The sequence below is a fragment of the Lathyrus oleraceus genome, chromosome 7 (assembly GCF_024323335.1).
Source record: "Lathyrus oleraceus cultivar Zhongwan6 chromosome 7, CAAS_Psat_ZW6_1.0, whole genome shotgun sequence".
In the NCBI taxonomy this organism is placed as follows: domain Eukaryota; kingdom Viridiplantae; phylum Streptophyta; class Magnoliopsida; order Fabales; family Fabaceae; genus Lathyrus; species Lathyrus oleraceus.
In genome coordinates, this window is record NC_066585.1 from 476087695 (window position 1) to 476159783 (window position 72089).

At 38.6% G+C, this 72089-nt stretch overlaps 3 protein-coding genes across 5 annotated transcripts; all 3 read left to right on the forward strand.

Annotated features, from left to right (window-relative positions):
* Window positions 1–11698: 11698 nt before the first annotated feature.
* On the forward strand, window positions 11699–15390 carry LOC127100910 (cyanogenic beta-glucosidase). The gene is made up of 13 exons (XM_051038222.1): window positions 11699–11896; window positions 11980–12049; window positions 12246–12319; window positions 12384–12459; window positions 12541–12618; window positions 12727–12814; window positions 12922–13177; window positions 13404–13519; window positions 13975–14192; window positions 14320–14351; window positions 14463–14565; window positions 14688–14796; window positions 15099–15390. Exons 1-13 carry the CDS (start codon window positions 11729–11731, stop codon window positions 15268–15270), a joined length of 1560 nt encoding a protein of 519 aa, XP_050894179.1. The 5' UTR covers window positions 11699–11728; the 3' UTR covers window positions 15271–15390.
* A 316-nt stretch (window positions 15391–15706) lies between these two features.
* LOC127100908 (beta-glucosidase 12) lies at window positions 15707–40013 on the forward strand. Of its 3 annotated transcripts, XM_051038220.1 has the most exons (13): window positions 15707–15863; window positions 16207–16394; window positions 16486–16555; window positions 17699–17757; window positions 18038–18113; window positions 18206–18283; window positions 18368–18455; window positions 18555–18732; window positions 18804–18919; window positions 19054–19277; window positions 19404–19435; window positions 19623–19834; window positions 19919–20330. In XM_051038220.1, exons 2-13 carry the CDS (start codon window positions 16227–16229, stop codon window positions 20088–20090), a joined length of 1473 nt encoding a protein of 490 aa, XP_050894177.1. In that variant the 5' UTR covers window positions 15707–15863; window positions 16207–16226; the 3' UTR covers window positions 20091–20330. The 3 variants fall into 3 exon arrangements, with proteins under 3 accessions (XP_050894177.1, XP_050894176.1, XP_050894178.1); XM_051038219.1 differs by lacking the exon at window positions 15707–15863 and having other exon boundaries at window positions 15948–16394; XM_051038221.1 differs by lacking the exons at window positions 15707–15863; window positions 19623–19834; window positions 19919–20330 and adding an exon at window positions 39910–40013 and having other exon boundaries at window positions 15969–16394.
* A 2647-nt stretch (window positions 40014–42660) lies between these two features.
* Window positions 42661–43308, forward strand: LOC127104429 (uncharacterized). The gene is made up of 2 exons (XM_051041612.1): window positions 42661–42809; window positions 42897–43308. Exons 1-2 carry the CDS (start codon window positions 42661–42663, stop codon window positions 43306–43308), a joined length of 561 nt encoding a protein of 186 aa, XP_050897569.1.
* The last annotated feature ends 28781 nt before the right edge of the window (window positions 43309–72089 follow it).

Below are 72089 nucleotides of genomic sequence, written 5' to 3' on the forward strand. Positions count from 1 at the left end.
TTGACTTCTGAGACCTACCATATCTTTTCTTGGCTTCTGCCCAAGACTGCTTATGGTCTTTCTTGACAAAAGAAGCTTTTAGAACTTGTTCTACCTCTTTCTCAGAGGTTCATTCAGTTAGACGCAACTCTTGCGCCTCTAGATTGCTTTACAACTCTTATATTCTCACGATGCACAATTTAGAATGTTCAATTGCTACAACGATATAATCAAGTTGAGGAGTAAGAGATCTAAGTACCTTCTCAATGATACTTTCTTCAGAGAGAGTTTCTCCACACGATCTCATCTCATTTGTGATCAGAATCACTCTAGATATGTAGTCAGGTACCTTCTCATTGTTCTTCATGCTGATATTCTCATACTACTTACGTAGAGACTGAAGCTTCACCTTCTTCACTGATGCATCATTGCCGTTGCACCGTACCAGTGTGCCCCACGTACACATCCACACACTGATGGATGTAGAACAACGCCTTCAGATCCTTCTTCCTCAGATCACACTGAGCATTTCTCTACACATCCGTTGTATTTTCTTGAAGTGCAACGTAACTGTCGTTGACGAAATCAAGAACATCTTGAGCTCCAAACAACACACGCATCTGAATCATCCAACGATTCCAGTTCTTGCCATCGAACACTGAAAGCTTGGTACTCAGATTACCGTTTTCATTCATCTTCAACCTTATGCAATACACTCAAGTCTTACCTAAACGCGATGTTTTTCAATCCCACAGAATCAAGATATGTGATTCTATTACGATTCTAATCAGAAATTCAACACGAATTCTCAAAACAGAAATCAATCACAGAACGCCTCACTGTTTCACTCGTCTTTCCCGTGGTGTTTCCCTGTGGATATGAACCGGATCTCTATATACCAATTGTTGGTGCACAAAGTGATAAAGATTAACAATAAAAATAAGAGAGAGAATAGAGAATAATAACAAATTTCCACTACTATAAACTGGTTACAAATGGTTGCACACATACTGCTACGTAGACTGAAAAAGGATGATACTATTTGTTCACACCACTCGTTTGCTTAAATACTGTAAGACCCTAATTTTGACCCTAAGATCCCTCATGGCATCATATCATTTCTCATTACATTGCCTCAAGGATCATAGCATCTTGGTTCCTTACCCTAGGGGTGGGACTTGTGTGAGTTGGTTTGAGACCACCAAGCATGCTTGAATTGTATATTATTGCCTTTCTTATTTTGTTTACTAACCAAAAGCACAAAAACTGTCACTAACTTTGTTTGTTTTGAAGATCAAGCAGTCAGGTGATCCAAGGCTCTTAGAGGCCCCTATACCCATTGATATGGCCAGATGAAGATGAAAGCAAGTATGACAATGGTTCCCAAAGCTTTCAATCATCATATATGCCTCCCAAGTATCTCAATTTTTCAATTTGATCAAGATAAACCAAAGGGCTTGAGGATTGTTTCCCAAGGAAAACCTAATTCAGCTGTGCATTGACTGTGTCTTGCTCATGAAGAAACCTCAACCTATGATCAAATTCAATCAAGGGAAGTTCTTTCATTCATCATTTTATGCATATATGAACCTATGTGAGGCCTCTCAATCATTCATTCATCAAGAATTGAAGTTTGGACTTGAGAAGTTGACCAGTCAATTCATCTGACTAAATTGAAATCCACTGAGACCTAACTTTTGATGTGTTTGTCAAATGAAGATGATCCCAAGAGCAAAAATGTTCTTAAGAACCATATGAACAACTTTCATGTTCATCAAAAATTCATTTGAAACATGTAAGGTCATCATTCATTTCAAAACATTATAGGTCACTTTGGAAAGTTTAAGATGTCTACTTCAATTGTTATGTTGGACAAAATTTCATAATCCTAAAAGAAATACATGTGATAATACAAAACATTATAGGCCACTTTGGACCAAAGCCATTGAAATATGAAAAAGTCTAACTTCAAGTGCCCATAACGTTCTCATCAAAAATCCAAATGATGCAAAATTTAAGTCCAAATTGATTATCTTGAAAAAATCTACAACTTTGATGTTGGAGGTTTTTCCATTTGAGGCTTTCATCATTGAATAAGAAGGGCTTGAAGTTGGTCATTTTTGGCAAAATTTTCAAATACATGTTTTGTACCTTGAACTTCATGGCCAATTTTCATAAATTTCCAAACTCCAAATGGATTTTTGTTCAACATAACTTTTGTTCCTTATGACAAGACCTTTACAACCATTACTCATATGCCTATGTTTGGATTTTCCAAATAGGATTTTCAAAGAGATGAACAATTGTGACCATTTATGCATTTCATGTTAAATTTTCATGCACAAGCATATGCCTTGCAAACTGCACGTCCAAACCATTCCATCATCATTTCAGCATTCATTTGCAATTGGTTTTGGGCCTCACATGTGCCTGTACAGGCCCATGCATGGAGGACCCAAGTTCATGCACACGAGTTTGCTCACACTTTGCATCAGCTGTGGCTATAAATAGAATGCATTGCCTCACTCAAATGGTAACCTGAAGGCGCCTGAATCTCTGCTGAATTCATTTTCCAACCTCTCACCAAAGGAATTCGAATTTTCACTTTTCATTTTCAAGTTTGATTTTCAACAACATCAGTTGAATTTTAATACTAATTCCTAAGCCTAGCTCTCATACCAAGCACCAAGATCAAGCTGCAAGCAAAGGATTGGTTGAATTGAGCTCATAAAAGCTGCACTACAAAGGTTTATACCTCAACTGTTTTGCTTCGAATCTCACTGAATATTGTGCATTGCTTGTGTTGGTTTGGTGTTCTGAAGTCCTCATGTGAGAGGCAAGCCAATGGTGGCTTTAATTTTGTGAATTGTTGAACTTCAGATTGAACACCTAGTTTTTCAACCTCAGATTTCTTCTTCCATAAGGATCTTGAGTGAAAACTAAGATTACAGGGGTGATGTACATTACCCCGGCTTTAATTTGGTGTATGGATCGCGTGTTTTAGTTGAGGTTTCAAAACCTGTAACTGGTGGCCGGATTATTGAGCTCGCCGGAGAAGACGGTGGTTTCCACCACCGTCCATTACGTGGAAGCCTCATGTCCATTGGATCCAAGTGCTATGATATAATCCTGGCCACGCGTTATGTTTACCTTTTTTAATATAATGTGTTACGCTGTTGACTTGTCCACACCATGAGCGCACGCCTAGGAGCCTTCTGATCAGCCACGTCAATTAATGAGCGATGATCCAAGCGCTGTGTGTCATACCCCAATTTTGTCCGGGCATATTTAAATTTTTGTAAAATCGATTTCATTTGCATCATATGCACAACATGACATGCATTTCATCATGAATAATAACTAAAATATCAGTCGGAATAAATTTATTGAAAATACAGACAAATCGGTTGAATCATTTCCTTAAGTACGGACAAAATCAGCGGATAAAAAATTTCAAAATTAAAATTGCAGACGCCAATATTATTAATCTACTATTCACGTAGTTTAACCTGGTATGCTCGTTGTATTTTTCAACGACTGTTTCGATTACATTTTGACTCGCCTGAGCTTTTTAAACGGTGCAAATTTATTTCAAAATTTGAGGAAACGCTGTATTTTTTTAATAAGCATATTTTGTGCTGATTATTTTAGTGTGTTCGATCTATTTTTTGAGTCAATTTTTATTCGATTTCTATTTTTAATCAGATCATTTTATTTCTTTATTCAAAATATCACATTAAACAATTAGAGTTTTCATTATTATTATTATTACTATTATCCAAGTTAAATTACTCTTTAAGATTTTTTTAAATAATTAATTTTTAATAATAAATAATAAAAATGTTTGCAAATAAAGGTATTTTAGCATTGGATTCTTTCTGTTTTCCTGGCAATTGGACAGCTCACTCATAATACACTCACACGTTACCTCTCCACTCTGAACAAACTTTTCCACCCTTTCAGCACTCACGCTACCTCACATGCTCCCTTCCCATCATTCACAACCTCTCTCATCAGTAAACAAAAAGAAGGAAATCACTTATTTTTTGCTTTCAAAAGACAACCCAAAATCTTTTCATCTTTCCAACACACAACAACAAATTCACGTTTCTCTTCTTTTCACACAAATCAGCAGCCACCTATCACAATCACTCTTGATCTCTCCCTCATGCTACCTCACATTGTCTCATCACCATAAACCCTCTCTTCAACTCTTGCTCTCTCTAAAAAGAGGGGACTCTCACTCTTTCTAAAGGAAAGAAAAAAAAGGAGAAGAAAAAAAGGAGGAACTACTGTTCCTCTTCTTGGATCCATCTGCCGTCATAAACCCACAACAACATCACCAACATCCGCCGGAAATCTCCACACAACGACCCTCCATTTCAACTTCCGGCGACCCCTCAACAAAACAACTTTCGACGTCGCCTCTAACTTTGACGCCATCCACCTCCACTACCACTATGTCACCGCATCATCGCTCCACCCTCCGTTACACTTTCAAACAACATCTTCCGCCACAGTAATCTTCATCGCTGTCGAAACCCACATCAACATCACCGGCGAATCCAAACCACCTCCGCCGTTCTTCTTCTTTCGACATCGAATCCAAAGTCAACTTCGCCATCACAACACTACAATCGACCTTCACGCGACAACCTCCGGTGAAAGCTTTCCGTCCGCCATAACCCATTTCTTCACATTTTCACAAAGCACGGTTTCCCTTCACCACTTTTACTCACAGCCGAGCTTGCCGCCATCTAAAACCCTATCCTCTAGAAATTCTGTACAACGGTGAACTGAAATCACATCGTCGACCCAACTCTGTTTGGCGATTTCGAATCCTCATGATACCCTGTGTGGATGTTGTCCGTTTTTGTGCAGGTTGGAGTATGATTACTCTGTCGTATGCGAATGGAGTAATACGAAGCAACGCCGGAGCCGCAATAGCTTGAAGATGTGGAAAGGGTCGATGTTAGCGATCGATGTGCTCAAAGAAAGTCACAAATTATACTATGACAATGCTGCAGAAGCTCAATGGCGACATCGACAAGCGTATCAGCAACGTAATTTGCATTTTGGTAACGATTTTAATTTTCTTCGAACGTATTTATTATGGTGTTTCAATCTGATTTAATCATATGGTTGTTTCTGTCAAGCAATTACAAACTTCACTGTCGTATGCTGTATTTTGGTTATCGAAAGTTTGTTCGTCTTCGACCCGGCGCAGTTGTTGTGTATTGGTTGTGGTGTTGTTTTTGTTGATTGCTTCAGTGCAATAATTCACTTAGCAGCGTGTGTGTGTGTTGTGGTGTCATTGTGTCGATTACATTGACGTCCCAATTACAATTTTTGGTTAGAACACAGGTTATTAAAACTAGTTTAATGCTTGTTGTGCTTTTTTTTATGATGAGTTTTTGCATATAAATGCCTTCGATTCAGTGCTTAATGCATACCTATGTACTCCCTCCGTTCCTTTTTAAGTGTCATTTTTTTACTTTTTACAGATACCAAGGAATCTAATCATTATTGTTACTTTTCAAACAATAATTCTTCTTTTACCTATAATACCCTTAATTATTTATTACATTCACTTTACTTTTTTTCTCTCTGCAATCATTATCTAAGGGTAATTTTGATAAAATTGCAATTAATAATACCTTGAACTATGCAAGTGACAATTAAAAAGAAACAAATTTTTTACAAGAAAGTGACACTTATAAAGGAACGGAGGGAGTATAAGCTAAGTATAGCCATTACACCTCGAAATGCTGTGAATGATTTATGTGCTGTTGTGTTTTACATTTCCGGTCTAAATCAGATTTATGATGATGGATAGTCGACACTAGTAACAATGTCGCAGGTGTAAGGTTTATGAGTCATCATGTCAATTTTAGCATCACTATAATTGATTTTTGGGGCTGTTAGTTTTTGTTTCGTTTTTCCTCTTTGTTAGAGTTGATGCATGATATGAATAAATATGAATTTAGTTGTAAGACTCTTTAGTTTTTGATAATAATTCTATAGAATGCAAATGTTGTGAGCTTTAAATTTTAATGGCATTCAATTATGGAAAATGGTGATGTCATTTGTAGTGAGAACGAATCTGATGCTTGTATACATTTGATACTCAAAGTCATATGGTTAGTTTCTCTATGGGTGTTGTGGTCTTGTTTTTTTTTTACTGTCATGTATTTCAATGTTTATTCTTATGTTCATTATAATTAAGGTCGTTTTTCTTGGATAGCAAGATTAATTAATTAATCAATTTTTATCAATTACTTAGTTTTGATTACGCAAACTTAATTAACTCAAGTATGTCGATGGAATCTCTTTATTGATTAATCTTAATAATTAATTTTAATTAGTGAATTCAAGTAATTTTTTTGTTAATTAGTTAATTAGGTTGCTAAATTATCAATTAAATAATAAGGCAACTTAAAATTAATATTTTCAATAAATAGAAATTTGGTCCACCCCCATTTTTTTTTAAACTACAGTTTTTACTTTTTATTTTCTTTAGTCAATATGGGTCATGATTAAGGTTTCATTTGAATTAAATCTTGATCCTTGTTATTAATTAGTATTCTATTAGCTTAATACACGATTTAAATTAATTAATATGTGGCACTATTATTACTCATCATTTAACATAATTTTGATTAACACATGACGTTATCAATATTTATTACATAATATAAAATTATTCACTTTAGAGATTTGTATGAGTTATCATTTTATGTTTTATTATTCATGGTTACGAATTGTCGGTTTCACATGGGTGGTGCGTTGCAATCACAACAAACTATTTCGATTTCATCGATTCCAAATCATTCAAACTCAATTTCAAAAATCACACAATTCTCGATTCAAATGTCGAGCCATTTTTTCAAATACCTTTGTAAGTCGATTGCTTTTTAAAGCATCGCCATCAACCTCACATAGCTTACTCTTGGGCTTTCTTACAATGAGACCTATTCGGTTATGAAATAATCGATTAGATGATTGATCCACAAACACCAATTCAAACCTCGATCTAATATCGAGCATTTTTATTCAAACTCAATTAAAATACCCAATCACAATCAAATACCATTTCATTTGGAAATGAAGAGGGAGATGGTTTTGAGTTTTCAACTCCTCTCCTCGATTATTTGAATACGAGTTTTCTTACTCGGTTAGTCAAATGGTCGTCATTTCTAATTCATTTAAAGCACAAACAAATCAAATCCTTTTACAACAAGAAACTAAAAGGGAGATAACTTTGAGTCTTCAATTTTTTCTCCACGACTATTTGAATACAAGTTCTCTTACTTGGTTATTCAAATAATTGTCGTTCCTCTACAAACTTCTAAACCCGATTAAATCAAATTATTTTCATAATAAGCTAAATGAAAAAGGAGATGACTTTGAGTCTTCAACTTCTCTCCTCAATTGTTTGAATACGAGTTCTCTTACTCGGTGAGTCGAACAATTGTCATTTTTTCGCAACTTAATAAATCAATCAAAGCTATACAAAAAAGGAGATGGTCTTGAGTTTTTAATTCCTCTTCTCAAATGCTTGGATATAAGTTGACTTACTTATCCATTCGAGCACTTGTCGTTCATTCTAAAAATACATCAACCATACATAAACTTATTTTCGTAATCACTCAGATGAAAAAGAAAGCGGTCTAGAGTCTTTTATTCCCTTTCCCGATTATTAGGATACGAGTTGTCTTACTCGATTATCCGAGAATTCGTCATCCATTTAAAACACCTTAATTATTATCAAATCCTTTCTATAATTAAGGATGAAAAGAAAGTGGTCTAGAGTTTTCTATTCCCTTTCCCGACTGTTAGGATACGAGTTGTCTTACTCGGCTATCCGAGTAATCGTCATCCAACCAAAAACATCTCAACCGAAACCAGTCCAACAAAACATCAAACATATTAACCCAACTCGTCACCCTTGTGTGACCAAAACTCTTTTTAGAAAGAACATTGTTTAATCCTTTCTAATGCGCACAACAAACTAGTGCTTAAGCCTCCGCCGAGAGTAGACAAGCCAACGTTTAGCCTTTAGAACGCGATCTAAAAAGCTGTTCACTAAAAGATACCAACCAACAGTAGTCCCCGAACTACGAATGCTCTGATTTCCTTATTTTACCATAAGGATACGTAGGCAGGAGATTGCTGTATCTTCGCGAGCACACTAATAAAAAACCTCCACTTTCCTTTTTTTTTGAGGTTCTCATCCATTTCTATTTTAAATAATTTTATAACCTAAAGATAACAAACAAACATAAATTAACACTCGAAACGCAAATTAGAACTAAAAGGTTCCCGTTGAGTACAACGGACGTAAGGGGTGCTAACACCTTCCCCTTGCGTAATCCACTCCCGAACCCGAATATGGTTATGATGACCATTATTCCATTTCCTAAAGGTTTTATCGATATTTCCCTATCCCTTCATTGGGATAAATAAAGTTCGGTGGCGACTCTGTTTGAATGTAAATTATTTTCCGCGACCATCGCGAGGAATCGTATTTTTCGAGATGCGACACTGTGGTTTTTCTATTTTTCTTAATTTCTGTTTTATTTTCTTTTATTCCATTTATTTTCAAAAATTCATAACTTCTTTATTTGTAATCACAAAAATATGGGACCAATTGCAAATTTTTTCTCTTAAATTCTAGTTTCATAAAATGATTTTTAATTATTTTTGTGATTCCATTTAATATTTTTTGTGAATTATTTTATTTCTGATTGTTTTTAATTCATTTAAAATACAATTTGATATTCAAAAATGCCAAAAATATTTTCTTAACATCTTTGGATGATGATAAGTCTATGAAAAATATTCTCATCAATTTCTTAATTGATTTGAGATTTATTTGAGATTTTAGTCCAATTATGTTATTTTTTCTTCATTTTTAATTGTTTAAAATTAGTTTCTGTTTTCAAAAAATATTGAGAAAATTTGTCAAACCTTGTTTGACCTTGTTAGACTTATGATGATCCAATTGGACTTATCCAAGTTGATTTGAATTCGATTTGAACTTTGACCTTTATTTGTTCATTTTATTTTATGTATTATTTTAATTCCAAAAAAATACCAAAAATATGTTTGACATTTCTTGACTTTTAATCTTCATTTCACTTCTGTTCACCATTGATTGATGTTGATTCCATTCATGTTTGATCAATGTGTTTTGGTTATGTCATTTGATTTCTCATTTTGGTTCATTTCATTTCCATCTTCATCTTCTTCTTTTTCTTTTGACCAATGAGTTAATGATTTGTGGTTAACCTTGACATATGAGAGGCTTAACCTTCTTTGATCCAAATCAAATTCATCTTGATCAAAGATCAAGTGAATTGCTTTGTGTCCAAGATAGGTTGCTTCTTGGTCAAGCAAAGAACCTGAAATCCATACAAGGTCATTCTTCTTTTCTTTTGGCATGGCAAGTTGTAGGAACTTGGCTTACTAGTCATGATCTCTAACTTGTGTTTATTTGCCTATAGTTTTATTGACCGGCCTCAGATAGGTGTGACTACTACATTAGTCCACTTACGATTGCTTAACATAGTGCTAAATTGCCTTATGGCACACTAACACTAACTACTAATTACTAACTTTTAATTCAAGCATTTAATTATTGCAATTTACTTTAATGCAATTTAATTTCTTGCTCATTTATTCATATTGTCTTTTCCCTTTGCTCATTTGAGCTCATATTTATGTTTATGCCATTTGCCTTTTGCTAACTTGAGCACATTATTGTGTAAATATACTATTGCCTTGTACTTGTTTTGTTTTTTTGTTTGTGTGAACCCAATGCAAAAGGAGAAAGGACTTAGAATTAGGACCTTACATATGCTTAATGGAGTTCAAGAGCAACTAGGCCTCATGCCTTTAGAATGCTAAATATGTTGAAGAGCAACTAGGCCTCATGCCTTTAGAATGCTTAATCTTGAAGTCGAATTGAAAGGACCTCTAATCTAAACTCTCTCTTTGTCCATTTCTATTATTGCATTGTGGAACTTTTTGATTGTTTGTTCTTGTGTGACAGGGATCCCAAACTTTAGCTAATTAGAAGGACCATTGTCATGAGCATCCAAGTTAAGAGAAAGACAAGTCCTAATGGAGATCCTAGGAGCTTGATTGAATATTTGCTTGATTGCTTGAGTTAATTGCTTATTGCTTGCTAAGTCCAAATGAAAGGAGCTCTTGGATCATCTTTATGATCTCAAGAAAGAAACTCCAAGGGTTTTATTCTCTTCTCTCATCTTTGCATGTTTAAGACTAGCCCTTCTCTTCTTCTCTCCACTCTAACCCAAGCCAAACTCATTTTGTGCAAACATTGATATTGTTTTCAAAAATTAGAAATCTAGGCCTTATGCCTTTGACTTTCCAAACTCTTTTCATTAATACTTATTTTGAATTGAATCTTAAGTCAACTTTGACTTCATTTTGTGAATACTTCTAATTGGTAAATACAACTCATGCAAGTTGCTTTTGTGGTTCCAATGACCACATTTGTTAAAACCTTTTTCATAAATATTAGCTATTAGGTTTGAGTTATCATAGTGGTTGATGTAAACCTCACCTTATCCTTAGTGATTGGACTATAAGTCTTCCATACTTATTATAGGGTTAACCCCTCACTAGTATGTTGAAGCTCTCCTCACATGGTGGATTGTTGGTTTGGATAGAGTTTTCTCCCTTTGATAACAAAAGACCTTAAGGCTTTTGATAAGTCAATTCACCAATTTTTGAGATTTTTACCCCGAACTACGAGGTTTTGATCCTACCTTTGTGATGGTGCATAGGCAATGGGTTTATCCATTCAAACAACAAAATTGTAAATATTGTATATTCTTTTCTCATCTCCCCAATCATGTTTGCACAAATATTTTCACAAATACCAACCTATCATACAACATTTGCAAAAAGGCTCCCTTAGAGTACTAAGGATGTTTTGGGTGCTTAAAACCTTCCTATTGCATAACCAACCCCCTTACCCAGATCTCTGACATTTTTATTAGTTTTTGATTTGATAAAATTTCTCGGTTTTTGTTCGCTTTCTAACATTTCCTTTGGATAAATATAAGTGCGGTGGCGACTCGAATTATATGATTTACTTTTGATTTAGTCAATAAATCTAAAGGGAACGAATACCCCGCTACAAATACAAGTGAGACTAAATAAAAATACTAAAGTATCCTCTAACAAATTTTATCTATAAATTTTTAAAAATGAATTAATTCTAATAACAAACACAAACCAAGCCGCTCATCTCCTAGCAAAGAATGCAAAAAATTACCTTAATCGAGTTTGGATCGAAGAAACTCCCCCATTGTCTTCGATATGGTTTAAAGTTATGAAGTTATATATCAAAGAGTTCAGTTTGATTCTCAATAAATTTAAAGTATTCGATTTGATTAAATTGAATCTTTGTTATAATTGAGTGTGGTTATGTATAGTTTTCTTGGTAAACCATAACATAAAATTCCTTTTCCAATTTTGATTTTATCCATAATACACATCAATTTCCTAAAAAGAAAAAGAGGAGATCCTATTAGTACTAAATTTGGGAAGTGTATGCATACTTTCCCGAAATAAACGAACACTCATTAATTTATTAATAGGAAATGAAATCTCCCTGTCCCATAATAATAATAATAATAATAATAATAATAATAATAATAATAATAATAATAATCACTTACACTCAATTTCACTTTTTTGAATAATCACAATTAACATGACACCATTCCATTTCAACGTGTTTCCGTTATTCTTCATTCTATCCATCACCATTGTTACACGTATCGATGCTGCTGAACCTTTTCCCCTTCACGACGCTCCTTATCTCAATCGTAGCAGTTTCCCGCCAGATTTCGTTTTTGGAACAGCCTCTTCTGCATTTCAGGTACCATCAACCATCCTTCAATTTTTGTTTCAATTAGCGTTATTAGAGATATAATTTTATACAATTTGAGTTTTTTTTTGCAGTATGAAGGTGCAGCATTTGAAGATGGAAAAGGACCTAGCATTTGGGATACTTTCGCTCATAAATATCCAGGTTGTTATCAATTTCATCATACCTGGTGTATTTGACCTAATTGGTGTTTAATATGATCCTGATCCAGTTGCGGATTTGCAAGTATAAACTATGTTGAAGTTATTGCTTGCTTTAGGTTTAAATTGAAATGCCTAGCTATTTGACAATGTGACAACGTGTAAAGGATTCCTCATGTTTATTATGAAATGGCGTGCAGAAAAAATTACAGATGGAAGTACTGGAGATGTTATAATCGGTAATCGGTATAGTCCAAATTGTAGTTTTGCAAAGGTGTATAAAAATATGTGATGTATTTCTGAGTCATGATACTGATATACTGCTCTATGTATTTTAGGATGATATCAGAATCATGAAGTATATGAATATGGATGCTTATAGATTCTCCATTTCATGGTCTAGAGTGCTACCAAGTAAGTCATTTTGTTAATATTTCTCCTTGTAGATCGGTGATTTATAGTAACTGTTATACATTTTTTATCGACTATTTGCAGAAGGAAAGCTTAGTGGAGGTGTTAACAGTGAAGGGATAAATTACTATAACAACCTCATCGATGAACTATTGGCTAATGGTCAAGATTTGCAATTTTTATTTATTTATTTATTTTATGTTTTCACATTGGATTAGAATCATGTCCATGTAGTTATTAATCATAAATATTCATTGGAGAATAATGCAGGTCTCCAACCATATGTGACCATTTTTCACTGGGACGTTCCACAAGCCTTAGAGGATGAGTATGGCGGTTTTTTAAGCCGTCACATTGTGTGAGTGACACCATTTTCGATCTAGAGATATTTTTGTATGACTACTTAGGGAAAGTCTGCAGTAAATCTAACTAATTGATTAACATATGTAATTCATGAGCTTGCAGAGATGATTTTAGGGACTATGCTGAACTTTGCTTCAAGAAATTTGGTGATAGAGTGAAACGTTGGATTACTTTGAATGAACCAAGAAGTGTGAGTAAGAATGGCTATGCAAACGGAAGGTTTGCACCAGGGCGATGCTCAGACTGGTTGAAAATGAATTGCACAGGAGGTGATTCGGGGACAGAACCGTATTTGACTTCGCACTACCAACTTCTTGCTCATGCTGCTGCTGCAAAACTGTACAAGACCAAGTATCAGGTCCTTTGTATTATTGAATTGTTTTAAACTTAAAAATATATTTTTTCGAAATCTGCGGTGAATGTTTAGGTCTTAAAGTACATGAGAATTGAACATCTCTAATAGAAGGGTGAAGCATTACAAAACCATGCACAATTGCTATATGGTGGTAGAAAATGCTTCTTTTTTTAGTGTGAACATATTGAAGCTGTTGCTAATTAAAAAACTTTTTTTTTATAATATATAGGCATCTCAAAAGGGTTTACTAGGGATTACCTTAAACTCTGATTGGTTTGTGCCTGTGTCTAAAGAGAAAGCAGATCGTGATGCGGCACAACGAGCCCTCGACTTCATGTTTGGATGGTAAAGATTAAACTTGACTATTCCTTGCTCAACAAGAGAGATTATATTAAAAATTTGAAAATATGATCATTAGGGGGTATTATAACTTATTCTACTCGGTAAGAAAATTGTGGACCAACTACATATTCATGTGAAGTTACGAGATCTAATAATGACTGTAAACCATTTCCCAATATTGTCACTATTAATGGATATACCACAAGATTGGTATGTTGGTAGTCATTTTTATGTAGACTGATTTGTGTTGTTTACACAAACTATATATTTTCTTGGGAGTCTGTAGAAAGTTGCATGCAAACTTCATAAGATTCAGTTCACTTTGTTTTTTGAATTTAAAAGAAACAGTTATGTACGACCAGCTAAATTCAAATGCAGCTATGTACCATTTCCGCAAAGTATTAGGAGATCAGAAGAGTATTTCTTTGATTCTATCTGCACTTTGCATTTTGCATCAGGTACATGGAGCCACTCACCAAAGGTGAGTATCCAAAAAGCATGCAATCCATGGTGGGAAAACGGCTACCAAAGTTCTCCGAAAAAGAATCAGAGCAACTTAAGGGGTCCTTCGATTTTCTAGGCCTAAACTATTATTCATCCTTTTATGCTGCTAATGCACCTCACCTACGGGGGGCTGAACCAGCCCAACAAACTGATGCTCTTGTTAATGTTACAAGTAATTATCAGTTAATTATATGCTTGCACTAGTTAATTTAGTTCCAAAAAGTCACCAAACAGAATTAAAATAAAACTAATAATACCTAATCTTCTGAACTTTATTGTTTATTATTTTTGAATGACAGATCAGCATGATGGAAAGCTCCTTGGTCCAATGGTATGTACTTCATCATTGCATTGGCAACTAAATTACATATCAATTCTTTTCACTTTTTATATTTTGTGCATGTCTAAAATATAAAGATAGCTTTATTATAATTATTTGTAGGCTGCTTCCAGCTGGTTGTGCATTTATCCACGAGGGTTTCAAGAACTATTGCTTTTCATAAAGAAACAGTACAACAACCCTGTAATTTACATTACTGAAAATGGTAATTAATACATCTATTCTACTTATCTTCTAAGATAGTATGTGTAGTGTAGTATTGTTTTCAATATATGCCTATTGCAATGTTGATAAAGCCAACGAAAATCTGATAAAATTAATTTATAGGTTATGATGAGTTCAACGATCCAACTCTATCACTTGAAGAATCCCTTATAGATACTTACAGGATTGATTACTTTTATCGTCATCTTTATTATCTTCAAACCGCAATCAAGTAAGTAATGGTTATGAGATTGGTCTCTCAGCTCCTAGTTATTTATTTGTAGGTCTTATACATATTAATTCAAAGTAGTTTTAATCCTATCCATGTTATTCACAGTAGTTTTATTCCTATCCATGTTTTCAAGCCTTTCTTTTTACATTTATACAATAAGGGAGAGGGAAAATAGGATGGTGGTTATTTGTCTTCTTAAGTGTACAAAGGAATATGTAGAAAACTCGTATGGGGGCTACTTTCTTTCTTTCTTTCTTTTTTTGGGTTAATTATTCTGCTTTATTGGCCTTTATGCATAGAAGGGATGGTGTGAATGTAAAGGGATATTTTGCATGGTCATTGTTGGATAACATGGAATGGGACTCTGGCTACACGGTGCGATTCGGACTCGTCTTTGTGGATTTTAAAAATGACTTGAAAAGATATCAAAAACTCTCGGCGCATTGGTTCAAGAAATTCCTCAAAAAATCTTAGGACTTGTATATTTTCAGCACAAGGAAAAGTTATGTGTTTTAATGAACTTCAGATTAGAAGAAAATGATATGAAATTCACTCTTACATAGAGTTTTTTTTAAATAAAAGAGTTGTTAATAAAAGAATTCAGATTTAGTAAAGCACTTTTTATTTATCCTCTTTTAACTTTTGTATTTATAATTTAAATTCTTTTTATGATATTTTGTAACTGCATAGTGCATATCTGAGTTAAGTTATATATTTTGGAGCTACATGATTTTAACTGATATTACTCTTAAGTGAAAAACTGTCACTTTCCTTTACTAATCTAGTATTAATGTAACAAGGGAAGTTATAAATCTTAAAAAATCTTTTACTTGATCTGTTTTATATATAAATCATTTAATGCCAAATGTAAACAGTAAATTGCACTCATCTCCTTTCAAACATATTCTCATTTTCACATAAAATTTTAATTTTAATTTTTTATTTACAACAAGACGAACGGAGAACAGAGAGGAAACTATATTATTTAGAACAATTTGCTCTCTGAATTTGTATGAGTGTATCAATCTGGTCTTCTACATTATTAGTATTCTAAAATGTTTAATCAGGTTTGTCTCTCTGTGTGGATTTTGTTATCAATTACAACTCTGACAATCTTTTTGCATATACCAACAACCATATAAATATAAGTAACATTTTTTCAATTTTAGAAATCATTTTCAAATATTTTTAATATAATTTATGCATCTTACATAATGTATGTACCAAATTGGATACTAATATTTACTCTTTTGAAAAAGCTAACATACTCCAAATTAGTGTCCATTAGGATACTAAAATTTTCATCTCTCTCACATGTCTTGTCTTTTCTTATATAAAGTCCTGGTTTTCACACACAACAATCAAGTTCCATATTCATTATCAACAACAACTGTAATTGTAATTGAACAGAATCAGAATTTGATAAGGGCATGGCATTGAATGCCTATCGAAGTCTCTTCATCTTCAACCTTGGTGTCTTGACTCTTATTATAATGGCCGCGGCTGTTACTCCTACTACACTTGTTGACCGGACATCTCTTAATCGGAGCAGTTTTCCGGCAGGTTTCATTTTTGGTACTGCCTCCTCGTCCTATCAGGTTCGTTTTGTAAGATCATTAAGGCTAATGAAGCTTAAGAATCGGAGGTTATTTAATTTTTAAGGTATGATTTTGTATGTTGATAATGTAGTATGAAGGTGCTGCAAATGAAGGGGGTAGAGGACAAAGTACATGGGATAACTTTACTCATAAATATCCTGGTATATTCCTTTATTTTTTTATAAATTATAGTTAATATTATTATTATTATTATTATTATTATTATTATTATTATTATTATTATTATTATTATTATTATTATTATTATTATTATTATTATTATTATTATTATTATTATTATTATTATTATTATTATTATTATTATTATTATTATTATTATTATTATTATTATTATTATTATTATTATTATTTTCATCCGTATCCAATTATCCCTATTCGGAAATTAGTTCTAACCAGTGGTTCCTGCCTCCTCCTTCTTCCACTAGTATTATTTTATGAGAAATATTTATATAAATCTATATTCTTATTTTATGCGAAATATTTATATAAATCTATATTCTTAGAAACATTGGATGCTAAAAGAGAAAATAATGATTGACTTTGTTAGGATTGTTTTCATCTATGAATTTTTTCTATTTTATACTTTGAAAATTAAAACTAAAATAAAATATAATGAATTTTTTTATAAAAACACGGCACTTGAAGAGGAAGGGATGGGATATTAAATTTGATTTATATTGATTAGTTTAGTAGAAAGACGGTCACGAACGTGTCTGCTTTTCTATTGTGCTTAATTGAATATTTATTTTATTATATTAAGTTATAAACTTTTTGTTATATACTAGAATCAAATTATTTTATAATATCTGCACATTTTGATATAAAATAAAATAAATATTTTTGACATATAAGATAAAAAATTATTCTTTTATAATACTTAATATTGTTCTTATTGTGGTGAAATTATTGCTATGGAATTGTTCTTAATACAATTGAATTTAACAGATTTTGTTAATTAAATATTAATTGAATTTAACAGATTTTGTTAATTAAATATTAAAATAGTATTATAAAAGAATAAAATAGTAAATAGATTTCTTAAATAAAAAATATAATTAAGGGGAAAATATTATACCAAATTAAATATTTCATTTATAAATAGATATAGATTCTCTGTTTCTGTTTATTACATTTTAGTTTCTACTTATTTTTTTAATTACTACTAATAAAAATGATTTTGTCATTAAAATTAACATAACTATTAATTAATTTGATAACAGTAATGCTATTGGCAATAGTCTTTTTGTTTTTTATTATGTAGTAATTGGTGTAATTGCTTACAGAAAAAATATTGGATAGAAGCAATGGAGATGTAGCTGTTGATCAGTATCATCGTTATAAGGTACTGCTACATCCAATTCATTGGGATTAATTTTCATATATCATAAATGTAAAGTTCTGTATAATGTAATCCATTATAATTCATTATTTGTATAAATATTTTAGGCTAAATAAATCAAATGACTTTAGTAATAAAAATGTTTAATTTATTGAAATGTAAAAAATCTTTACACCGTTAATGCATATCAATTAACTCTGTATATTTGACCTTATGAAGCTCTAATATCATGTTTGCAATTTTGCTTCTAGTATATGTCCTTACCATTTTTGCATGTTAATAGGATGATGTTGCAATCATGAAGTATATGAACACAGATGCATACAGATTCTCCATCTCATGGCCAAGGATATTGCCAAGTAATAGCAAATGTTTGAATTTATTCACATCCTTAAAGAGTTTCATATGGTTGAATCTTTCATTTAAATTAACAACTCTAACAAATACGCAGAAGGAAAAGTAAGCGCAGGTATCAACCAAGAAGGAATCAAATATTACAACAACCTCATCAATGAGCTACTCGATAATGGTAATGCATAAATCATACTATTTTAGGAGGGAATACTATATTACTAGTATATCATATTATTGATTGATGGAGTTATTGATCCAGGTCTAGTACCATTTGTAACCCTTTTCCATTGGGATCTTCCCCAAGCCTTACAAGACGAGTACGAAGGTTTCTTGAGCCCCAATATCATGTAAGTTTCGCGGAACAAATTTCTATATGCATGATCCATGTTAGAGCATTATGACATTGTTTGATCCATAAGGCTTGATTGTTGAATCTCTTTATGCAGAAATGATTTTCAGGACTATGCAGAGCTATGCTTCAAGGAATTTGGAGACAGAGTGAACCATTGGATTACTCTTAATGAGCCGCACTCTTACAGTATGGGTACAGAGCCCTACATGGCCTCACACAACCAACTCCTCGCTCATGCAGCCGCTGTCAAAATTTATAGAACCAATTATCAGGTACAGAGCCTTAAATGGAAATTTTGTTATGATTGTCCGTAAAATCATCTAACTCGAAATAACGGAAGCAGGCTTCTCAAAACGGTTCAATAGGCATCACCTTAAACTGTCACTGGTTTTTGCCTTTCTCAAATGACACATTAGATCATCAAGCTGCTCAACGCGCTCTTGATTTCATGTTTGGATGGTAATGGCTATTTCCTATCAAGTTTTCTCTTAACCCTGCATTTGTTCATATTGTCCGCAAAATCACGAATCACGACATAATGGCAGCCGAATGTTTATGTTATGCTTCAAGCTTCTTAAGGAATTTGTTTGTAGGTTTATGCAGCCAATGACAACAGGAGAGTATCCACTAAGCATGGTGTCTTTTGTGGGAAATCGGTTACCAAAGTTCACTCGAGAGCAATCCAAGATACTTACCGGCTCATTTGATTTTATCGGAGTCAATTACTACACCTCAAATTATGCGGCCAATATACCACATTCAAATAACGACACAAGCAAATCTACCTATTTCAAGGATACTCATGTCAACTTAACAAGTAGGAATTTCCACCTTGTTCAAAACTCATGAAGAATTATACATTATATATACATTTTGTGATACTTTGCTTTGATTTTTTCAACTTTCTTTGATGTAAAACGTTTCCTGCTATGACTTATTACAGCTGAGCGAAATGGGATACCAATTGGACCACGGGTGAGTAAGACTCTATTTCAGTTATCGTTACATCCGAGACGTGAATGTGTGCGCATGCACGCGTATTGACATTTATATAATGAGATACAAATAACCAATAGAATTTATTGACATTTATATAATCAGATACTTCGTTTATATGATTTGTTTGTTTTACAAATAACTAAGAAACAACATTTATGCTCAGGCTGCTTCGCCTTGGCTATTTGTTTATCCAATGGGGATTCAGGAACTACTACTGTACACAAAGACAAAGTATAACAATCCTTTGATATACATCACAGAAAATGGTATGGATGAGTTCAACGATCCAACACTATCACTTGAAGAGGCGCTTTCGGATACTTATAGAATTGATTACTTTTATCGTCATCTTTATTATATTTCATCTGCAATCAAGTAAGTAGTAGAACCATCTCTCTACTCATTTCATATTGAATTACCTTATTTCACGGTTATAATTCCTTGCTTTTATGTGTGAAGGCATGGCGTGAAAGTACAAGGATATTTCGCGTGGTCACTTTTAGATAACTTTGAATGGATTGCCGGATACACCATGCGTTTTGGAATTAACTTTGTTGATTACAAAGATAATCTTAAAAGACACCATAAACTCTCTGCCCATTGGTTTAGGAATTTTCTTAAAAAACATTAGAGTTACAGGTTAATGTCTTGTTGATCTCCAATAGTATGATATGATCTTGATTAATACAAAGTGAAAATTGTAATATTGGATTTGAATAACAATTGAGCTCTAGCTAGAAGTCATAGTTTGTTTTTGAATAACCATGTGAAATATTGTAGTATTGTAATATCCTAATCAACAATAGGGTCTTCACTCTATTCTGGTTTTGTATTATTCTAATCATATTCTATTTATCAAGTTTTTATTTAATTGCACCTTATATTTTGGAAATATAAATGCATAACGAACTGGAAGCAGCCTGCATAAAATTATAAATAAAGTGATCTTTATATTTTAGAAATAATCTTATTGCACTATAAAGATACGTAGCCACGAGAATGTGAATCCTTGGCGAGCACCTTTCTTTATTTTATTTGTCCTCTCCGGTTCCACGAACTACGAGACTCTGACTTTCTCATTGCACCATGAGAATACGTAGGCATGAGGGTCACAATCCTCCTTGAGGGGTGCTAATACCTTCATCTTGCATAACCGACTCTCGTATCCGTTTTTCTGTTTCCCTTGTGTTTTATCGATACTTTCCCTTCTCTCTTTGGGGATAAATAAAGTTCGATGACGACTCTATTGTACCTTCGAGCGTACGATGTGTTTGGTGCGTACACCATTTTGTCAGTTATCTTCATCGCCACCATAAATTAGCCCTCCCACATTTGTGTAATATACCTACTAGAGTATGTGAGTCTCGCTCCTCTTGTAGGGAGAACACATCTTATACTTTTTTGGCCAATACATTTAGTTTTAAAGACACTAGGCACACTTACTTAACATCTTAAGACACTAATGATTTATAGATTAACACATAACACATCATACCTCATGTATTTGTTAATCAAAACTCAACGGTAGCAAACTCATAATGTGGATCGAAGATTTCCTTATTCCAAAGGCTCAACAACCCAAATATGTAAGAAAACTGTAAATGTAAGAAACAAAATCAAATTACTTAAATTCAACAAAAACTCATTTCATCATTAGGAAGGAAGCTCACCATATGATAAACTCCGAAGAAAACCTTATCCTAAAAAGAAGAACTTTTGAATTACACAAATTGAGGATGTGATTGTTAAACTAAATGACATTGTGCATGTGAATTAAATCCTAACAAGCAATGTAGAACTCATTAGACCATAACCGAGAATAATAGTTTATTAAGGTAGTTGATTTGATTTCTGTGATTGTTTTGAAGATGACGGTTGTTGTAGGAGGTAGAATCTTATGAGATCAATGTTTCGAGGAAATGAAGAAAGGCCATTGTTTGGTTGATATGGGGTAACAAAAAACTGTTAATTGAGAGAGAGAGAGAGAGAGAGAGAGAGAGAGAGAGAGAGAGATCTTGAAAATGAAGGAATCACTGTAAGGAAGCCACATACAAGTCGTGCTTGGGTTCTTGAGGGTTTGGGGAAACACAAAATGAAATCCTTTGAATTGACAAAAAGAAACGCAAAAGAATTAGAATATGTTTAATTAAAAATATATACCTATGGTTCTTTTTCTAACGACATCCAAGGATATATAACTAACAACGTTGCATGTGTATTGTAATTTTCTTGTAGTTCAAATTAGTTTAAAATGCAGCTATATTAGTTGAGTTACTTGTATGACAAGTAACTAAGTGTTAGATACCCAAAAGTGCTTATTTGAGCTATCAAATATGGGTATCTTTCACTCCATTTCCTTGCTAAAGTGTTCGAAACCACCTTTGTTTTAGATGAAATGCAATACAATGATAAACGATCTTGGTACCTTTGATTTGTGTGTTATTGTGCAGGAAGTAGGCATGAAATAATAGAAAATGAAGACACAAGAAATTTGGCAAATGGATCAAATAAAACAAGCATTCATCAGCTTGCTCGCTAGGCGAGGGCTGTGGCGAAGGACTCGCTAGGCGAGCGTCCAGCGAGAGCCCAGCGAAAAGCTCCAGTATTTTACAGTGGCAAACATCACCACACTCGCTAGGCGAGCTTCCAGCGAGGTGTGTGGCGAACACGTCCAGACTTGGTGAAAAGCGCAGCCAGCACTCACTCGCTAGGCGAGCCTTTAGCGAGCTCCCAGCGAGCATTCCAGTAGCAAAACCTCTCAAGCTCGCTGGAGCGAAGGTTGAAGCGTGACCTTCGCTAGGCGAAGGTTTTGTTCGCTCAGCGAACATGACAGTCTGGCAATGGTTGTTTCTCTGGGCGCAGGTGCCTCAGGTGCCTCATTTAGGGGCTCGCTAGGCGAAGCAGTCTGCTCGCCTAGCGAGCATGACAGCTCAGTAGCAGCTCTATAAGTAGCAAGGGCTACTTTTTGGAGCCATACTTTACTTTCCATACTTTTTGTACTTTTTTAGATATTTTTCCAGCATTGCTCTTAGGATCTTTTGTGACCTAGAAACCATTTCTCTTCATCTCTTAACAATCTTTCACAAAAAGAAGGTGGATTCTCATCCAATCTCGATTATTCGACTCGGATGTTGATCAACCTTCTTCCGAAACTTGTTGAACAAGCTACCATGAAAATGAGTAGCTAAGTCCTTCATTTTGTCAAGGTTAGATGTAGATGATCAATAGCTTTGTGTGTAAATGTAAGGATCTTCATTTGTAAACTCTTTAATGGTGAATATATGGTGAAAACTTTGTTCTTATTGAAAACTCTTTGTGTTGGTTTATGATCGAGAGATGTTTACCAACTCTTAACCTAGGTTTTCATCCAATCTTGTTTGTTAGCTAGAGATAGTAATGAATGATTTTGTTCACCATAAGGTTGAACCAAAAAGTTGTCATTTTGATAGATTGTGTTAGAGATAAACAATGGATCAAAATGGGAAAACTCACAATGTGTGTTAGAGATAAACACATTGGGAGGACTTTGTGAAATAGTTTATCATCTAAAGGAGTTTATAATTTTTGTTGATCGAACATATACATGCAAAGTGATCGTCGAACCCTAACTTTGGCAATATTTCTCAAATATTGAAACCAAAACTTTTACCGCATTTTATTACACTTTTATGCAAGATACCGTGACAAACACCAAAACCCCATTGTTACCTTAAGCTAAGAATTGAAACAACTGTCGAAAGGCGGTGATATCTCACAATCCCTGTGGAGACGATAACAAAAACCCGACACTTAAAATTACATTCAACAAAATGGCGCCGTTGCCGGGGATTGTGAATTGATATTGCGAGCATCACAATAGTTGTTTAAGTTTTAGCTTTCGAATTTTTGACTTGTGCTTGTAATTTGTTTGGTTTAGTGTGCAACTTACGTTTTATGCGAGGGCAAATCCCTGTGGACGAACTTCTTTTTGATCCTGAGATCGAGAGAACCGCAAGGAGGCTTAATAGCAAAACGAGACGAAGGAGGCAACAAGCGAGACATCGACAAGAACAAGGATAAAGTTCTTCTACCACAAATCCACCACCATTCATACCTAACATGGAGCCACCATCACCACTGCCTATTTCTACTCCATGCATAAACAGTCCAAGAAACACTGCTTAGTTTGCCAACCACACGGGAAGGCAAGCTGAGATGAAAACGGGAACTCTCAATTTATTATATGGAAGTCCATTCACCGGAATGGACCATGAAGATCCCTTTGCTTTTCTCACAAAATTTTATGAGATAGCATTGGCGGCCGGAGTGGATCAGGCTCAGGAGCTACCGTTGTTCAGAAGATTATTTCCCCACGCTTTGCTCGGCAAAGCAAAAGATTGGTACTTAGATCAAGCACCAGCCGTCATGACATACTGGAACGTGTTAGAAGAGAAGTTCATCGAAAGATTCTTCTCCCATAACCGGTTCATGGAATCCAAGACGGCCATCTCAGTGTTTGCACAAGGAATCAATGAATCCTTAAATGAAGCGTGGGAAAGATTCAAATCCATGCTTCGGAAATGTAAAGGGCATGGATTTGATGAATTGACTCAAATCCATATTTTCAAAAATGGACTTCAACCAAATTGCAAGACGTTGTTGGATGCTACCTCGGGTGGCTCTTTATTATCTAAAAGTGCCGAAGAAGCTACAAATATCATAAATCGAATGGCTCTAAATGATCTTCAGAGTCAAAGTAGAGGCAACTCTTTGAAGAAGCCGGGAGTGCTTGAACTTGGGACGAACGATGCCATCCTTGCCCAAAACAAGCTCATCTCACAACAAGTGGAACTCTTAACGCAGCAAATAAAAGAGTTGAGAGAACCTTCTAAAGCTAAACAAATAGCTTGTTGTGAGCTTTGCAAAGGTGAGCATGACACCGGATTCTGTCCACCTCCGGGGTTCGAAGACGTAAACTACATGGCAAACCAAAGGGACTACCAACCGAGACAACAACAACAACAACCTTATCAACCACACCCTCAAAATCAACAACAACATTTCCAAGGGAACCAAGGGTTCCAACCTAGGAGTAACTATTACCATAACCAAGGTTATGGAGGTGGTTCTTCTAGCCGTCAAAATCCTCCCCAAAATCCTTATCAACCTCAACAACCGCCGGTCGTAACTTCTAAGTTGGAAGAGACATTGACACAATTCATGCAAATGTCAATGGCTAACCAAAAGAGCAATGACGCGGCCATAAAAAATCTCGAGACTCAAGTTGGGCAACTTGCTAAGCAACTCGCGGAACAACAACCCGGTCCTTCCTTTTCGGCAAACACGCAAATAAATCCTAAGGAACATTGTAAAGCGATCATGACGAGAAGTGGGAGGGAGTTGATCAGTGAGAATAAAAAAAAGAGATGAGAAAGAAAATGAGGAGGAAATATTGGAGGAAAATATTGATGGTGAAGTGGGGGAGTGGAGTGAGGAGGAAGAAGTTGAAAAGAACGAAAAGAATGGTGAAGTTGAAAAGAAAAAAAGTGTGGAAATTGAGAAAAATAAAAGTGATGAAATAAGGGGGGAGGAAGTGAAAAAGCCTAGATGGAGGAGTTCTAGAGTTGCAAAGGGAAAGGAGGTAGTGAGCACTACTCCAATCCAAAACCTTCCTTATCCTCATGCCCCGTCCAAAAGGGAGAATGAACGACATTACGCCCGGTTCATGGATATTTTTAAACAACTACAAATCAACATTCCGTTTGCCGAAGCCTTGAAGCAAATGCCCAAGTATGCCAAATTCATGAAGGACATACTTACAAAAAAGCGGAGGTATACGGAACCGGAGACCATCGTCCTAGATGCGAGCTGTAGTGCCATTATTCAAAGGAGGCTTCCGAAAAAAGAGGTTGATCCAGGAAGAGTCACTTTGCCGGTTAAAATTGGTGATATCTATGTCGGGAAAGGACTAATTGACTTGGGGTCAATCATTAATCTTATACCTTTGTCTATTATAAAGAGGCTTGGCAACATTGAAATTAAGTCCATCCGAATGACGTTGCAATTGGTAGATAAGTCGACTACCCATCCTCATGGCGTAGCCCAAGATGTTTTGGTTAAAGTCGACAAATTCTTTTTCCCGGTTGATTTTATTGTTATTGATATGGAAGAAGATGATGATGCTCCTCTCATCTTGGGCCGACCGTTCATGAAAACCGCGCGAATGATGATAGACGTTGATGACGGTTTGATGAAGGTGAGAGTCCAAAATGAGGAAGTTACATTCGATCTATTCGAAGCAATGAAGCATTCAAAAGATAGAAATGATAGCTTTCGCATCGATGTGATCGAAGAGGCAATTTTGGAGGTTTCTAAGCATATTCATGAGATATCTCCTATGGAGTTAGCTCTTGACGACTCATTGGAAGTTTTCACAGTTGAAGAAGAGCAAGCTCTGAAGGAATGCTTAAGGGAACTTGATGTTTTAGACGAACTACAACCGTGGGAAGTTGAGGAGGAAGACTTGAAGAAGGAGGTTAATGACGAAAAAGCGCCTATTGAATTGAAAATATTACCTTCTACTTTGAAGTATGTATTCCTAGATGAGACCGAAGCAAAGTCGGTCATCATAAGCAACCTTTTGTCAAATGATGAAGAAGCCCGTTTGATCAATGTGCTAAAAAAAATCAAGAAGCCATGGGTTGGACTGTTTCCGATCTAAAAGGAATTAGCCCTTCCTATTGCATGCACAAGATCTTGATGGAAGAGGATTTTAAGCCGGTAGCTCAACCACAACGCCGCTTAAATCCTACCATGAAGGAGGTTGTAAGAAAAGAAGTTGTAAAGTTGTTGGATGCGGGAATGATTTACCCGATTTCGGATAGTCCATGGGTTAGTCCCGTGCATGTTGTTCCGAAGAAAGGTGGAATTACCGTGATCCGAAATGACAAGGATGAGTTGATCCCTACTAAAGTTGCAACGGGGTGGCGAATGTGTATTGATTATAGGCGGTTGAATACCGCAACTCGAAAAGATCATTTTCCACTCCCGTTCATGGATCAAATGCTCGAAAGACTCTCGGGGCAAAAATACTATTGTTTCTTGGATGGCTATTCCGGGTATAACCAAATTGCGGTTGACCCGACCGATCATGAAAAGACGGCTTTCACATGTCCGTTTGGAGTTTTCGCATACCGAAAAATGCCCTTTGGGTTGTGCAATGCACCGACGACTTTCCAAAGATGTGTGCAAGCCATTTTTGCCGACCTTATTGAGAAAACAATGGAAGTCTTCATGGATGACTTCTCGGTATTTGGTGGGTCCTTTAGTCTATGCTTGGAAAACTTGAAAACGGTGCTTGAAAGATGTGTGAAGACCAATCTTGTGCTTAATTGGGAGAAGTGTCACTTCATGGTGACCGAGGGGATAGTGCTTGGCCATAAAGTCTCTTCAAGAGGGCTTGAAGTTGATCGTGCTAAGGTTGAAGTGATTGAAAAGTTACCTCCTCCGGTGAATGTGAAGGGAATCCGAAGCTTTTTGGGGCACGCCGGGTTCTATCGGCGCTTTATCAAAGACTTCTCAAAGGTGGCTAAGCCTTTGAGTAATTTGCTAGCTAAGGACCAGGTATTTCTCTTAACCGATGAATGTTTGCAAGCTTTTGAAACTTTGAAAGAAAAATTGGTTACCGCTCCAATTATAGTCGCTCTAAATTGGAATTTAAATTTTGAGCTAATGTGTGATGCAAGCGGCTATGCAATCGGAGAGGTACTTGGCCAAAGAAAAGAGAAAATTTTTCATGCGATACATTACGCAAGTAAAGTTCTTAATGAGGCTCAAATTAACTATGCCACAACTGAAAAAGAATTACTTGCGATAGTGTATGCGCTTGAAAAGTTTAGATCTTATCTTATAGGGTCTAAAGTCGTAGTGTATACCGACCACGCGGCGATTAAATATTTGCTCACCAAACCGGATTCGAAGCAAAGGCTCATCCGTTGGATCCTCTTGTTGCAAGAATTTGATGTTGAAATCAAAGACAAGAAAGGATTGGAAAATTTGGTGGCGGATCATTTATCCCGCTTAGTGAATGTGGAGGTTACCGCGTCAGAGAAGGAAATCCGGGAAGAATTTCCTGATGAAAAACTTTTCAAAGTTCAAGTTAGGCCGTGGTTTGCAGACTTTGCGAACCACAAGGCTAGTGGTTTTGTGCCTCCCGACCTAACTTCGAACCAAAAAAGGAAGTTTCTTTCGGATGCCAAGTATTACGTATGGGATGACCCGTACTTGTTTAAGTTGGGTAGTGATAACCTTTTAAGGAGATGCGTTACTGGCGATGAAGCGCAAAGCATCCTTTGGCATTGTCACAACTCACCTTACGGCGGACACTATAATGGGGTGAGAACGGCCACTAAAATCCTTCAGTCAGGATTTTATTGGCCCACTATTTTCAAAGACGCACATACCCATGCGCAAAGTTGTGATAGTTGCCAGAGAAGCGGTGGGATTGGTAAGAGAGACGAGATGCCTCTCCAAAACATCCAAGAGGTCGAAGTATTTGATTGTTGGGGCATTGATTTTGTAGGACCATTCCCACCCTCTTATGGTAACGAGTATATGCTTGTCGCAGTTGATTATGTTTCTAAGTGGGTTGAGGCGATTGCCTCACCTCAGGCGGATGCGAAAACGGTGATAAATGTTTTGAAGAAAAACATATTTTCCCGTTTCGGAACCCCCCGAGTGTTGATAAGTGACGGAGGGTCACACTTTTGTAATGCACCGTTGGAAAGCATTTTAAAACATTACGGTGTATCACACGGAGTGGCAACTCCGTATCACCCACAGGCTAATGGGCAAGCTGAGGTCTCTAATCGTGAGATTAAGAGAATCCTCGAAAAAACTGTGTCAAATTCGAAAAAAGAGTGGTCACAAAAATTGGATGAAGCGTTATGGGCATACCGTACCGCCTTTAAAGCTCCAATTGGCCTAACTCCTTTTCAATTGGTGTTTGGTAAAACTTGCCATTTGCCGGTCGAATTGGAGCACAAAGCCTTGTGGGCTCTGAAATTTTTAAATTTTGAAAATGATTTGGCCGGTGAGAAAAGGAAGGTGCAACTGCTTGAGTTGGAAGAGATGCGAAATGCCGCATATCACTCAAGTTGGTTGTACAAAGAGAAGGTAAAAAAATACCATGACAAAAAGCTCCGAAAGAAAGAATTCGTGCCCGGACAGTTGGTCCTACTGTTCAATTCCAGGTTGAAGTTATTCCCCGGAAAGTTGAAATTAAAATGGTCCGGGCCATTTCGGGTCAAAGAAGTTAAGGAGTACGGGGCTATTGTCATTGAGGACCTGGAAAAAAAGGACAGTTGGACCGTTAATGGCCAACGTTTGAAGGTTTATCTTGGCGGTCATGTGGATCGCGAGAGCTGTGCTATTCCTTTGGATGCTCCTCTATGAGCATCACACCGTCGAGCTTAGCCGACGTTAAACAAGCGCTTGTTGGGAGGCACCCCAACATTGTAAGTATTTACAGTTTTTCTGTTCTGTTGTAGTGGGATTCCAATTGTTAAAACCTGGCTGAATGTACCAGGCATGCTGTCTTTGAAAAGCCAAATCCTGTCATGCTCGCTTGATGCTCGCTAGGCGAAGCAGTAGCGAGCTGATTCGCTAGCTGCTAGCTAGGCGAAGCAGCAGCGAGCGCTGCGTGACAGCACTAATTTAATTCTCAACAGGCCACTCATTTTGGGCCCAAACACATTTTCTTTTTTGCAACTCTGCGCACGAACACTCACCACACTCTCTCATTTTTCATTTCTCTCACAAACACTCAATCCCTAAACTGAAGCATTGCAAACTTCACTGCACTTCAAATTCAATCAACCCATTTTGCTAAGGTTTGCCCTAATGCCATTTCTTTATGTTTGAACTTTGTGAATTTCTGATTTGCATGTCATTTAGGGTGAATTTGGGGAATGGGGATTTTAGGTTTTGCATGTGGGAAATTTTAGGTTTTGCATGTGGGTTTGTAATTACATATAGCATAGAACGATTCTTTTCTTGATAGATTGTTTTGTTCTGAAATTGACACCTTGAGAACGTGGGTTTTGGGAAAATTTCACTGTAAACATTGCAGAACCCAAAAACCCGTAAGGTTCGCTAGCAACTCGCTAGGCGAACCTGGGGCGAGCATTCGCTGCCACTTCGCTAGGCGAAGCAGCAGCGAGCATGACAGTACTTTGAATTCTGGTTTTGCTGTCTAATCTGTTTTGTGTTTGTGTTGCTTCCTCTTTATGTTTTGCAGATGGAATCCAGATCCGGAGCTTCGAAGAAGAGAAAGGGAGGGAACACTTCCCGTCCCATAACAATACAATTTGACACCGACAAATTTGTCGGGCCGAAGCAAGCCGCAAGATACGTTGCTTTGGAGAAGCGAAAAATTCTACCGGAAAAGAGATTCATCATCAACCCTGAAGGCACGAACCGAACATTCGCCGGGTTGATTGACACCAAAAAGTGGGATCGATTAATTTCCCCCCTGGAGCATTACGATATCGCAACGGTGCGTGAGTTCTATGCGAATGCACTTCCGGATGATGACGAGCCATTTACATGGATATCTAGAGTGTCCGGTCGTCCTGTTGCTTTTGATCGGGATGCTATTAACCGCGTCCTTGGTGAACCGCTCCAACTGGGAGCCGAGGAGAGAGACACCTACCACACAGAATTAAGGCTTCACCGGGATACGGATGCAATTTCTGCTGCCGTGCTTTTGAGAGGGAAATCAGTTGAGCTGAACCCATCTGGGGTTCCCATGAGATACCATAGGGAGGACATGACTCCCTTGGCTCAACTGATCCTGCTGTTGGTTCTTACAAACATCAAACCTAAGTCCCACACTTCTACCGTGCCGATCCCAGTGGCACACTTGGTACACTGTATCCTCACTAACGTCCAGATCGATGTGGCGAGGATTATTGCTTTGGAATTAAAGTCCGTGATAGAAAGCGGGCTGAAGGCGGGGGCACGAGTGAATTGTCCCCTGGCTTTCCCTTGCCTAATCATGAGTTTGTGCATGCAAGCAAGGGTGAGGCTACCCTCTAGGGGTCAAGTAAGGATCCCGCCACCCATTGATGACCGTTACGTGGCCAAGTATTGCAGGGCTAAGAATGTTAGAGGTAGTTCAGCTGCTGAGGGTACCCAGGCTTCTGATGGTCCTGGTACTTCTACTCTCGGACCCGATCCTTACTAGCAGGCTGTCTGCAATTACAATTGGGACTGGATGGCAGCAACTCAGCCTGCCATGCTCGATATGCACGATTCTATGCAGCTGTTACAACTGCAGGGACGTGACCCCACAGGTGATCACTCATTGATGACGCGTGAGCAGTTTCTGCTTAACGCTAACTGGCCTGTGGACAGGCCTGTGTTTGGAGAGGGGGCGGGTGCTGGTGCGTCTTCTGGTGCTGCTGATGGAGATGATGATGATGATGAGGCTACCGGTTCTGAGGCCGGTACTGATGAGGGTTATGAGTCCGTGGAGGGCTAAGTTATTTTATTTTTCATGTTATGTTTTATTTCTATTGTATTTTCAGAATTATGTATTTTGATTTTGGCTATGTACTTTTGGGGTGTTTTGTCCCCCATGAACAATTTTAAATTTTGAAGTAATGTTATTATTTATGTTTTAAATTTCTTCTGTTTTAATAAATTTTTGGTTGGTTGAGTGTCAAACCTTCTAGATTGGTTGCTCCTCAAAGAAGTATCCAATGAAGGTGCATCCGAGCTTGGATGACAATGATAAAAATAAACAAGTGAATAATGCTAAGGTACATGGTTACCTCCGGCTAGAATTTTAGAATGCATTAAGAACTTTACTCTTTTTTGTAATTGAATATTGTCTTTTTGCAACATAATTGAATGAATGTTTCATCTAGGACTTAAAACCACAAATTGTGAGGAAACCTCCATTGTACACTTAAATGCTGGATTCTAATAAGCTTTGTTGATTCATTTGATTCATGATTTGTCTTTTATTATTGTGAATATGTGGAAGCAATTAGAAATGATCAAGGCACTTGTTTTCTATCGAGCACAACCAGTTCCAAATACAACTTACCTGTGAGCAGAGAGAGTATTCGTTAACCCCTTTGAGCTTAAACAGTTGAATCTCAGCTTGAAATAAAGCGAGATTTCAAAAATCTTTTTTCTTACAACCCGGAAAATTTTGATAATTGTTCTTTTGCCGTAAAAAGTCAAGAGCATTCACTTAGGGTGAGTAAGAAATAAGTTGGGGAGAACGAAAATGAGAATCGGTAAGTGCCACAACTCTTGAAAAACCGAGCAAGCATAAAAAAAAAATATATATAAAATATAGAAAAGAGAAACATCTGTTTTGTAAATATGATGTGAAAAAAAAAATATAGAGAAAATAAAAATGAATGCTTGTTTGGAAGAAAAATAGTGAAAAACAAAAATTGAGTTGTGAAATAAGAGTTGTGAAGGTTTCAAATGAGAAATAAATGGAACGAAGTTGAGATGTGTGAATAATGTACAGTGAATGTCTCTTTTGCATCGACAATTTCGTTTTCAATGGCCTTAGAAATGACCCTTGTTTGTTAACCTAACCAAGCTTCAACCGAAAAGCCCTTAGTGATCTTCGTGCTTCCACATTACCATTTATAATTGTTAGACATTGTATGAATTGAATTGATTTCTTCATTGTTTGTTAGAGAGTGAGATTATTCCCGCGGTTGCAAACGCGTAATTTCTTCAATCCTTATTCGAAGAGGAGAGATAGGGTGATTCATTCAAGATAATATTGTTGTAGATAGATACATATTTCGCATTGCTACTAAGTCTTAGTTCTTGTGTATTACTTTATTCGAACCGTTGGAAAATTGTATCTGCTGATTCGCTTGTGTTTGAGCCGTTTTATCCAACTTCGGAGAAACCTTTCTCTTAAAGAAAATCCTCTTGTCCTTCAAGAGACATACTTTGCTTGAGGACAAGAAAGAATCTAGTTGGGGAGAGTTGTTAGATACCCAAAAGTGCTTATTTGAGCTATCAAATATGGGTATCTTTCACTCCATTTCCTTGCTAAAGTGTTCGAAACCACCTTTGTTTTAGATGAAATGCAATACAATAATAAACGATCTTGGTACCTTTGATTTGTGTGTTATTGTGCAGGAAGTAGGCATGAAATAATAGAAAATGAAGACACAAGAAATTTGGCAAAGGGATCAAATAAAACAAGCATTCATCAGCTTGCTCGCTAGGCGAGGGCTGTGGCGGAGGACTCGCTAGGCGAGCGTCCAACGAGAGCCCAGCGAAAAGCTCCAGTATTTTACAGTGGCAAACATCACCACACTCGCTAGGCGAGCTTCCAGCGAGGTGTGTGGCGAACACGTCCAGACTTGGTGAAAAGCGCAGCCAGCACTCACTCGCTAGGCGAGCCTTTAGCGAGCTCCCAGCGAGCATTCCAGTAGCAAAACCTCTCAAGCTCGCTGGAGCGAAGGTTGAAGCATGACCTTCGCTAGGCGAAGGTTTTGTTCGCTCAGCGAACATGACAGTCTGGCAATGGTTGTTTCTCTGGGCGCAGGTGCCTCAGGTGCCTCATTTAGGGGCTCGCTAGGCGAAGCAGTCTGCTCGCCTAGCGAGCATGACAACTCAGTAGCAACTCTATAAGTAGCAAGGGCTACTTTTTGGAGCCATAATTTACTTTCCATACTTTTGTACTTTTTTAGATATTTTTCCAGCATTGCTCTTAGGATCTTTTGTGACCTAGAAACCATTTCTCTTCATCTCTTAACAATCTTTCACAAAAAGAAGGTGGATTCCCATCCAATCTCGACTATTCAACTCGGATGTTGATCAACCTTCTTCTGAAACTTGTTAAACAAGCTACCATGAAAATGAGTAGCTAAGTCCTTCATTTTGTCAAGGTTAGATGTAGATGATCAATAGCTTTGTGTGTAAATGTAAGGATCTTCATTTGTAAACTCTTTAATGGTGAATATATGGTGAAAACTTTGTTCTTATTAAAAACTCTTTGTGTTGGTTTATGATCGAGAGATGTTTACCAACTCTTTGTGTTAGCGAACCTGATCGCTACTGCCTCGCCTAGCGAGCTGCAAGCGAGCATGACAGCAAGTGTTTTTTTTTTTTTTTTTTTTTTCTTTTCAAATGCAGCACTTGCAAGTTCATCCAGAACAGTTTTATCACAAGGTAACCCAACACAACACAACACAAAAACAGTAAATACTTACAGTGTTGGGGTGCCTCCCAAGAAGCGCTTGTTTAACGTCGGCTAAGCTCGACGGTGCGATGCTCACAGAGGAGCATCGAGCGGAATTGTGCAGCTTCCGCGCTCTACTTTGTTGTTTGAGCCTCCGGGATCCCTTTTGTTGAGCAACCTCCTCAAGGGCCTTGTCGTCTTCAAGAGGTTCTTGATGAACCTTTGATAAAATCTAATACCACCCTTTTTCGGAACTATTTGCACAACGCTCACCCATTCACCGTCGGCTATAGAACAATTCATCCCGGCCTCCACTAATTTGACAACCTCCTTCTTTTTTAGCACCCGCATCAATTGATTCTCTTCGTTTGTGGACAAATTGTTGCTAATGATCACGGGTTTAGCACAGTTATCATCAAGGTACACATATTTGAAATGTGGCTCTAGTTTTGGCTCCTCCACTATACTAGTCATATCCCCGCCTTCCCTTGTCTCTTTATGATAGACAAGTTCTCCACAAGCTTCTAATTCATGCAACAATGCTTCCATGTCTTTTCCTTTATTTTTGGTTGAACCTTTGTATACTCCGATAAGAAATCTTTCGGAAGGATTCGAAACATGAACCTGGTTTGCGACTTCCACAAGTTTCTCGTCTGTGGCATCAATTCGGAAAGAATCATGTTTATCATTGAGATGCTTTTTGGCTTCAAACAGATGGAAGGCTACCTCTTCATTTTGGACCCTTACCTTCATCAAACCGTTGTCTACGTCTATCATCATGCGCGCGGTTTTCATGAATGGTCGGCCCAAGATGAGCGGAGCATCATCATCCTCTTCCATATCAATAATAATAAAATCAACCGGGAAGAAGAATTTATCAACTTTGACTAACATGTCTTGAGCCACTCCATATGGTGCAGTGGTAGATTTATCAGCGAGTTGCAAAGTCATCTTCGCAGGTTTGATATCAACATTTCCCAATCTTTTGATAATGGACAGGGGAATTAAATTGATGCTAGATCCCAAGTCAATCAAGCCATTACCCATGTAGGTGTCTCCGATGGTTATTGGTAAAACAACTCGTCCCGGATCGGATTCCTTCCTTGGGAGGGTTTTTTGAATGATGGCACTACATCGTGCATCAAGCAAGATTGTCTCAGGTTCCGTGTGCCTCCGTTTTTTTGTAAGTATGTCCTTCATGAATTTGGCATACTTGGGAATTTGCTCCAAGGCTTCGGCAAACGGAATGTTGATTTGCAATTGTTTAAAGATACCCATGAACCGGGCGTAATGCCGTTCTTTCTCCCTTTTGGACGGGGCATGAGGATAAGGAAGATTTTGGATTGGAGTAGCGCTCACTACCTCCTTTCCCTTTGCAACTCTAGAACTCCTCCATCTAGGCTTTTTCACTACCTCCCCTATTACCTCATCACTTGTATTTTTCTCAATCTCCACACTTATTCCTTTTTCAACTTCACCATTCTGTTCGTTATTTTCAACTTCTTCCTTCTCATTCCACTCCCCCACTTCACCATCAATATTTTCCTCAACTATTTCCTCCTCATTTGCTCTCTCAACTCTTTTTTTATTCTCACTCATCAATTCCCTCCCACTTCTCGTTGTGATCGCCTTACAATACTCCTTAGGATTTGTTTACGTGTTTGCCGAAAAGGAAGGATCGGTTTGTTGTTCCGCGATTTGCTTAGCAAGTTGCCCAACTTGAGTCTCGAGATTTTTTATGGCCGCGTCATTGCTCTTTTGGTTAGCCATTGACATTTGCATGAATTGCGTCAATGTCTCTTCTAACTTAGAATTGACGACCGGCGGTTGTTGAGATTGATAAGGATTTTGGGGAGGGTTTTGACGGCTAGAAGAACTACCTCCATAACCTTGGTTTTGGTAATAGTTACTTCTAGGTTGGAACCCTTGGTTCCCTTGGAATTGTTGTTGTTGATTTTGAGGGTGCGGTTGATAAGGTTGTTGTTGTTGTTGTTGTCTCGGTTGATAGTCCCGTTGATTGGCCATGTAGTTTACTTCGTCAAAACCGGGAGGTGGACAAAATCCGGTGTCATGTTCACCTTTACAAAGTTCACAACAAGCTATTTGTTTAGCTTTTGACGGTTCTCTTAACTCTTTTATTTGTTGCGTTAAGAGTTCCACTTGTTGTGAGATGAGCTTGTTTTGGGCAAGGATGGCATCATTCGTCCCTAGCTCAAGCACTCCCGCCTTCTTCAAAGAATTTCCACGACTTTGACTCTGCAGATCATTTAAAGCCATTCGATTGATAATGTTTGTGGCTTCTTCGGCACTTTTTGACATCAACGAGCCACCCGAGGTGGCATCCAACAACGTCTTGCAGTTTGGTTGAAGTCCATTTCTGAAGATATGGATTTGAGTCAATTCATCAAATCCATGCCCTTTACATTTCCTAAGCATGGACTTGAATCTCTCCCACGCTTCATTCAATGATTCACTGGTTCCTTGTGAAAACACCGAGATGGCCGTCTTGGATTCCATGAATCGGTTATGGGAGAAAAATCTTTCGATGAATTTCTCCTCTAACACGTTCCAGTCTGTCATTACGGCTGGTGTTTGATCTAGGTACCAATCCTTTGCTTTACCGAGCAAAGCGTGGGGAAATAATCGTCTGAACAACGGAAGCTCCTGAGCCTGATCCACTCCGGCAGCCAATGCTATCTCATAAAATTTTGTGAGAAAAGCAAATGGGTCTTCATGGTCCATTCCGGTGAATGGACTTCCATATAATAGATTTAGAGTTCCCGTTTTCATCTCAGCTTGCCTTCCGGTGTGGTTGGCAAACTGAGCGGTGTTCCTTGGACTGTTGATGCATGGAGTAGAAATAGGTGGTGGTGGTTGTGGCTCCATGTTTGGTATGAATGGTGGTGGATTTGTGGTTGAAGAACTTTCTCCTTGCTCTTGGCGTTGTCTAGCCTGTTGCCTCCTACGTTTCGTTTTGCTATTGAGCCTCCTTGCGGTTCTCTCGATCTCAGGATCAAAAAGAAGTTCGTCCACAGGGATTTTCCCTCGCATAAAACGTAAGCTGCACACTAAACCAAACAAATTACAAGCACAAGTCAAAAATTAACAAGCTAAAACTTAAACAACCATTGCGATGCTCGCAATATCAATTTACAATCCCCGGCAACGGCGCCATTTTGTTGAAAGTATATTTCGTGTCGGGTTTTTGTTATCGTATCCACAGGGATTGTAAGATATCACCGCCGTTCGATGGTTGTATTAATCGTAGCTCAATGTAACAATAGGGTTTTGGTTTTAATCAAGTTATCTTGCATAAAAAGTAATAAATTGCGGTAAAAGTTATGGTTTGATTAAATGAGAAATATTGTCAAAGTTAGGTTTCAATGATCACTTTGCATGTATTTGCTCGGTCAACAATCTTATAAACTCCTTTAGATGATAAAGAATTTCACAAAGTCCTCTCAATATGTTTCTCTCGAACACACATTGTGAGTTTTGCCATTTTGATCCATTGTTTCTCTCGAACACAATCTATCAAAATGACAACTTTTTGGTTCAACCTTATGGTGAACAAAATCATTCATTACTATCTCTAGCTAACAAACAAGTTTGGATGAAAACCTAGGTCAAGAGTCGGTAAACATCTCTCGATCATAAACCAACACAAAGAGTTTTAAATAGAAACAAAGTTTTCATCATATATTTACCATTAAAGAGTTTACATATGAGGATCCTTACATTTACACACAAAGCTAGTAATCACCTACATCTAACCTTGACAAATGGATGACTTAGCTACTCATTTTCATGGTAGCTTGGTCGGCAAGTAAGGAAAGAAGGTTGATCAACATCCAAGTCGGATAATCGAAGTTGGATGGGAATCCACCTTCTTTTTGTAGAAGATGGTTCTAAGATGAAGAGAAATGAAAATTAGGGCATAAAAGATCCCTTCTAACAATGCTGTAAAAATATCTCTCCAAAGTACAAAAGTGGAAAAAGTTGGTAAAAATGAGGTATGGTGCTCAAAAGTGGCACCTGCTACTTATAGACCTCTGCTGGCCTGTCATGCTCGCTAGGCGAGCAGAATGGCTCGCCTAGCGAGGGTCTAATATGGGCACATAAGGCACCTGCGCCCAGAGAAACAGGGTCTGCTGAACTGTCATGTTCGCCTAGCGAACATACCTTCGCCTAGCGAAGGACACGCTTCAACCTTCGCCCCAGCGAGGTTGAGAGGTTTTGCTACTGGAATGCTCGCTGGGGACTCGCTAGAGCTTCGCCTAGCGAGTGAGTGCTGGCTGCGCTTTTCACCAAAACAGAACGAACTCGCTACCACCTTCGCCTTCAGCTCGCCTGGCGAATTAATTTGACAATTTACTGGAGCTTTTCGCCTGGAGCTCGCCTAGCGAAGCAGTGCTTCGCCACAGCCTCGCCTAGCGAGCAGGCTGATGAAATGCTTGTATTCTTTGGTTCCTTTGCCAATTTTCTTGTGTCTTCATTTTCAATTAGTTCATGCCTTTTTCCTGCACAATAACACACAAATCAAAGGCACCAAGCTTGTTTATCAATGTAATGCATTCCATGTAAAACAAATGTGGTTTTGACAATTTTAGCAAGGAAAAAGAGTGAAAGATGCCCACATATGATAGCTCAAATAAGCACTTTTGGGCATCTAACAACCTAGAAACCATTTCTCTTCATCTCTTAACAATCTTTCACAAAAAGAAGGTGGATTCCCATCCAATCTCGATTATTCGACTCGGATGTTGATCAACCTTCTTCCGAAACTTGTTAAACAAGCTACCATGAAAATGAGTAGCTAAGTCCTTCATTTTGTCAAGGTTAGATGTAGATGATCAATAGCTTTGTGTGTAAATGTAAGGATCTTCATTTGTAAACTCTTTAATGGTGAATATATGGTGAAAACTTTGTTCTTATTAAAAACTCTTTGTGTTGGTTTATGATCGAGAGATGTTTACCAACTCTTAACCTAGGTTTTCATCCAATCTTGTTTGTTAGCTAGAGATAGTAATGAATGATTTTGTTCACCATAAGGTTGAACCAAAAAGTTGTCATTTTGATAGATTGTGTTAGAGATAAACAATGGATCAAAATGGGAAAACTCACAATGTGTGTTAGAGATAAACCCATTGGGAGGACTTTGTGAAATAGTTTATCATCTAAAGGAGTTTATAATTTTTGTTGATCGAACATATACATGCAAAGTGATCGTCGAACCCTAACTTTGGCAATATTTCTCAAATATTCAAACCAAAACTTTTACCGCATTTTATTACACTTTTATGCAAGATACCGTGACAAACACCAAAACCCCATTGTTACCTTAAGCTAAGAATTGAAACAACTGTCGAAAGACGGTGATATCTCACAATCCCTGTGGAGACGATAACAAAAACCCGACACTTAAAATTACATTCAACACTAAGCCTCAGTTATTTATTTTGAGAAGTTAGTTGTTAATTTCCCTTATACAAATATACAAATACATAGTACTTATATAGAATAAATGAATAAAATTCACTTTTTTTTTATCATTCTACTCTCTTCCAATCGTCTCCATTTTTTCGGCCATTGAAACAATGATAGTTAATCTCATGTAATGTTTTAATATTGTTTTATTTTAAAATAAATTAAATTTTTAAATTTATTTATAGTAAAGATTTTAATACTCAATCAAAACTCATGTATACACTATTCTAAAACGTAGATTCTGTAATGAAATTGGACATCGACCAAAGTATTTATCATAGTAAATTCTATTTAATAAGGCGGTTTTCTTTATTCTTAATCCGTCACTTCAGTTAAATATAATAATGGGGTAAAATATGACTTTTTTTTTCAAAATTAAAATTAAAAAACATTTAACCACGGTCAAATTTTTTAATCGTGGAGAAATGTCCATATCACGAACACGCTCTGAATTCCAACACATACATTTTAGTTTTTCATTTATTTTTAAGACACTTATGTGTTGTAATATCTTCATTCATTTTTACTATCTTGAAAATTCTGGCATTGAAGATTAATGTCAAAGTTCAAGCATACCATTTATATTATAAAGTCAAACTTGACATTAATCTTTAAAGCAAATTTTTCAAAATATTGTTTTAGCATCTTCAAAGCCTAAACCTTTTGGATCAATGATACAACAACATAACAAGATGGACGATGAAGTTTCAATATATTGTTTTCTAGTTTGTGAACGTGTAGAAATCATGTGCAGGGAAAAATGTGTAGAGTTTGTGAATGGAAAATGATGTTTGGAGACAAAATTAGTTTGGATTAGGAAAAATGTGAATGAACGTGTTGAACTTTTATAGACAAATTTTTATAACTTTTGCCCACAGTTGAAAAAAGTAACCATGGTGAAATGTTATAAGTTATCCCCATGATTATTAATAGTAATCATGGTGAAAAATGCTCCTTTTAAATTAAAACATACTAAAATATAGTTTATTTTCCTTCATAACAGAACAACGCCCTAGCGAAAAGCCTTAAGAATAGAACAACGCCCTAGTGAAAAACTATCTCCATAAACCTATGAAGCATCTTTTCTTCACTAACTTTCATTATATTTTTTCAACTCATAATCAAGAAAAGAAAAGACAAAACACACAAGAAGGGTACATGAAACTCATTTCTTTAACTCTTATTTTTCATATTTCTGGTACATGAAATGTTTCACCACTATTCATGTTACAATAATGTTGTTGTTGTTGTTGTTAGTGTTGAGACTCTAAGCCATAGAGTTTTAATGTTGCATCATGTTGTTTAGATTGAGATTGAATGTTATATTTTTTTGCTTTTGTTGAGATAAGTAATAGGTTTATTGTTGATGCTATTGTTGTTTTATTGAGTTTAAGATTGTTGTTATTGTTGTTTAGTTATTGTGACTTAGCAATGTTTTTAATGTTATATATTGTTGTGATTAAGAGTGAGAGTGAGATTGAGATTTTTTTATGTTTTGCGTTATTTAGAATATTATATGTTGTTGTTGTGACTTAATAATGTTTTGTTTTTAATAAAGTGACTTAGTAAACTTTATGAACTTAGCAAAGTTTTCATTCAAGATGCATGCTTTTACAAGGATTTGATTCAAATTTCAAAAAGTATTATGGATTGTAGTTGGATAAAAGCTAATAGATTAAGTCCGGTGTATGAGAAATGAGTTATTGAATTTTTTAATTTCGCAGAAAGAAAACTTCCTGACAACATTGGAATCTTTTATTGTCTTTGTGTTATATTTGAAATATAAAAAATTTTGAAAGAAAAAAAAGCAATATTTAACCACCTATGTCGTGATGGAATTAATCAATATTATATAATATGGATGTGGCATGGTGAAATCGATAAAAATCAAATTGCGTTCTCACATGGACATTAAGTTGATGAAGATATGGATGATCAACTAGAAGATATGATATGTGATATTGGAGAAAATTCTTTTAGGAAATCCAATGTGTATGATACTTTATACAACGACATTGATGAGTCCTTATATATGTGTGTGTAGTGACAATGACAAGTCTTTATGTGTAAGTATGTGTGTGTGTGTGTGTGCTGTAACGTCCTGATTTTATTAAAATTATTTTTTTGGAATTTAGTTGTGTGGTAGTTGTGGTTGTGTTGTGTTGATTGATATTTTGATATGTTGTGTTATCATTGGTGTGAGATAGTTACCTTAGAATGATATAAATTAAGGTATTGGGTGTGTGTGAGCAAAAGTATAGAAATGGTGCATTGTTGGTGAGCCTCAAATCCCATTGTGTGGATTGGGCCGGTAGCTGATTTCGAAGGTGATGGAATTAACGAGTCGTTATCGAAGGTGATGGTAATAAATTGGTGGCTTTGATCCTAAGAGGCGAGGATTGAAGCGGTGATCCCGAGTGTTCACGTATTGGTACCACATGCATTGAGTCGAGTTGTTGAGTCGAGTTGCATTGTACATTGGTTGCATTTGTTATTGTGTTGGATGGTTGATTATGTTGTTATTATGTCGGATGGTTATTATGTTGGTGTTATGTGAGATGGATGTTATGTTGTTATCCTATTTGGATAGTTGTTGTGTTGTTGTTCCGTATGGATAATTGTGATGTTGCTATTATGTATGGATAGTTGTTGTGTGGATTATGTGGAATTATGTTGTGGAATAGGTGATGTGCATGTGATAATCTGATGCTTACTTATTATCATGCTTTCCTTTATATAATTATGATATCTCGCCCCTTCCATTTGAATGTTTCCTCCACGTTGGTAACATGCGGATAATCCGTTGTAGGAGCTCAGATGTGAGTGGAAGATGAAGTATTCCGTTTTATTTTAATGGCGGTGTCTGCTCTGATGTGTAACACTGGGGAATTTGGAACGTTGTGTCTTTCGTTATGTTTTAAAATTTCTTATAATGACATGTTATGTTGATGTTGGATATGCGAGTTGACAGTTTGTTATTGTTATTCCACGGCTACTTAATAAAAGTTAACATTCAGACATGTATTTATTACTACTATTTTTATAAATGTCAAGTGTTACATGTCTTTTCGAGTGAGCAAGTTGATTGTATGTTCTAGTGTAGCATCCTAAATTGTATGTTGAATTGTTTTACTCTGATAAATGTTTTAAAATTATGCGGGGAAAATTTAGGGTATTACATAGTGGTATCAGAGCAGGTCGGTCTGTTCGGCCAAGTTGTTGAGTCGGTGTGGTGTGACAATTGAATATTTTCGATGTTGTCCCTTTAACCATTGTTGTTGGTGGTGGTGTGAAATAGAAAATGGTTGGAAGAAACGAAACTGCTATTGCTACTGCTTTGTAGGATATTGCTTCGGCTGTGCAGAATCAGCCTAATGTTGGTGGGAACGACGAGTTCCGACATTTGGGGAAGCTCTAGTGGAACAATCTGCCTACTTTCAAGGGTAGGTACGCTCCTGATGGAGCGAACACTTGGCTCAAGGAGATTGAGAGGATTTTCAGAGTGATGGATTTCTCTGAAGCACAGAAGGTGTGGTTCGGTACACATATGTTAGCTAAGGAAGCTGATGACTGGTGGATCAACACTCGTCAGGTGGTGGATGTTGCAGTTGAAGTTGTAACTTGGGTTGTGTTCCGTAGGGAATTTTTGAGAAAGTAATTTTCTAAGGATTATCGTGGGAAGAAGGAGATTGAGTATGCTGCCATATTTGTGGAACTTGCTAAGTTCTACCCTCATTATAGTGAGGCAACTGTTGAGTTCTCTAAGTGTGTCAAATTCGAGAATGGTTTGCGTCCTAAGACTAAGCAGGAGATTGGATACCAACAGATAAAGAGGTTTCCAGAGTTGGTAAACAACTGTAGAATTTATGAGGATGGTGGAAAGGCTTGGTTGGCTCACTACAAGGAGTTGAGCGAGAGAAGAGGAAAGCAGAATCTGAACCGTGGGAAGCCATATAGTGCTCCAGTTGATAAAGGTAAACAGAGAGTTGTTGGTGGTAAGAGGACAAGTGGGGGAGGTGCCCCTACTCCTCTTAAGTGCTATAGGTGCGGTGAGTTGGGTCATCGTTTCAGTGAATGCAAGAGTGATGTGAAGAAGTGTACAAGTGTGGGAAGTCAGGACATTTGGTTACTGATTACAAAGAGAGTGTGGTGACTTGCTACAACTATGGTAAACAAGGACATATCAACACTCATTTCCTGAAGCCTAAGCAAGCTTCAACTGGAGGAAAGGTGTGAAGGAGAAGGGCAATCCAAAACGCAGCGGAATTTAAAATTTTCTCCTTTAGTGATCCTTATGAATGGGCATGATCAGTGATAGAATCGTTACCTCTTGTGACGATTGAAACCTTTGATATAGATCTACAGAGTGATCACGAACGTTGAACGATGACAACGCCTCTACTCAGTCCACACGAACGGATTCCTTCAATCTCAGTGCTAGCTGCTACGAATGAAGGCTTTGAGTGAGAGAGAGAGAGAGAGAGAGAGAGAGAGAGAGAGAGAGAGAGAGAGAGAGAGAGAGAGAGAGAGAGAGAGAGAGAGAGAGAAAACGAAAAATTGTAACTGCGCAAATGCTTATGCACAAGGGTTCTATTTATAGAACCAGTTGTGTGGGCTATAAGCTAAAAAGCCCACTTAAGTGTATGTGGCCCATATCTTATTGTCATACCCCAAAATTTGCCCGTTGGTATTACAAAGCATTTCTCAAGACCCTCCGACTTATTCTGCAAGGCACCGACATCAAGTGAACAAAAGCCCAGCTCACAACAGGCCCGATCCAAAAGGGGCCCAAAATAGCTTGCTCGCTAGGCGAGCAATCCCTTCGCCTAGCGAATGCTTCGTCATGGCACTCGCCCAGCGAAGCGTCAGATCCAGGAAAAGGCCCAGACCTAGTTTGCTCGCTAGGCGAGCAATTCCTTCGCCTAGCGAAGCTTGCGAAGTTTGAGATTTTTGGACCTCATTTTAAGCCCATTAGGTCACTACTACCTCTACTATAAATACCTGCTCCTCTGCTACGAAAAAAAACACACACAGAGACGGACTCACTCACCCGGAGACACTCACACAGAGATCCCGAGAAAACCCTAGCACCGAAACCCTGCTGATCCAAAGAGTTCAGAAGGCGGAAACCCTGAAGGCCGCTTACCCGCTCCGAAGCTACCGTCGCCCAACTCAATCCGGCTCGCCAATTCAAGGTTGCAACTCGATTTGCAAACAGGTTTGCCTCACTATTATCGCTTTAGTTTCTTAATTGGCATATGATATCATTTTAGGGTCTTAATCTACACATGATTGTCACTTTGTGTCCTTATTTTGCATGTGGTACCACTTTAGTGTCTTAATTTGCATATGATATCGTTTTGTACTCTCATTTGGCATATGGTACCACTTCATGTTCTTAATTTGGGGAGGATATTATAATCGAATTCATAAATATTTTGGAGTTTTGCATGAGAATTTAAATGTGCTTATAATTATGTGTTGGATGCCATAAGCCATGCTGCAGGTTGAGGTCCTAATGTTCTCAAATTTCAAACCCGTGGCCGCTCGCTAGCTCCTCGCTAGGCGAGCCCGCAGCGAGCCTTCGCTGAGCCTTCGCTAGGCGAAGCAGAGGCGACCAGGCCAGGGGCTGCTTTGCCCTTTTGCTGCCCATTTCATGTTTACCTGATGATAATCCTGCATTATTTGGCTTAAATTCCTGGCTGTTATATTTATCTTATGGTGCAATTTCCACTTATATTTTGTCTCGATGCTTTAATCCGTGTGTTCATGGTGTAAAGGCTAGCATACTTCCGAAGAAATAGCCGGCTAGGTACTCCGCTTTATGCATGGGAAGCTTTCATGGAGATGGATTCTAAATTGTTTCACTTTAATGTGAAGATTCATATTGATTGCCTAATTAATTTTAATGTAGTGATCCTTAATGTGTTGATTTTAATGTATCGATTTAAGGCGGTATCACCATAATTACCTAATGAACTTAATACATGGACTTTAAATAAATGATATCGGACCTCTCTTTATTACCCCACAATTTCGATATTACGGTCATGTCCCGCGAATATGGGGATATCCTTAGCAAAGACCCTTCGGTAAAATCATCATAGTCCCTCGGACGTTGCCTTCGAAAATACCATTTTTGTCCCTCGATGACCCTTCGGTATAGCCTACGGTTAAATGATGATAGTCCCTTCGAATGCTAAGGTATCCTCACCACTGTTGCCTTCAATGACCTATCGATGACCCTACGATGACCCTTCTACATCCCCAGGATAAAACTACTTACTTCTCAATAGTAAGGACAGTTTTACCCTCATAAGGATAGGAAATGCCCGGAAAGACCTCGGACAGGTGTAACCTTAATTGCTCATTCATAATAAAAATACTTTTCACACCTCACACCTTTCAAACATCCTTTTTAGAAAATCACCACTTAGCATACATCCGTACTAGGATCATTGCCGAGTTATATTTTTCTAAACTACTTTCAAAAGACTATACGAGATAACCACTTTGTATACATTCATGCAAGAATCATTACAAAGTTAAATTCTCGTTTTCAAAACCTTTTTATACACTTTTCAACCACCTTTTTCAAACTAAAAAAAAACATAAATGATTGAGCAATTAAGAGCCCATGGATAACCATGGATACAAAGGGTGCTAATACCTTCCCTTTGTATAAAGTACCTCCCGAACCTAAGAATCTAAATTAAGGTCTTTCCTGTTCTTTTCCGCCTTTCCTTATGGGATAAAAGAAAAGTCGGTGGCGACTCTTGCTAACCGCGACATTGCGATTACAAATCCAAATAAAGTCAGTTCACCGTATGACAGAACTGGCGACTCTGCTGGGGACTCTATTGAGAGGTCCATCTTAAAAAAATCATTTATGTTTTAATTTGTTCTTTCGTTTTAAGGGATTGTCTGAGTGAAAGATCCTACACCCGGATCTAGTGTACCTTAGGTAAGTAGCAATAGATCATCGCGACTATCCGGCGTATACTGGAATGGTTAAAATGATGGCTACGGTTAATGCGACACTTTGGTTGTCCTGATGTTCCTCATGTTACTTGAGGAAAAATTTGGCTTCCGCGTGGTGTCATCAAAACATTAACCAGACCTTTAGAACCCTAATTGACTCATCCTAGCCATTAGAAAGTAGTGAGATAACTGATTTCGGTTCCGACTGAGGTTGGTTGATACTCGATGCTACACTCTTTGAGATTGGACTTTAGGAAAGCTTCGGTCAACCACTTGGTGTTGCACTGAGGTGGACCTAAAGAAAGGTCGATGATCTGAGATCCTTCTAGAACCCGGTTAATATTCTAGGACAGGTTGAACCAACCAAACTTCAGTGGGGAGGGTACTTACCTATGGAACTCATGCAAGCCTTAAAACTTAGGAATAATTGTTGTGTGACATGCTTGTGCTTGCATAACATCATAACATCATAACATCATAACATCGTCATACTAACCATTTCAAGGACTTAGGAATTTAGCTTTGCTCTTTGAACAGGTTATGGCTTCCAGGAAGACTATCCGGATCAATCTTGTAGCAATCTCTCCTCAACTCAAGGATTTGGTGTCAGAACTCCCCGATCATGCTCAGTTCAACAAGAAACATGGTCATCTTCTCAACTTAGTTACCACTGGTTTCAAAGAAGATATGATGAGAGTCCTATTCCAGTTCGTCGATCCTAAACATCATTGCTTCACTTTCCCAGATTATCAGTTGGTACCCACATTAGAAGAATTTTCCCAGCTGCTCGGGATACCTATCCTGGATCAAATACCTTTCAGTGGTTTAGAAAAGATGCCAAAGTCTGAAGAAGTTGCCGCAGCTTTACACATGACGAAATCTGACATTGAGACCAATTGGGTAACAAGAAGTGGAATTAAAGGTTTACTTGCCAAATTTCTGATAAGTAAGGCCCGAGAATTCCTAAAAGTTATGAATGTCCATGCTTTTGAAGATGTTCTAGCATTGCTAATCTATGGTTTGGTGTTATTCCCTAATCCAGACCAATTCATAGACATGAATGCTATTAAGATATTCCTCACTCATAACCCTGTGCCTACCTTGCTTGGAGATGTCTTGCATTCCCTTCACACTCGTACTATGAAGAAGCAAGGGACTCTCATGTGCTGCGTACCGTTGTTGTCTAGGTGGTTTATTTCGCACCTCCCTCAATCAGTCTTGAAGAATGATCAAAATCTGAAATGGTCCCAAAGGATGATGGCACTCTCCCATTTAGACATCCGGTGGTGTTCTAACCTCAAAGAAAATGTTATCATCATCGACCGTTGTGGAGAATTCCCTAATGTACCACTCCTGGGGATAAGAGGAGGTATTACTTATAATCCTGCCTTAGCCCTACGCCAGTTTGGGTATGCCCGAAGAGATGGTCCACATGAAATGATTATTCGAGGTACAGTGTTCGACTATGACAATGACCCTCAAAATCTCCGTCAAAAGTTTGTACGAGCTTGGGGCATGGTGCAAAGAAGCAATTTAGGCAAGAAAAATTCTATTCCTATGGAGCCTTATCTCAGATGGGTACGCGCCAGAGCTCGCAAACTTGTCATGCCATACCTCGCAGTCGGACCATTGATTGTTGAATCAGAGGTCGAAGGAGGTACTTCCCAGATCATTCCTTACCCAGATATGCCTACTGATGTTGAGGAATTGAAAAGATCCTGGACCCAGTTGAGAGAAGAGAGAGATACTTTCGAAGCTCAGTTCAATGCAGAAAGGAAGAAAGTATTAGAGCTCACCAGTCAGCTTAATGAGGAACGAAGACTCAATGCATATCTTCGCCCAAAAAGAAGTCGCCCCTGGGAGACTTGAGCTTTCACTGTATTTTACTATTATTCCTTTTGTAATGAACATTGATCAAAAAATATTGGTAATAAACATTTCTCCCTTGTTGGGGATTTATGCAAAGTTAAATTCCAAAAGTCCTTGAAAACATTTCATGCATTGCATCACATAACATAACATTGCATAACAGGTATTCCAAAGGACCATATTCTCACGGTCTACCTCTTAAACAGAAAAATGGATCTCGAACAGACTGTCAAAGATCTCCAGACTCAGAATGCTCAGTTCAAGGAGATGATGCTAAGCTTATCCAAGGGGCAGGAGGAACTGAAGGCTCTTTTGGCCGAAAAGAAGAAGGACAAGAAAGCTGTGAGTTTCATTAACCCGGGCAGAAGGCGTAAAGGACAGGCTACGGGAATCAAATTTGGAGTCCCGAATGGTCCAGAAGAGGGGGCGGAAATTGATTCAGAGGAGGAGAATCCTGATTTCTCTAACCCTGAGGATGAGGATGAAGAGTATGAAAATGAACAGTACTCTCCAAGAGATGATAAGTACAAACTGCTGGAAGAACGCATGCTAGCCATGGAGGGTCAGAAGACACCTGGTCTGGATTTCGAAAGTCTGGGTCTGGTTTCCGATGTGACCATTCCTCGCAAATTCAAAATCCCCACTTTCACTAAGTACGATGGTGCGTCTTGTCCTCAGATGCATCTGAGAGCTTATGTGAGAAAGATTCAGCCGCATACCACTGATAAGAAACTGTGGATCCACTTCTTCCAAGAAAGTCTGTCTGGCACTCAGTTGGAATGGTATTATCAGCTCGAGAGCTCTGACATCCGCACCTGGACTGATTTGGCAACGGCTTTCTATAAGCAGTACCAGTACAATTCTGAATTAGCACCTACTCGGCTACAGTTGCAGAACATGGCCATGGGATCTAAAGAAAGCTTCAAAGAGTATGCTCAGAAATGGAGAGATTTGGCTGGCAGGGTCAAACCCCCTATGACTGACCGAGAATTAGTAGACCTGTTCATGGGTACCCTGACTGGCCCATTCTACAGCCACCTACTGGGGAGTTCTTCATCAGGTTTCACTGAACTTATACTGACAGGTGAACGGGTGGAGAGCGGCATTCGAAGTGGAAAGTTACAGGCAGCTACTTCTACAAGCAGTAAGAAATCCTATCATGGGAAGAATGAATCGAATGCTGTGTATGGTCAGAAGAATCATAGTAAGAAAAATGGTGACCATGCCGTTGGAGCAGTGACAATCGCAGCCCCGCCGGCTCAAAACTTCCAGCAAAGACAAGACAGACCAAGAAGGCAGTTTACCAAGCTCAATATGACTTTAGCACAAGCACTGCAAAGTATGCTGAAGGTAAATTTAATCACTCTCAGAGGTCCTCCTGCAAATGTCAACACTGCTTCGCCTCGTTATAATCCCAATGCCAGGTGTGCATATCACTCCGATAGCCCCGGGCACGATACAAACGATTGTTGGCTGTTAAAGAATAAAATTCAGGACATGATCGACGCTGGGGAAATTGAGTTCGAGCCTCCGGAGACTCCTAATGTCATCACCGCTCCTATGCCTAATCATGACAAGGTTGTTAATGCTCTCGATGACAATCCTCTCATCACTACTGTAGCAGACTTAACATCTCCTCTCCCAATTATAAAGAGGAATTTATTGCAAGCTGGTTTATTTCCAGGTTGTACTGAAGATTGCAATCTCTGCATACTCCGGCCCGAGGACTGTTTGAAATTGAAGAATGGTATTCAACAGCTGATAGACGATCGTACAGTTCTCTTTGAAAGGATTTCTAAGACGGAAAACCCTGTTGAAGAAGTATCTGTGATTGCAAGGTCCAAGGTTCCAGTGAAGATTACTGCTCCCAGAATACCTGTGAAGATTATTGCTGAACCCAGAGTAGCTCCCCTGATCATTACTGCACCTGGCCCGATCCCGTATTCCTCAAGCAAAGCTATTCCGTGGAATTATGGAGGTGATGTTTACATCCATGGTGTAAAGCAAGTTGGCAATTCTGCTAATCCTAATGACATTGTTGGGACTAGTAAAGTTACTCGAAGCGGAAGGATCTTCTCTCTAGAGATCTCACCTCCGGTTCCCGAAAACCGAGGAAAAGAACCAGTCAACCCTTCTCAGTCAGAGACACCGATCAAAGCTACTACTGAAGATGTTGCCAAACGAGAAATGGAAGAAATGCTGAAAATCATCCGCAAGAGTGATTTCGATGTGGTAGAACAGTTGGGGCATACTCCTTCCAAAATCTCGATGTTGTCCTTGTTGTTATCCTCCGAATCTCATGCCCATGCCTTGATAAAATTCCTGAAGACTGCCCATGTACCTCAAGAGACCTCCGTCGATCAGTTCGAAAACTATGTTGCTAACCTGACTGTTGACGACGGCCTAGGTTTTTCCAATGCTGACCTGACACCAGCAGGAAGGAACCACGATAAGGCCCTGCATATTTCTATTGAGTGTAAGGGAGTCACTTTGGCTCATGTGTTGATCGATAATGGCTCTTCCTTGAATGTGCTACCGAAAGTCGTGCTCGATAAACTTGACTGTAAAGGCATTGAATTGAATCCTAGTGACATTGTGGTGCGTGCTTACGATGGTGCAAAGAGTGTTGTCCACGGTGAAGTTGTTCTCCCTATCAAGATAGGACCTCAAGTCTTCAACACTACCTTTCATGTAATGAACATTCGCCCCGCCTATTCCTGCTTGTTGGGACGCCCCTGGATTCATGGGGCAGGTGCTGTAACTTCGTCTCTCCATCAAAAGCTGAGATATCCAGTAGAGGGAAAGATTGTCACTGTGTGTGGGGAAGAAGAATACATTGTCAGTAGTGTGCATACCTTCAGATACGTTGAGATGGATGGTGAATTCTTCGAGACTCCAACTCAGTCATTTGAAATGGTTTCTCCGCCCGATCCTGTCCTTAAGCCAACTCCCCTTGTGCCCGAGGTTATTCGAGCTCCTCCTGCTATGATTTCTCTGAAAGATGCTCAAGCTGTGGTCGAAGATGGTGGCTGTACTGGCTGGGGTCAACTGATCAACGTACCGTACAAGTTTGACAAAGCTGGTCTGGGATTCAACTTTGAGAAGATGGTCAAAGATCAAATCAATGTTGTAGAAGATGCTGACAATGATTGCGACCTGGATAGCTGGATCTACCCAACAATTGGCGACGGACTCAATAATTGGAAGGCTGAAGACACTATCCCGATCTCCTTTAGTCAGGAGTAATTGCTATTGTCCATTTAGTTTTGCAAATCTTTATTTTTTCAATTGAACCTCTTAAAGCATTGTGTCTATACCCGGGGCACAATAGCTAATTTGTTAAGGGTTTTGTCATTTCATAAGCATATTCATATTCAATAAATCAATGGACTTTTTCGCATTCAAATATTGCGCTCTTTATTTTTCCTGTCGTCTTTCAAACAAGCTATGCATTCTTACACACACTCACGTCATAAATCGCAGATCCGTATCCACTCTGGATCCTATTGACAATAATTCCGCTACTGTTCATTATGACTTTGAAAATCCGATCTACCAAGCCGAAGATGGAAGTGAGGAAGATTGTGAAGTCCCTGGAGAGCTTGCCAGACTGTTACTGCAAGAGGAAAGGACTATACAGCCGCATGAAGAGTCACTCGAAGTCGTAAATCTAGGTACTGAAGTGGAAAGAAAAGAAGTCAGAATAGGAGCAGGATTGGAAAACAGTGTCAAAGAAAGATTGATTCGGATGTTACATGACTATGTAGAGGTTTTCGCCTGGTCTTATGAAGACATGCCCGGATTAGATACTGACATAGTAGTGCATCGTCTGCCCATGAAGGAAGACTGTCGTCCCGTTAAGCAAAAGGTTCGCCGCATGCGTCCCGAAATGTCTGAGAAAATCAAAGCCGAGGTTATGAAACAATTCAATGCCGGTTTCTTAGCGGTTACTTCTTATCCTCAATGGGTTGCTAATGTGGTGCCAGTGCCAAAGAAGGATGGTAAGGTGCGAATGTGTGTGGATTACAGAGATTTGAATAAAGCGAGTCCCAAAGATGACTTTCCACTCCCGCACATTGATGTTCTGGTAGATAACACCGCTCAACACAAAGTATTCTCCTTCATGGATGGTTTCTCAGGTTACAATCAAATTAAGATGGCACCTGAGGACATGGAGAAAACTACGTTTGTGACGCAATGGGGTACTTTCTGTTACAAAGTAATGCCATTTGGTCTAAAGAACGCCGGGGCAACATACCAGCGTGCTATGGTGGTTTTGTTCCATGATATGATTCATCATGAGATAGAAGTATATGTGGATGACATGATAGCTAGATCTCATACTGAAGAAGAGCATCTCGATCATTTATACAAACTGTTCGAGAGGCTGAAGAAGTACAAGTTGAGATTGAATCCGAACAAATGCACTTTTGGAGTGAGATCCGGTAAACTCTTGGGCTTTATTGTCAGCGGTAAAGGAATTGAGGTTGACCCGGCTAAAGTGAGGGCTATTCAAGAAATGCCAGTTCCCCGTACAGAGAAAGAAGTCAGAGGTTTCTTGGGACGCTTGAACTACATTGCTCGATTTATCTCCCACTTGACCGCTACCTGCAAACCCATCTTCAAATTACTGAGAAAAAATCAAGAAATGATATGGAATGACGAATGCCAAGAAGCTTTTGACAAAATCAAGAAGTACCTTCAAGAACCGCCAATTCTGATACCACCAGTTGAAGGAAGACCTCTAATCATGTATTTGACCGTGTTAGAAAATTCAATGGGGTGTGTGTTGGGGCAACATGACGAGTCTGGTCGAAAAGAGCATGCCATATACTACCTTAGCAAAAAGTTTACCGACTGTGAAACAAGATACTCGCTGCTCGAGAGAACTTGCTGTGCTTTGGCCTGGGCTGCTCGCCGACTAAGACAGTATATGTTGAATCACACCACTTTGTTGATTTCTAGGATGGATCCCATCAAATACATGTTCGAGAAGCCTGCCCTCTCCGGAAGAATAGCGAGATGGCAGATGATCTTAACAGAGTACGATATCCAGTACACTACCCAGAAAGCAATCAAAGGAAGCGTGCTGGCTGATCATTTGGCTCATCAAGCGGTGGATGATTACCAATCTATGAATTTTGAGTTCCCAGATGAGGATGTCATGTTTGTTACGGATAATGAGAAACCTAAACCAGATGAAGGACCCGAATGGGGATCCCGATGGACTATGGTCTTTGATGGATCTTCTAATGCATTGGGCCATGGTGTGGGGGTTGTACTCATTTCTCCCGGAGGCTACCATACACCTCTCACTGCTAGACTATGTTTTCATTGTACCAATAATATGGCTGAGTATGAAGCATGTATTTTTGGACTCAAAGCTGCTATAGATTGGCGAATCAAGTTTTTGAGAGTGTACGGAGATTCGGCCTTGGTAATCAGTCAGATCAACGGGGAATGGGATACTAAACATCCAAATCTCATCCCTTATCGAGAGCAAGTGATGACATTAATCCCATACTTTGAAGAGGTAACATTTGAACATATTCCACGAGAGGAGAACCAGTTGGCAGACGCATTAGCTACCATGTCATCTATGTTCAGAGTCAGATGGGGCAGCGAAGCTCCCATGATTACCATCGGACGGTTAGATGAACCAGCTTACTGTTATGGACTTAACACTGAGAAGGTACAGGAGAAACCTTGGTTCCACGACGTAAGAAGATATTTAGAAGCTCAGGAATACCCTAAAGGGGCATCCATCAAGGACAGAAAATTCCTGAGGAAGTTCTCCGCTAAATTCTTTCTGAGTAACGGAGTGTTATACAAACGTAATCATGATTCGACTCTGCTTCGCTGTGTGGATAAAAAGGAAGCAGAAAGGATTATGGAAGACATGCATGACGGTATTTTTGGGACTCATTCTAATGGACATACAATGGCCAAGAAGATTCTGAGATCAGGGTATTATTGGTCTACCATGGAAGCAGATTGCCACCATCACTCTAGAACCTGTCACAAGTGTCAGATCTATGCGGACAAAGTACATGTGCCTCCTGCTCCATTGAACGTGTTGACAGCTCCTTGGCCCTTTGCAATGTGGGGCATCGACATGATCGGAGAGATTAAACCTATGGCTTCTAATGGACATCGCTTCATTCTCGTCGCCATTGATTACTTCACAAAGTGGGTAGAGGCAGCCTCATTCGCTTCTGTCACCAAGAATGTGGTGGCACGGTTCATCAAGAATAGTCTTATTTGTCGATATGGCATCCCTGAAAGGATTATCACCGACAATGGTACTAATTTGAACAACAAGATGATTACTGAACTCTGCACGCAGTTCAAAATTAAGCATCACAACTCTTCTCCGTATCGACCAAAGATGAATGGCGCCGTAGAGGCTGCTAATAAGAACATCAAGAAGATCATACAAAAGATGACGGTAACGTACAAAGACTGGCATGAGATGTTACCGTTTGCCCTTCACGGTTATCGCACTTCAGTACGCACTTCGACAGGGGCAACTCCTTTCTCTTTAGTCTATGGAACGGAAGCCGTTTTACCAGTGGAAGTCCAGATTCCCTCTCTAAGAATCATGAAAGAGGCGGGCTTAGATGAAGATGAATGGATTCAGACACGACTCGATCAGATAAATTTGATTGATGAAAAGAGACTTGCGGCTGTTTGTCATGGGCAGATATATCAGAAGCGCATGACCCAGGCATTTAACAAAAGAGTCAAGAGACAGGTGTATCAAATTGGTGACTTGGTGATCAAGCGTATCATTCTACCCCAAGGTGATCCCAGAGGCAAATGGACTCCCACATACGAAGGGCCATTTGTAGTTAAGAAGGTATTCTCTGGTGGAGCCATGATACTTGCTACAATGGATGGCGAAGACTTCCCGCATCCCGTGAACGCGGACATAGTTAAAAAATACTACGCATAAAAGAGACCCGCTAGGTCGACGTACCTAGGCAAAAGTAAGGGCATCCCGGCGAACCAAAAGGGTTCGGGCAAAAATTAGGGATAAACATATAAAAATGTACACCCGGCAAGTCGAAAACCTGAAAAGGCGGCTTGGGCAAAAAAGGGTATCCTGGTGGACTGAAAACCTGAAAAGGCGGTCCAGGCAAAAATTAGGGATTAAAGCGCATGACTATGTCCCGTTCTCAGTCAACTTTCATCCAAGTTCCAGGGACTGACCAAGCCAATCACTTCTATCCGACAGCAGGGGATGAGATGCTTGAAGACATAATGGCAGTAGTAGACTTAAAATCAATAGGACTTTTTCTGCATAGCTGTCTCTTTGTTTTTGACAATTTCCTCTTACTAGGATTTCTGTCTCCTTGTACACAATTTGCCTGTTTATAGGCCTTCTTTCAAAAATCAATACAACCCTCTTTCAAAAAAGATGCTTTGTTTTTTACTTTCTGTTTTGTTTGCGTAAACGCCCATTGATTTAATTTGAATTAATATATGCATTTGAATATGACCAATGTTTACCAAAATACATGCATAGAATAGCAATAGCAATTACTACAAGACTTCAGGATCAAGGAAAAGGTCTAATCATGCTTCCGATGAATCCACTACCAATTCTCTTCCCCCAGCAAGCCTGTTTTTCCCCAGAAGAAGTTGGCAGTATTCCCCGGCACAGCCAGCTATTCCCCAACAGAGGTCGGCCTCATCAGGCAGATTGATCATCTCATCCATCCCTAGCCAGGCTCTGTTGAATATCTCTACCATCAGACAGAAATCAGAACCCCCAGCCGAGAGAGGGTCCTCAACACGAATATCTCCAATCAGTAGATGGGGATTTATTTTCCCCAGTAGAGTCCCCAAGCAGAACTTCTCATACGCATAACTCATTACATCATTTCGCAGCATACGCCTGCATACAACATTCGCATTTATTTTCGAAAGCATAAAACATCTCATGCATCATGACATGGCATAAAGCTAACTTTTCTTTGCAGGTTAATCATCCTCCTGATATAGTCAAAGTAAAAGGCTCATTCAGGCAGACGCCTTTATCAATCACATACAAGATTCAGATACATATTCCAGATGCAATTCAGGGGAACATTCATTCTGACAACACTTCGATATCCTCCTAGCGATGGCATCTTTAAGCCCATCCCAGACATTTATTGCAAGTACAACGTATACAGATACAGCCTAACATATGGTTCATTCTGATTCAGCTCAACATATGACTCTTTCAACTCAGATACGATCTAACGTACGATCCAGTCTGATCTTCAACAACTCAAGTATGGTTTGATGTACGACCAAGTTAAACCTCCATCTTCTCAGGTGCTACCTTCGGACAGGTACATTCCTGAATGGTAGTCTAGTATACGGCTACTCCCTTTCTCAGGTGCTACCTTCGGACAGGTACATTCCTGAATGGTAGTCTAGTATACGGCTACTCCCTTTCTCAGGTGCTACCTTCGGACAGGTACATTCCTGAATGGTAGTCTAGTATACGGCTACTCCCTTTCTCAGGTGCTACCTTCGGACAGGTACATTCCTGAATGGTAGTCTAGTATACGGCTACTCCCTTTCTCAGGTGCTACCTTCGGACAGGCACATTCCTGAATGGTAGTCTAGTATACGGCTACTCCCTTTCTCAGGTGCTACCTTCGGACAGGCACATTCCTGAATGGTAGTCTAGTATACGGCTACTCCCTTTCTCAGGTGCTACCTTCGGACAGGTACATTCCTGAATGGTAGTCTAGTATACGGCTACTCCCTTTCTCAGGTGCTACCTTCGGACAGGTACATTCCTGAATGGTAGTCTGGTATACGGCTACTCCTTTTCTCAGGTGCTACCTTCGGACAGGTACATTCCTGAATGGTAGTCGAATATACGACTACTCCCTTTTCAGCAGCTTCAGCCTAACGTACGGCTCATTCTGCAACTCAGATACGATCTAGCGTACGATCCATTCTGATCTTTCATCCCCAGCAAAGTCGTCTGCCTAATGAACAACTCACTCGGGTATTCAGGCACGGTCTAACGTATGATCCATTCTGATCCCTTATCCCCAGCAGTATATCATACTCTGACTCCCCAACGAAGTCAACAGCATAATGGAGGGTTCACTATACGGTCTGATGTATGACCCGGTGTGACACCCATGTCTCTAGATATCGTCTAATGTACGACACAATCTGGAAATCTCCTCAGCAAGTTTCTTGGATGGCATCTTTAAGCCCATCTCCGTCAAGACAAATGAACAAGTGCAAATTTTTGGGGCATTCTAAGTGTTCAATAATCTTTCACCTCTAGACCACGAACGGCACCTACCATTCTACTCTCTCGGTTCAAGAATATTGAACAGGGGCAGCTGTCATACCCCAAAATTTGCCCGTTGGTATTACAAAGCATTTCTCAAGACCCTCCGACTTATTCTGCAAGGCACCGACATCAAGTGAACAAAAGCCCAACTCACAACAGGCCCGATCCAAAAGGGGCCCAAAATAGCTTGCTCGCTAGGCGAGCAATCCCTTCGCCTAGCGAATGCTTCGTCATGGCACTCGCCCAGCGAAGCGTCAGATCCAGGAAAAGGCCCAGACCTAGTTTGCTCGCTAGGCGAGCAATTCCTTCGCCTAGCGAAGCTTGCGAAGTTTGAGATTTTTGGACCTCATTTTAAGCCCATTAGGTCACTACTACCTCTACTATAAATACCTGCTCCTCTGCTACGAAAAAAAACACACACAGAGACGGACTCACTCACCCGGAGACACTCACACAGAGATCCCGAGAAAACCCTAGCACCGAAACCCTGCTGATCCAAAGAGTTCAGAAGGCGGAAACCCTGAAGGCCGCTTACCCGCTCCGAAGCTACCGTCGCCCAACTCAATCCGGCTCGCCAATTCAAGGTTGCAACTCGATTTGCAAACAGGTTTGCCTCACTATTATCGCTTTAGTTTCTTAATTGGCATATGATATCATTTTAGGGTCTTAATCTACACATGATTGTCACTTTGTGTCCTTATTTTGCATGTGGTACCACTTTAGTGTCTTAATTTGCATATGATATCGTTTTGTACTCTCATTTGGCATATGGTACCACTTCATGTTCTTAATTTGGGGAGGATATTATAATCGAATTCATAAATATTTTGGAGTTTTGCATGAGAATTTAAATGTGCTTATAATTATGTGTTGGATGCCATAAGCCATGCTGCAGGTTGAGGTCCTAATGTTCTCAAATTTCAAACCCGTGGCCGCTCGCTAGCTCCTCGCTAGGCGAGCCCGCAGCGAGCCTTCGCTGAGCCTTCGCTAGGCGAAGCAGAGGCGACCAGGCCAGGGGCTGCTTTGCCCTTTTGCTGCCCATTTCATGTTTACCTGATGATAATCCTGCATTATTTGGCTTAAATTCCTGGCTGTTATATTTATCTTATGGTGCAATTTCCACTTATATTTTGTCTCGATGCTTTAATCCGTGTGTTCATGGTGTAAAGGCTAGCATACTTCCGAAGAAATAGCCGGCTAGGTACTCCGCTTTATGCATGGGAAGCTTTCATGGAGATGGATTCTAAATTGTTTCACTTTAATGTGAAGATTCATATTGATTGCCTAATTAATTTTAATGTAGTGATCCTTAATGTGTTGATTTTAATGTATCGATTTAAGGCGGTATCACCATAATTACCTAATGAACTTAATACATGGACTTTAAATAAATGATATCGGACCTCTCTTTATTACCCCACAATTTCGATATTACGGTCATGTCCCGCGAATATGGGGATATCCTTAGCAAAGACCCTTCGGTAAAATCATCATAGTCCCTCGGACGTTGCCTTCGAAAATACCATTTTTGTCCCTCGATGACCCTTCGGTATAGCCTACGGTTAAATGATGATAGTCCCTTCGAATGCTAAGGTATCCTCACCACTGTTGCCTTCAATGACCTATCGATGACCCTACGATGACCCTTCTACATCCCCAGGATAAAACTACTTACTTCTCAATAGTAAGGACAGTTTTACCCTCATAAGGATAGGAAATGCCCGGAAAGACCTCGGACAGGTGTAACCTTAATTGCTCATTCATAATAAAAAATACTTTTCACACCTCACACCTTTCAAACATCCTTTTTAGAAAATCACCACTTAACATACATCCGTACTAGGATCATTGCCGAGTTATATTTTTCTAAACTACTTTCAAAAGACTATACGAGATAACCACTTTGTATACATTCATGCAAGAATCATTACAAAGTTAAATTCTCGTTTTCAAAACCTTTTTATACACTTTTCAACCACCTTTTTCAAACTAAAAAAAAACATAAATGATTGAGCAATTAAGAGCCCATGGATAACCATGGATACAAAGGGTGCTAATACCTTCCCTTTGTATAAAGTACCTCCCGAACCTAAGAATCTAAATTAAGGTCTTTCCTGTTCTTTTCCGCCTTTCCTTATGGGATAAAAGAAAAGTCGGTGGCGACTCTTGCTAACCGCGACATTGCGATTACAAATCCAAATAAAGTCAGTTCACCGTATGACACTTATAATATGCCAAAATCACTTAAGCGCATGGTACCTTACCATATTTCGTATTCTACTTAAGTACACCATACCTTACGATGTTCTATAATTCACTTAAGTGCACCGTACCTTACGGTGTTCCTTAATTACTCTATCTCTCATCAATCTATCCTTTGTGTGTGACCCTGTAGGTTTTCGCGGCATTGGCAATTATATTAAATCACGTATTTAACATAATAAATAGTGAGTGATATCTAGCAACACATCACTGCTACCCAAGACACGAAAATGTCATGTGATCTGACAAATCCTTTTGTGATAATACTTATGTGTACAATTACCCTTTTGCCCTTATGTCTATATTGAACACAAGGCATAGACCGTGTCATCCTTGTCCAGTTCAATATTGGGCTCATAGACATTTATCCTGTTACGCATGATGGGCAAATTCCATCTAGGTCACTCATGTCCCTTAGCATGCTTCGTCGAGTACCCATCAACTGTCTTTATGGTCATCCAGTTACGGACAACGTTTGATCAGCAATAAGGCACTCGACTCTATATCTAGGGTCCATAGTGGTTTCAGGTCGAAGGGTGGTATACACCATTATCGCCATGAGAATAACTTATGACACTTTGCATAACATTCTATATAGTATTCTCACAGCGAGTCAATTAAGTATAAATATTACCCTTAATATTCATACCTATGTTTAAGACTTGATAACTCCTTATCCATGATCCATGAGATGTGATCATCAATCTATATACATAATAGTCTTAATGCTTTAATGTTATCCCTCTTCATAATAAAGCTCGACTACAGATACTTTAAGAATAGTGTCCTTATGTTTAATGTGATCTCATGATTAAGTCACACTTGATACATTAAACGGACTAGCTATTCTAGGGACTTTATTAAACAAACATAATAAAGAAAAAGCCTTTTATTATTAATAAATAATTCGATACAAGTACCAAAAGTATTGGTCTCTAGGGCTTACACCAACAATCTCCCACTAGCACTAGAGCCAGTTACGCATACCCCTAATGCCCATAGATCTAGTATGGCCATCATGCTTCTGCTGCGCAAGAGGCTTTGTCACTGGGTCAGCAATATTGTCAAGTGTAGGTACTCTGGATATTTTCACATCTCCTCTATCTATTATCTCTCGAATGAGGTGATAAAGCCTAAGTATGTTTTTGGATCGTTGGTGAGATCTAGGCTCCCTTGCTTGTGCGATAACACCATTGTTATCACAATAGAGACCAATGGGATCCACAATTCTAGGAACTATGCCAAGTTCACTAATGAACTTTTTGATCCAAACAACTTCCTTTGCTGCACTTGAGGCAGCAATATACTCGGCCTCGGTTGTAGAATCAACAACTGTATCTTGCTTTGAACTTTTCCAGCTCACAACGCCACCGTTTAAGCAAAACACATAACCAAATTGGGATCTAAAGTCATCCTGATCTGTCTGGAATCTAGCATTGGTGTATCCAATTACAGCCAGCTCTTATTGACCTCCATATATCAAGAATGAGTCCTTAGTCCTTCTCAAATACTTAAGGATATTCTTGATATCTACCCAATGAGCATCACCGGGATCAGATTGGTACCTACTTGTTGCACTCAAAGCATACGAGACATCTGGTCGAGTACATAACATGGCATACATGATAGATCCTATTGCAGATGCATATTGTTGATAGTATTTTTAAGTGTCGGGTTTTTGTTATCGTCTCCACAGGGATTGTGAGATATCACTGCCTTTCGACAGTTGTTTCAATTCTTAACTCGTAGTAACAAGGGGTTTTTTTTGGTTTTAGTCACGGTATCTTGCATAAAAGTGTGATAAAATGCGGTAAAAGATTTGGTTTTAATATTTGAGAGCCAAAGTTAGGGTTCGACGATCACTTTGCATGTATATGTTCGATCAACAAAACTTATAAACTCCTTTAGATGATAAACTATTTCACAAAGTCCTCCCAATGTGTTTATCTCTAACACACATTGTGAGTTTTTCCATTTTGATCCATTGTTTATCTCTAACACAATCTATCAAAATGACAACTTTTTGGTTCAACCTTATGGTGAACAAAATCATTCATTACTATCTCTAGCTAACAAACAAGATTGGATGAAAACCTAGGTAAAGAGTTGGTAAACATCTCTCGATCATAAACCAACACAAAGAGTTTTCAATAAAACAAAGTTTTCACCATATATTCACCATTAAAGAGTTTACAAATGAAGATCATCCCATTTACACACAAAGCTAATGATCATCTACATCTAACCTTGACAAAATGAAGAACTTAGCTACTCATTTTCATGGTAGCTTGGTCAACAAGTTTCGGAAGAAGGTTGATCAACATCCGAGTCGAATAATCGAGATTGGATGGGAATCCACCTTCTTTTTGTGAAAGATTGTTAAGAGATGAAGAGAAATGATTTCTAGGTCACAAAGTATCTCTAGAGCAATGCTGGAAAAATATCTAAAAAGTACAAAAGTATGGAGGTGTAAAAGTATGGCTCCAAAAAGTAGCCCTTGCTACTTATAGTGCTGCTACTGAGCTGTCATGCTCGCTAGGCGAGCGGAATGGCTCGCCTAGCGAGCCCCAAAATAGGCACCTAAGGCACCTGCGCCCAAAGAAATAACCTTTTCCAGATTGGCATGTTCGCTAGGCGAACAAAACCTTCGCTAGGCGAAGCCCACGCTTCACCCTTCGCTCCAGCGAGCTTAGGAGGTTTTGCTACTGGAATTGCTCGCTGGGAGCTCGCTAATGGCTCGCCTAGCGAGTGAGTGCTGGCTGCGCTTTTGACCAAGTCTGGACGTGTTCACTACACCCTTCGCTGGCTGCTCGCCTAGCGAGTTTGTTGATATTTGCCACTGTAAAATACTGGAGCTCTTCGCTGGGTTCTCGCTGGGTGCTCGCCTAGCGAGCTCTTCGCCACAGCCCTCGCCTAGCGAGCAAGCTGATGAATGCATCCTTTTTTTGGTCCCTTTGCCAAATTTCTTGTGGCTTCATTTTCTATTATTTCATGCCTAATTCCTGCACAATAACACACAAATCAAAGGTACCAATATCGTTTATCATTGTATTGCAATTCATCAAAAACAAAGGTGGTTTCGAACACTTTAGCAAGGAAATGGAGTGAAAGATGCCCATATTTGATAGCTCAAATAAGCACTTTTGGGTATCTAACAACTCTCCCTAACTAGATTCTTGCTTGTCCTCAAGCAAAGTATGCCTCTTGAAGGACAAGAGGATTTGAATTAAGAAAAAGGTTTCTCCGAAATCGGATAAAACGACTCAAACACAAGCGAATCAGCAGATACAATTTCCAACGGTAGGAATAAAATAATACACAAGAACTAAAATTTAGTAGCAATGCGAAATATGTATCTATCCACAACAATATTATCTTGAATGAATCACCCTATCTCTCCTCTTCGAATAAGGATTGAAGAAATTACGCGTTTGCAACCGCGGGAATAATCTCACTCTCCAACAACAATGAAGAAATCAATTCAATTCATACAATGTCTAACAATTATAAATGGTAATGTGGAAGCACGAAGATCACTAAGGACTTTTCGGTTGAAGCTTGGTTAGGTTAACAAACAAGGGTCATTTCTAAGGCCATTGAAAACGAAATTGCCGATGCAAAAGAGACATTCACTGTACATTATTCACACATCTCAACTTCGTTTCATTTATTTCTCATTTGAAACCTTCACAACTCTTATTTCACAACTCAATTTTTGTTTTTCACTATTTTTCTTCCAAGCAAGCATTCATTTTCATTTTCTCTATTTTTTCTTTTCTTTCACATCATATTTACAAAACAGATGTTTCTCTTTTCTATATTTTATATATATATTTTTTATGCTTGCTCGGTTTTTCAAGAGTTGTGGCACTTACCGATTCTCATTTTCGTTCTCCCCAACTTATTTCTTACTCACCCTAAGTGAATGCTCTTGACTTTTTACGGCAAAAGAACAATTATCAAAATTTTCCGGGTTGTAAGAAAAAAGATTTTTGAAATCTCGCTTTATTTCAAGCTGAGATTCAACTGTTTAAGCTCAAAGGGGTTAACGAATACTCTCTCTGCTCACAGGTAAGTTGTATTTGGAACTGGTTGTGCTCGATAGAAAACAAGTGCCTTGATCATTTCTAATTGCTTCCATATATTCACAATAATAAAAGACAAAGCATGAATCAAATGAATCAACAAAGCTTATTAGAATCCAGCATTTAAGTGTACAATGGAGGTTTCCTCACAATTTGTGGTTTTAAGTCCTAGATGAAACATTCATTCAATTATGTTGCAAAAAGACAATATTCAATTACAAAAAAGAGTAAAGTTCTTAATGCATTCTAAAATTCTAGCCGGAGGTAACCATGTACCTTAGCATTATTCACTTGTTTATTTTTATCATTGCCATCCAAGCTCGGATGCACCTTCATTGGATACTTCTTTGAGGAGCAACCAATCTAGAAGGTTTGACACTCAACCAACCAAAAATTTATTAAAACAGAAGAAATTTAAAACATAAATAATAACATTACTTCAAAATTTAAAATTGTTCATGGGGGACAAAACACCCCAAAAGTACATAACCAAAATCAAAATACACAAATCTGAAAATACAATGGAAATAAAATATAATATGAAAAATAAAATAAACTTAGCCCTCCAAGGACTCATAACCCTCATCACTACCGGCTTCAGAACTGGTAGCCTCATCATCATCATCATCATCATCATCATCATCTTCAGCAGCACCAGAAGAAGCACCAGCACCAGCACCCGCCCCCTCTCCAAACACAGGTCTGTCCACAGGCCAGCTAGCGTGCTGCAGAAACTGCTCACGTGTCATCATAGAATGCTCACCGGAGGGGTCGCGCATCTGCAACTGTAACAGCTGCATAGAATCGTGCATATCGAGCATGGCGCGCTGAGTTGCCGCCATCCAATTCCAGTTGTAGTTGCAGAGAGCCTGCTGGAAAGGATCGGATCGTAGAGTAGAAGTACCAGGACCATCAGAAGCCCCGGTAACCTCAGCAGCTGAACTACTTCTTACATTTTTCGGTTTGCAATACTTGGCCACGTATCGGTCATCAATGGCCGACGGGATCCTTACTTGACCCTTAGAGGGTAGCCTCACCCTCGCTTGCTGGCACAAAGCCATGATTAGGCAAGGGAAAGCCAGGGGACAATTCACTCGTGCCCCCGACTTTAGCTCACTTTCAATCACGGACTTCAGCTCCAAAGCAATAATCCTCGCCACATCAATCTGGATGTTCGTGAGGATGCTGTGTACCAAGTGTGCCACTAGGATCGGCACGATAGAAGTGTGAGACTTGGGTTTGATGTTTGTAAGAACCAACAAAAGGATCAGTTGAGCCAAGGGAATCATGTCCTCCCTATGGTATCTCATCGGAACCCCAGATGGGTTCAGCTCAACTGATTTCCCTTTCAAAAGCAGGGCAACAGAAATCGAATCAGTATCCCGGTGAAGCCTTAAATCTTGGTGGTAGGTGTCTCTCTCCTCGGCTCCCAGATGGAGCGGTTCACCCAGGACACGGTTAATTGCATCCCGATCGAACGCAACAGGACGGCCGGACACTCTAGACGTCCATGTGAATGGCTCGTCGTCGTTCGGCAGTGCGTTCGCGTAGAACTCACGCACTGTTGCGATATCGTAATGCTCCAGGGGGGATATTAACCGATCCCACTTTTTGCTGTTAATCAACCCGGCGAATGTACGGTTCGTGCCTTCAGGGTTGATTAAAAATCTCTTTTCCGGCAAAATCTTTCGCTTTTCCAAAGCAACATATCTTGTTGCTTGCTTTGGCCTGACAAATTTGTCGGTGTCAAATTGTATTGGTACGGGACAGGAAGTGTTCCCGCCCTTTCTCTTTTTCGAAGCTCTGGACCTGGATTCCATCTGCACAGACATAGAGAGGAAACAACACGACACAAAATAGATTAGAAAGCAACACAGAATTCCAACTACTATCATGGTCGCTGTTGCTTCGCCTAGCGAGAACCTAGCGAAGCTTCACTACAGGTTCGCCTAGCGAAGTGGCAGCGAATGCTAGCCACTGATTCGCCTAGCGAGTTGCTAGCGAATCTTATGGGTTTTTGGGTTCTGCAATGTTTACACTGAAATTTTGGCAAAACCCAAGGTCTCATGGTATCTATTTCAGAACAAAATGATTTATCAAGAAAGGCATTGTTCTAATGTACATGCAAATCTACACCCACATGCAAAACCTAATGTACCCATTCCCCCAAATTCACCCTAAATGACATATACATCAGAAATTTACAAAGTTAAAACATAAAGAAATGGAATTAGGGCAAACCTTAGTGAAAGAGGTTGATTGAATTTGAAGTGCACAATGAGGTTTGCAATGCAATGTAACCGTTTAGGGTTTGAGTGAGATGAAAAGTGACAGAGTGTTTATGAGAGTTGTGTGTGAGTGCTTCAGTTCAGAGTTATAAAAAGAAAAATTGCATTTGGGCCCAAAAGAGTGGTCTGCTGAGAATTAAATAAGTGCTGCCACGCAGCGCTCGCTGCTGCTTCGCCTAGCGAGCAGCTAGCGAATCCGCTCGCTACTGCTTCGCCTAGCGAGCACCTAGCGAGCATGACAACATTTGCTTTTTTCAAAAGTAGCATTCCTGGTACATTCAGCAAGGTTTAACAATTGGAATCCCAATACGACACCACAGAAAAACTGTAAATACTTACAATGTTGGGGTGCCTCCCAACAAGCGCTTGTTTAACGTCGGATAAGCTCGACGGTGCGATGCTCACAGAGGAGCATCCAAAGAAATAGCACAGGTCTCACGATCCACATGACCGCCGAGATAAACCTTCAAACTTTGGCCATTAACGGTCCAACTCTCCTTCTTTTCCATGTCCTCAATGACAATAGCTCCGTACTACTTAACTTCTTTGACCCGAAATGGCCCGGACCATTTTGATTTCAACTTTCCGGGGAATAACTTCAACTTGGAATTGAACAATATGACCAACTGTCCGGGCACAAATTCTTTCTTTCGAAGCTTTTTGTCATGATATTTTTTTACCTTTTCTTTGTACAACCAACTTGAGTGATATGCGGCATTGCGCATCTCTTCCAACTCGAGCAGTTGCACCTTCCTTTTCTCACCTGCCAAATCCTTTTCAAAATTTAAAAATTTCAGAGCCCACAAGGCTTTGTGCTCCAATTCGACCGGCAAATGGCAAGTTTTACCAAACACCAATTGAAAAGGAGTGAGCCCAATTAGAGCTTTAAAGGCGGTACAGTATTCCCATAACACTTCATCCAATTTTTGTGACCACTCTTTTTTCGAATTTGACACAGTTTTTTCGAGAATTCTCTTAATCTCACGATTAGAGACCTCGGCTTGCCCATTAGCCTGTGGGTGATACGGAGTTGCCACTCTGTGTGATACACCGTAATGTTTTAAAATGCTTTCCAACGGTGCATTACAAAAGTGTGACCCTCCGTTACTTATCAACACTCGGGGGGTTCCGAAACGGGAAAATATGTTTTTCTTCAAAAAATTTATTACCGTTTTCGCATTCGCCCAAGGTGAGGCGATCGCCTCAACCCACTTAGAAACGTAATCAACTGCGACAAACATATACTCGTTACCATAAGAGGGTGGGAATGGTCCTACAAAATCGATGCCCCAACAATCAAATACTTCAACCTCTTGGATGTTTTGGAGAGGCATCTCGTCTCTCTTACCAATCCCACCGCTTCTCTGGCAACTATCACAACTTTGCGCATGGGTATATGCGTCTTTGAAAATAGTGGGCCAAAAAAATCCTGACTGAAGGATTTCAGTGGCCGTTCTCACCCCATTGTAGTGTCCACCGTAAGGCGAGTTGTGACAATGCCAAAAGATGCTCTGCGCTTCATCGCCAGTAACGCATCTCCTTAAAAGGTTATCACTACCTGTAAAACCCCAATTTTGTCCCTAAGATCCCTCATGGCATCATATCATATCATATCATTTACCTCAAGGATCATTGTGCCCTTTGCTTCCCTCCTTGTGGGTGGGTTATCTTTTGAGTGTGGTTCTTGATCACCAAGCATGTTTTGCATTTGTATATCATTGCTTTTCATATGTTACTAACCAAAAGTACAAAAATATGTAACCTAACCTTGTTACTTGCAGATGAAGCAACCATTAGGTCAAGACAGTCAAAGTCATTCTTTGAGTAATGGATGGTGGCCATTCTTGAGAATTTGGGCACCATGATCATTCATAAGAGTTCATATGAGTTGTGATATCCTTTTGAATCAAGATCTCAAGTGGTCGAGGCTTGAAATTCATCAAAGCATTGTTCAGTCAACCAAAACCCTAGCAAAGTCAACTGTGGTCAACTGTGCATAAAATCAGGGATTTGATGGTGGCAGATGGTTAGAAAGGTCTCATTCATGTCCATACAATTCTCATGTAACATTTCAAACATCATCATTGAAGAATTTGAGGTCAGATAAAAAGTTTCCAAAAATAGTAAGTGACCTGTAATTTCAAACTGCCAAAAATGGAAAGGTCTTCTCCTCAACTTTACATCATCAAGCAAGATTCAAATAAAATTTTGTCCAACATGAAAGTTGAAGATCTTGCTCTCACCTTTCCAAAAAGTCCAAGAACATCCATTTCTCATTTGTGGTTGGCAAGTTATGATCAAATAATTGTCAGGGAATTTTGAACTTCAAGCTAGCATAACTTTTGAACCAAAAGGCCAATTCATGTGGTTCTTTTTGGAGCAATTTTCTCTTGATGTGCACTATCATAATCATGCATCACATTTCATTAAAACTCATCACAAAAAAAAGAGTGCATTTTTCACTTGATTTAATTTGAATTTTTGGAGGGAAAATATCCATTTGAAAAATATGCATGATTTTCAATTCCAATCAATCTCATTTGCATCCAAACAGGTTTTTAAACTTGTTTCAAGGGAAATTCGCACTGTAGCATGCCATGCACATGTAAGGGTGAAAAATGTCAATTTGTCAAAACACCTCCAATTCTCTTAATTTGTATTAGCATTGTTTAAACATGATTAGAGTCTGATTAATTAGGAGTATATATAGCATAATCATAACAGAAAATCATAAGGACAATTCACAAATTCAGATCTCAAATTTTTTCTCTCAAATTTCTCTCAATTTTCTCTCATTTTTTTTCTCATTTCTTGAAAGCATTTGCATAGTTCTTGCTCTGTTCATCATATAGCATCATCACTGAACAATTTTCAAGCCAAGAAACACCTGAATTCGTGCATATTTGGAATTGCTCAAAGTGAGAACAACAATGGTGAAGTATTGAAACTGTGGAATCGTGCATAGCTGAGCTTCGATCTTCCTTCCAAACATCTTCATAAGCATTGTAGAAGAACTTCCAAGCATTACAAGTCTTCAATTGCAGCTGAATCAAGTTCTGTTTCTACAAGAGGTTACAATTCGACCTTCATAATTTTGATTTTAGTTGATATAATATGATAGATCTTGGATTGCTGGTTGTTATGAGCTTTAAATCGTGTTAAACCATGCCAAGATGAGAGAGAACCGAGCGATTTAAGTTTGATGGATGATTTTTGTTTTGATCGATTCATGCTTGATGTAGTGTTTTTGGATGTGTTAATTGTTGATTATTGATGCTTGATGTTAGATCTATAGAATGCATGGCTTGATTTTTGTTTCTGGAGACGTTAAGAATTTTCTGGAAAATTATGGATGAAGATCATGAAGATCTTCATCGTGTTCTTAAAAATCTGGAAATTACCTGCGGATTTTACCGCAACCTTCATCGCCTCTGCTGCGTTTTTACCTGCGGATTCCTATGCTTTTCCTGCGGATTTTCGCTCCCAGCATGCATGCACGTGGCTAGGGTTTCGGTCTAAACGACCGCGTTTTGCTCATGGCGCGCTTTCCATTTTGAATTCCCACGCGGTTCGATCCCGCTCCAAGGCATTTTCTCATATTGGCTTTTTGCATTTTATTACACCTATGCTTATCATATTCATGTATGCTCATGTATGTTTTTTTATTTCTTTCTTCATTCAAAAAATCATAACTCAAAAAATAATGATCCAATTGATGTGAGATTTTTTATGCATTGTTCCTTGTAATGTCTACTTTTTTTTGGATAATTTTCCAGAATTTGTGTCGGTTGGATTTAAAAATTTCCTAGGGTTTATGTTTACAGGTCATTCATTGCACAATGCTTGCCATTTCTTCTATGAAATCATGATGTTTGATCCAATGAAGCTGAAATTTTACATGCATAATCCAGACATCTTGACTGATCTTTTGGTATAGAGTTTGTGATTTTTGCATTTCTGGATGTTGAGTTATGATGTGATTAATGGAGGTGTGACAATGTGTGTCACACCATTTCTTGTCCAATTTGCTGATTTTATTTACCATGCCAAATAAATGCTAAATGATCTGAATTTTTGCATGATGCTTGTCCTGGATGTTAAGTGTGATCATGATTTTTTGTAGAATTTTTAGATCTATTTCCAATTTTTTTGATATTTTTCTTTTCTGGTTGGTCATAATTGGGCTTTTGTTGAGTGTTGAACTTCCATGATTTGTGAAACTCTTATGCCTTATCATATGGACTTGAAATTTTAGACATGTTTTCTAGACACATTAAAGTTCATTTTGGTTTTGGTTTGGATCATTTATCATTTGTTATCACTGTTTTATGATTGCCTTAAGTTGATGCACCATTTGTGGCCTTGTTTGAGCTTGTTCATGCTTACATTGACTTGTTGATTTTAATTGACATGCTTCCACTCATCCAAATGCCATGATTTTTGGTATGTTGCTCATTTGATGTGTCCTGTTTAGACATGATTTTTCTTGGAATTTATTGAACCATTGTTGATTGGATTTGCCTTTGATCATTCTGTTGCCTCTTTGAGCTTCCAACTTGCACACTTTGACATGATTTGTTTATGAAATGAAATTGGTTTATGATTTTGAGATGAGACCACTTGGATATTGTTCTTGATTGATTAAACTTGATTCTTGTGAATTTTCATGTTCTGTTTTAAATGTTTTCCCTATCTTGGACCCTAGGCTTTGACCTAGTGGTTTGCCTCTCATGTTTGAAGCTTTGTTTCAGATTGCACATTCAAGTTACACAATTGATGATGCCTCATCTTGAGAGCATTTGATATTTGCTTTTGCTTACTAATGTGTGTTTTGTAGTTTGAAGTTGATTCAATTGGGATTGACTTGTGGCTTATGCCTTTGATTATATTGGTTGTCTGTTGCATTAACTGTTGGTTGATTGTCTGTATAGCATACTAATTGTGTTTGATGTTTCAACAGGTACCTTAGTTGCTATAGTTCCTTTGTGAACTTGCTTTTGCTTTGCTTGATAGCTTAATCATTGAGGTATAACATCTCTTCTTCATGTAGTCTGGAAGACCTGGCCTGTTACTTGGCCATGCACCTGTCTGAAGTCCTCCTTAAGAGGCAATGTTTGTGATTGTTTATCTTTGTACCCAAGCAGGAAAAGTCCTTTGATAAGGCAATTGGTAGATAAAAGAGATGTATAGTCCATCTCCTACTATTCTGCGTGTCATCCCTTTGCTCACATTACATGTTGTAGCATTGTGGATCTTAACCCAAGATCTATCGAGTCATTAACTTGTGGAGAGAGTTCCAACTTTCTGAACTCCCACACCTTCTGATATTCAAAGCTCTCCCTGACCAGGGATAAGAGCAATGAGGCACACCCCTCATATCCTTTTCATCTGCTTCACCTTAACTCTCAATGTTAAGGTTAAGAGCACACTTACCTCATTCCAGTTGACTTTAAAGTCTAACCCTTGCTTGAGCCTAATTGCTTGTATATAGTGTGTGCTAACTGAATCATTGATTGCTTATTGGTTCATCTGTACATGTTTGCTTGTTTGCCTTTGTGCATTTATCATCATTAAATGCTCATTATTGCATGATCATCATTTCATATCCTTGTGATACATCTTTGTTTGCCCATTGAGGAATCAACTATAAGTCCACTTGTTGGCCATGGTTCCTATGATTTGGAAGGGATTGAGTGTAAGACCACTTCATTGGCCACTCATGTCCTCTTTGCCTAGTGCTTTTGGCTTGTTTGTGGTATGTGAGGATGCAATTGTAAGACCATGTTGTTGGCATTTGTATTCCTATGATCATCCTGTGGAGGTTAGAGTAAGCCCAGATAGATTGGCATCTGACATCCAGGTTTTGTTTTGCTTTGGGAGATTAGAGTAAGACCATTTATTGGCATCTGACATCCATGTCGTGTTTTGTTTTAGGAGATTAGTATAAGTCCAGCTATTGGCATCTGATATCCCTGTTTGTTTTAGGAGACTGGTGTAAATCCATTTATTGGTATCCGGTATCCACCTTTGTCTGTGAGATTGGTGTAAGTCCAGCTATTGGCATCCGGTATCATTTGTTTTGCTTATTTGTTATTGCTCATTGTTGCTCATTCCTAAGGACACACTTGAATCATCT

Bases quoted from the DNA above. Each gene is read 5' to 3' on its own strand.
- LOC127100908 (XM_051038220.1), top strand. From the start codon at position 16,227: ATGGCATTGAATGCCTATCGAAGTCTCTTCATCTTCAACCTTGGTGTC. The intron at 16,556-17,698 runs GTATATTCCTTT...AATTGCTTACAG, and splicing joins CTTTACTCATAAATATCCTG to AAAAAATATTGGATAGAAGC. The intron at 17,758-18,037 runs GTACTGCTACAT...GCATGTTAATAG, and splicing joins ATCAGTATCATCGTTATAAG to GATGATGTTGCAATCATGAA.
- LOC127100910 (XM_051038222.1), top strand. From the start codon at position 11,729: ATGACACCATTCCATTTCAACGTGTTTCCGTTATTCTTCATTCTATCC. The intron at 14,193-14,319 runs GTAATTATCAGT...TTTGAATGACAG, and splicing joins TGCTCTTGTTAATGTTACAA to ATCAGCATGATGGAAAGCTC. The intron at 14,352-14,462 runs GTATGTACTTCA...AATTATTTGTAG, and splicing joins GAAAGCTCCTTGGTCCAATG to GCTGCTTCCAGCTGGTTGTG.
- LOC127104429 (XM_051041612.1), top strand. From the start codon at position 42,661: ATGGATTTCTCTGAAGCACAGAAGGTGTGGTTCGGTACACATATGTTA. The intron at 42,810-42,896 runs GTAATTTTCTAA...CCCTCATTATAG, and splicing joins CGTAGGGAATTTTTGAGAAA to TGAGGCAACTGTTGAGTTCT.